Consider the following 60,786-nt stretch of genomic DNA (forward strand, 5'->3'; position numbering starts at 1 on the left):
CCTCTGCCATCTTGACTCCTCTCCTGTGGAGACCTATGTTAACAATAATATCATTAATCAATGTTCATAATACCCTTATTCTACATGTATACCCATGCATCCTTCCCCAAAACTATGCCACTCATGAAAGTTATTTAGCAATCCTTTAACTCTGTGTTAACCATTGTGGAGAGAATATAAAAATATACAGGACGCAGTCTCCCCACTCTGAAAGCTTATAGTTGAGTGAGGGAGAAAGGGAAGACACAGGGTAACTACAACTGTGGACAGCATGTGGAAAGACAGTGAAGGTAAGACTGGCACAAAGAAGTAGAGGAGACCAAAGAAAATAAATTGCTTCTGATACAGATTATCCAGGAAGGTGTGGGCTGGAGGTAACATTTAAATTGTACTGTGATGGTTGTGTACCATTTCATTGTCAGATATTGAGAGGATGGAATTCCAAGGAAAAGACTAGCTACTGGAATGGATTTCTTAACTTTGGGCATCATTTGATACTGAACTTCTATTCATAATGAGAGAGATAAATGCAAGGACCAGTGAAATTCAAGGCAAAACTACAGAATCTGGAGGCTTTGAACACAGAAGATAGGAGCCAGGACCTGGGTCCCAGCTCAAGGTCCATTTATCCACATTTCTCTTGCACCTGATCTTAGTGACGTAGTATGAAGTTCAAATGGGACAGGATACCCAGTATATCTCCATCTGTATGTCTCCCACCTTCTCTCTTCCCCTACTGAGTTCTTGATGAGCAATGAAAGGATTTCTTAATCTCATTACTGAGAATAGCACAAAGCACAGAAAAGCATATACTACACTAATTAAATTAGGTGATTTGTATACCTGGGGAAAGAGAGAAACCCCTCCTCCTTCCATCTCCATAGTCCATTTTCCTAGATCTTCTGGCACTATATGTTAATAAATATGTATATTTTCTCCTTCTCTGGACAGACATGCTGTGAAATGTCAGATGGAAGGTTTGTCATAAAAATCTCTCAAAAAAAGTTCTTCTGAGCACTGTCATTGGAAGGTAGAGGAGGGGGTTCCTATGCTGTGTCCACCTGTGAACCTTGTGCAGGTCATTCTGCCTCCTGCTTCCAGAAGTTTCACTTCAGATTTTTTAATGATGTAAACAAACTAAGGAGTAAAACAAACATTCACCTCTTCTTACCAATCTTGCTATTTTCAAATCTCATTGCTTTTTTTATGAAATTGTTTTCACGAATGACTAATACTTCAAAATCTCAACTCTAGATACCTTAATTAGTATAATTTTTAATTATTTTCTTTCTGGGATGGCTTAAGTACAGAGTCCTGCCTGGAAGCAAAGAAGATAATAAAATAGTTTCTCTTAGTACCTTTCATGAGGGGGTTCTAGGAGAGGGGAGGTGGTTATGTGGGTGGTGTACGTAGAGGGGTGTCTGTGTATTAGGCTAGAAACAAAGATAAAGAGGGCATTGCCTTTGGCTGCTGTTTGTCTTTCTCTGCAAAATGGCCTGATTGTGTCAGATGTATATGGGCTCCAAGTAGCCCAGGATCTTAAGCCATAAACCCCTCAGAAAAAAAAAATTCATTGATGGTCCCTTGAGAGGTAATGAAAATAAATATCATAGTTTGGTACAAACACACTAAACAGGGTTTGGGTACACACACATACACACACACACACACACACACACACACCATTATCACAAAGTCTAGCAAATATGCTCATGTTTATAGACCTACCGAAATAAACATATCCAACTACTTGGTGCATATTTCCATTCAAATTCTAACACATACGTCCACATAGTAGGGACACACACAACTTTGACATACACACACGATTTGTCCCCTTTCCAAGCTCCTCACTGCAGGTTGGGGCATAGTGAAGGTGAAGGAGAGAATGTCTGAGTGTGAGCTATATATGTCATTTAAGTATGTCTCTGACCACATGCCACAAACAAATAGAAATTACGTTTTCATTTTTCACTATTTGTAATTATCCACTGCCTTCAGTTACCTTTATGCCATCACGTTTCAATGATCATCTATTCCTTACTGAGTGGCTACTCCATGAAGTGTATAGCCTTTGCTCAATCTTAGTACAGATCCTAGCTTCATCACTTACTTTTTACAAATGACATAATCTCTCTGAGCCTTAGTTTCAACTTTTGTAATATGAACTTAATAATACTCACCTTAAAGAAATTTTGTATTAAGTAGGTGATCATGTAAAGTATTTGGTACAAAATATAGGGCATAGTACTAAACAAATAGCTATAATTATCATCGCCACTTTAGGGACATTGAAGATAAAAGACATAATACATAAAAAATGATGTTCTTTCCCTTAGGAGGTTTTTAAATCTCATCAAAGAGACAAGCTAAATATACTGTGAGAGGGAGGCCATGGAAACATAAAATACTTATTTGAGCCCTGACATGCAAATTATTCTCCTAAATCCAAGACCTGTTTTAAAATTTGTAGCAGATTTCAATGCTCTATGAAGATTGGTGCTTTTTTTCTGTTACTCATCATTCTTATGCCTCACCACCTTACATACTCCCACACATTCACCTCCTTTCATTTCAGGAGTTGATTGGAGAATTCTTGGGATGAAAAAGATTTTTTTGAGAATTCATTTTATATACTTCCCTGTTTCTGAGTAGGAGACCATCTGTGATGTTCCAAACCCAAGTGAGATAGCCATGCACATGGCCAGAGGGCCTGCACTCTCCCTTCTCCCCTGTCACCCTCTGATCTCAGAAAATTCCCCCTTATGTTCGATCTCTATCTGTTTTCCTTCAATATTGTCTCTCTTTATCAGTCATTCTTATTGGAAATGAAGTAAACAAACCCTCAAAAGCTTAAGAAAATTCTCAAAATCTCAAAACTCTCACCTGATAATATTATTTCATTTCCTATCACTCCAGATCTGTGGAATTATAGGGCTCTTATGTTTTGTTAGTAACCCACTAAAAATCATCAAAAGATCCCTTAAAAAGCATCAGTTTGGTCCCTACCAGGGTACAACCCCTCATACAGTCATCTGATATATCCTTAAAGTTTTGAAAGATGAAAGTATCCTAATTTCCAGGACAAATAGTTAAGAACTCCAATTTCAATCCCCCCATCCTCCATAGTCTCCTCAATTACTATCATCACATTATCATTCATTTAACAAGGGGACAGTACAACCCTGAGGTGGGGCATGACTAACATGACCTCCCCAATTCCTTTCAGGCCATGATATGAAATAAGGGTAACAGAATTGGCATCAGCCTTAACACATGCAAAGCTTGCCCCAGGAGAGACCTCTGACGACCAGGCAGATGCCAAGAAGGGCACAGTAGGCATTTCCCCAAAGTGGGCAGAGTGCTGAACCCTGGCTTAGTGACTGTCGTAGGAGGCCTGGAGACAGGAGAGTAGCCAGAGCCCACACTTCCCTTCTTCCCAAATTCAACTTCCCCCGCCTAGGCCTCTCCTCTTGTGCTCCAAATTCCTAAGTTTTCAGACCCTCCATAGTGCTCATCTGAGGCCAGACACCTATCATGCATCACCTGCATTTCTTAAACTGTAAAGAACATACAAATCACTTGGAAGCCTGTTAAAAATGCAGGTTCTTTATCAGTAGGTCTAAGCTGGAGCATGAGTTTCTGTATTGCTAACAAGCTCCCAAGGTGATACCCACATTGCTGATTTATGGACCATATTTTTTTTAAGATATCTATTTACTTATTGAGAGAGAGAGAGATAATGGTGGGAGGGGTAGAGGGAAATGCAGACTCCCCACTGACCAGGGAGCCTGGGACTTGATCCCAGGATGCTGGGATCATGACCTGAGCCAAAGGCAGACTCTTAACCAACTGAGCCACCCCAGTGACCTTGGACCATACTTTGAAGAGCAGGATCTAGATGACTGCAGCAGCTGCTACAAGTGTCTCCCAGAAACAATCCTTCTGTCCACATCCTCCTCCCTATCCTCCCGATGGCAATGAGAATCATATCTCATCCCTTTCTGATTCAGGAGTCTCACTCCATGGCGCAATACACAATACAAACCTGGCTTGTAAATTCTCTTCAAGTGTGGAAACACATCCCTCACAAGTCTCATCTTTCATGACTCTTAAAGATCCATGTAACCCAGAATCACTGTCCTATTTCTTTCCCAACTCACCTATTTCCCTCTTATTTCCCAAGTTGCTCCATAGGCATCCTCCTCCAGGAAGTATCTCTTAACCAATACCTCTTTCCCAGTTTTTACTCTCACCTTCCCTTTCAAAGTAATGATGCCTTAGTGTAACATCTATTTATTAATTCCTCCTATGTTGGTCCATTTTCCTCCCTACTTGGGGTATAAATTATCTCTCCCTAAACAATCTTAGATGCTATTGTAAGATTTTTGCTCCGATCTCTCAAAAAGTATGTAATGGAGTCAGTAGTATATGGGTAACCCTGCCTCTAGCAGGCTTCCCTGGAGTCACCCACTCCCCATTGGAAATATGGGAAATTCCACAAGTAAGAAAGTAGCCTCCTATCCTTTTCCTCCTAGGAGTCTTCCCTGAAGAGGTCTACATAAACTCAATAGAAAAACACTGGCCCTCCTATACCAAAGCATAAAAATCAAGAAAGATACCTGTTGAAGTACCTGGGTGGGCCAGTTTGTTAAGCACCTGACTCTTGGTTTTGGGTTCAGTTCACAGTTTCAGGGTCATGAGATCTAGCCCAGAGTGGGCTCCTTGCCTAAGTCTGCTTAGCCTTCTCCCTCCCTCTCCTTCCCCCTCGGTCCCTTCCCCCAACTCCTGAGTGCAGGACTGCATGCTCACTTGTTCTCTCTCAAATAAATACATAAGTATTTATAAACAATAAATTTTAAATTAATATATATTTATATACTATTTATATAAATATATATCATATATAAACATATATAAACATATGTACTTATAATAAATAAATATAAATAAAATCTAAAAGAAAGAGAGAGAGAGAGAAAGGAAAGACAGGGCAGAAGGAAGGGAAAAGGCAGAGAAAGAGAAAGAAGGGGAAAGCCAGTCTCACCTTCAGGGATTCCGTGGAGTCAAAGCAGGTTGGGCCTTCTATCAATTTCACTACTACAGGCCTGTCCCTACCTCCCATGGGATGAGATGGAGCTGAACAGAGGAGGTCATTTCAGGCATTCTCTTGTCCCAAGGCTGTATTTTCCCTGTTACTTTTTGAATGAACAACACTGTTCTTTGTTTCCCTCCCTTCATCTTTATAAATGGAGAGCCTTCAGCTGGAGTTTGGTTTTCAATGTGGGATCCCTGGATTCTTGGGAGCATCACCATGCATTGCCTAGGAACTTGTTAGAAGGACAAGTTCTGGGCCCCATCCAGCTGTACTGAATTCCAAAAGCTGGGGATGGGACCCAGCAATCTGTGTTCTCATAAGCACTCCAAGTGAGGTGGCACCCACTAATGTTGGAACACCACTGAAGAGAGTACTAATCCTGGCCTCTTTCTACCCACCCCTTAGTGTGACTTTGATTAGTGAACTGAAGAGACAGATATGCCCAAATCAGCCTCTTTGTTTTTTGTTGCATTCCCTTTTTTATCCAGAACCATTATGCTGATAGGACACATACATTCTAATTTAATAAAAGGAGATTCTCTGCTGTGGTAGGGAGACAGAGGGTGCTCAGTACTACTTGTGATGAGGACTGTATCTTGTTTAGTGATGCAGGATTAGCAAGCCAATTAGGCTGCAGATCTACAGCTGATGGTTTAACCATCTGTTTCTATGTCATGATTATCAATAGGTTCCAAACATAGGAGAGGGGAATGGGGTGTTATATATTGGACCCCTACAGGTCCAGCTTAGGTTGTAGTGAAAAGTGGGCAAGATGCAGGTTCAGATGGTGTGTAGTAATAGAGAGACCTAGTTGAGAGAGTAATAGGACAGAAGAACCAGAGGAATTCCTAGAATTTTTTCAAGTAAATGGAACTTCAGAAATCAGTTGTGACCTCCTGCATTATGTATAAATAAGCAAAGCATGGAAAGAACTGAGAGGCTTGCCCAAGGTCATATTGCTAGTTAGTGGTGGAAACCAGAAGCCAGGACACTTGGTTCTCAGCTGTACACTCTGTGAGCAGGTGGATGGACCACAGCAGACAATAGTAGAGGTACTTTAAAGTCCGAGAATGAAGATAGGGCCAAGTAGAAGAAACAAACCTGGGGATTTTCAGCATGGGTATTGAGTTCAAAGCCAAAGTGCTTTGTGCTCAGAGGAAAGCTCTGGCTCCAGTCCACGTGTGCATGCTCTGTTGTCCCCTCACACAGCTGAGGCTCAAGCTACACATCCCACTCAGTGTGCTCTGAACACTGTTTTGTTTTCTAGTGCTTTTTGTAGTGACTTTCTTTCTGCCTACAGTCTCTCCCTCTGTGTGTGCCCATGTGTGGCAAATCCTATCCGTTCGTGGGTAGAGCCGACTAATTCCATTGCCATTCCTTTATAAAGTCTTCTGATTTCACCAACCAATCCTCATCTCTGTGCCGGTCACAGATGGTCATCCTCCACTCTAAATTCACAAGACACTTTATTTGTATGTTACTAATGATAACACTTTCTACTTCCTGTTACTCTATGCCTTACTCTTTGTATTAGAATATAAGCTCCTCAAGGGCAGAGGTCATATTTCATCTTATTTTTTTTTTTTGTCTTTTCTGGTTTCTTTCTTTCTTTCTTTTTGAAGTGTAGTTGACATACAGTGTTGTCATATTACTCTCAGGTGTACAATATGATGATTCAGCAATTCCACACATTTCTCAGAGCTCATCAAGTTAAGTGTACTCTTATATTCTTCATTCCCTTTATCTATTTCACCTATCCCCTTACCCCAACCACTTTGGCAACTCCAGTTTGTTCCTTGTGTTTAAGAGTATGTTTGGGGTTTTTTTTCTCTCTTTGTAGTTTGTTAGTTTTATTTCCTATATAAGAGTGAAATCATATATTTGTCTTTCTCAGTCTGGCTTATTTCACTTAATGTATAACCTCTATGTCTATCTGTATTGTTATAAATGGTAACATTCCATTCTCTTTTATAGCTAGGTAGTATTCCATTGTGTATGTGTGTGTGTACACACATACTACCACATCTTCTTTATCCATTCATCTGTCAACAGACGCTTTGGTTCCTTCCATATCCAATTGTAAATAATTCTGCAGTAAATATAAGTGTGCATATTTCTTTTTGAATCCATGTAAGCACTTCTTCACAGCAAAGGAAATCGTCAACAAAATAAAAATGCGATCTATTGAATGGGTGAAGATACTGGCGAATAACATATCCAATAAGGGGTTAATATCCAAAAGACATAAAGAACTTACACACACACAAGAAAAACAAATCCAATTTTAAAACGGGCAGAAGACCTAAATATTTTTCTAAAGAAGACGAACAGGTGGCCAACAGACATATGAAAAAATACTCAGCATCACTAAACTTCAGGGAAATGTAAATTAAAACTACATGACATATCATGTTATACCTGTCAGAATATCTTCATCTAAAAATACAAAAAGCGTTAGAGAGGATGTGGAGAAAGAGGAACCCATGTGTACTCTTCTTGGGACTGTAAATCAGTGCAACCACTGTGAAAACGGTATTGAGATTCCTCAAAGTATTAAAAATAGGATTACCAGATGATCCGGTATTTTCACTACTTGATATTTATCCAAAGAAAACAAAAACACTTTTTCTACTTTATTTTAATAATAATTCTTTTTAAAGCCAGCAAGCAGCTACAGACACAACTGAAAGGAGACAGAAAAAAAGGCGGGGGGAGATTAAAGACACATCCTTCATACACAATGAATACAGAGCTCTATTAGCATTCTCCCACCAACATGTCATGGGAGGCGTAGCTTTACATGCGCTCAGGAGTACTCTCTGTTATTGTGCAGAGAACAAGACAGCATTCGGGGTAATGATGTCAAATCAAACACTGGCACTGTATTGGCACTGCTGAGTTCAGAGTCTAGAGTTTGGTCCCTTACTTCAGTGGGGCTTTGCAGCCAGTTGTGCTGGATTCCACACGTGAAGTAGATAACAAACCCAATCAACATCCATACACCAAGTGTGGCCCAGGTGGAAGCTGACATCTGCATCATAAGGAAAACATTCACAAAGATGCTCAGGAGTGGAAGGAAAGGCACACCAGGGACCTTAAAGGGCAGGGGAGTGCAGCTCTGTCGCTGTCTCCAGATGACCCCAGTTATCCCAGTGATGAGCACCAGGAGCAGCACAACCACTGTGATCGGCACTGGGTCTCCAGAAAGCAGACTTGGCCAGTGGACCAGCACCAGGCAGAGGAGAGTCAGCAGCAGAACAAGCAGTGAGGAGCAAACATAGACAATGCAGCCAGAGAGTGGAGTGGGGGTGGGGCTGCCTGGAAAAAAGAGTTTTTGTAGAGTAAGCTTCTCTGCTGCAGGTGCAGTCTCCTCCTGCCCCGGTGTTTGATTTCCCCCAATCTCCTGCATCTGCACTTCATTTTCCCCCTTCTTCCTCTCAGGCTGATACCTGACAATGAGAACACAAAAAGCCATCACAGAGTGAACTAGCAGGGTCCCAACTGACACGAGGTGCAGAAAATCATCAAGTCTGAAGAAGAATGCTATCATTGCTGCAATAATGCCAGAGATCACAGTGATGACAAACATACAGGCGGCAATATGGATTTTGGCACAGACAGGGAAAAGGAGGCCATCCTTTGCCATCACATATATCAACTGAGCTTCGGAGAACATATAACCCAAGGGTCTGAGAGAAAGACTACAGGGGAATACCAAAGCTACAGCATAGTAGGCAGGGGCCCAGCCAATATGGAGAAAAGCCTCAGGCAAGGTGCTCCCAGGTCGAATCTTATAGTAAGGAACCATAAGTGTAAGGGCTGCAGAGACACCAAAATACACCAAAACACAGATGAGCAGTGACATCACAATGCCCATGGGGATGGAACGCTGGTAGTTCTGGGCTTTTTCAACTCTGGTAACAATGTGATTGAAACCTATAAATGCATAGAAACAGGTAGCTGATCCATGGAGAATCCCAGGAAAGCCAAAAGGCACAAATCCTCCAGAGCCCAGAGGGCCCAAGCTAGAAGTGCCATTGAGTTCATCCTTTCTGTAGTCTTCTTCTGTGAGCTTCCAGTTGTGCAGGTCCCCCTTAATGAAGCCAGAGATGATGACAAAACTGAGAATCAAAAGTCTCACCAATGTGACCACTTTGGTTAACAGCATCAAATCCCTAAACCTCAAAGTCAGGCATAGAATGAGCAAAATCACAGGGACCCCAATAAAGAAGCCTAGATTCTTTACAAGGACCTGGGGAATATGCAATAAGATGTCTTCACTAGTGGCCTGAGAGATCTGGTACCCAAACATGTCAAAAGCTAAAATCCAGGCCAAGAACATATTGGCTGTATCAGCAATATAGGAGAAGATGAGGTTCCAGCCAGTGATGAAGGCCCAAATTTCACCTACAGTGACATAGGCATAGAGATATGCAGAGCCAGAAAGGGGAATCCGGACACTAAGCTCTGCATAGCACAGTCCAGCCAACCATGAAGATAGGCCAGCCACCAAAAAGCAGATCACAATGGATGGTCCTGTTTGATTACCAGCCACCTCACCAACCAGGATATACACACCTACACCCACTGTGCGGCCCACACCCAGGGCCACTAAATCCAGAGTGCTCAGGCTTCTGTCAGTGGCAGTCTTAGTCACTTCTTTCTCTAGCATTCGTCTGCGTACCAGCTTTTGACCGAATCTGTGAAGTGGCTGACACAGCCTTCTAGCTGGAATTGAAGAGGATTCCATATCAGAGAGCTGTAGCAAGTTCAGGTTGCTGAGTGTCTCAGATCAGGTTTGGTGAGGCTGAGTTAAGTGGAGTTGGGTTGGGGTTGCTGAGTTCCATCGCTCAGGCTTCAGGCTGCTGCTTCATATTTTTCTTATATGTGCTGTTGCTCCATACGCCTTAGTAAACAATAAGTATTTACTGAACAATGGCGTTCAACAGTGCTCAGAAGTAATATGTCACCTGTTGCAGCCCAAGTATCACAGAAACTAAGACCAAAAGACATCAAAGAAAAATTAACTGGCAGGGTACCTGGGTGGCTCAGTCATTAACTGTCTGCCTTCAGCTCAGGTCATGATCCTGGGTGCTGGGATAGAGCCCCACATTGGGCTCCCTGCTCAGCAAGGAACCTGCTTCTCCCTCTCCCACTCTCCCTGCTTGTTTTTCCTCTCTTGTTGTCTCTCTGTCAAATAAAAAAATAAAATCTTTAAAAAAAAAGAGAAATGAAAACCAACTGGCTTTTCCCCAGGAAAGTGTCAAATACCTCCCTACATTCTCCTGTTGTGCACACCAAAGGACATAATCCTATTTGAGTTCATCTAAGTCAGGTAAGTTCATGTACTAATTAAGCTATAAGATACAACAGGGCAGGTTGCGACAGAAGATGGCGGAGAAGTAGCAGGCTGAGACTACTTCAGCTAACAGGAGATCAGCTAGATAGCGTATCTAAAGATTGCAAACACCTGCAAATCCATCGGCAGATCGAAGAGAAGAACAGCAATTCTGGAAACAGAAAAACAACCACTTTCTGAAAGGTAGGACTGGCGGAGAAGTGAATCCAAAGCGACGGGAAGATAGACCCCGGGGGGAGGGGCTGGCTCCCGGCAAGTGGCAGAGCAACGGAGCACAAAATCAGGACTTTTAAAAGTCTGTTCCACTGAGGGACATCGCTCCAGAGGCTAAACCGGGGCGAAGCCCACGGGGGGTCAGCATGGCCTCAGGTCCCGCAGGGTCACAGAACGTGTCACAGAGCTTGCGGGTATTGGAACGGGGAAGCTGGCTAAAGAGACAGAGCCGACAGTAAGCTCACAGCTCGGTGTTACCTTGAACTGGTCGCAGGCTCGGTGAGCTCGGAGTGTGGCCGGAGGTCAGGCAGACAGGAGTTACTGGGCGCTGTTCTCTGAGGGCGCACTGAGGAGTGGGGCCCCGGGCTCTCGGCTCCTCTGGGCCGGAGACCAGTAGGCCGCCATTTGTATTCCCGTCCTTGGGAAATACGTCTCTACGGAAAGCGCTCAGGGAACAAGAGCTCCTGAAAGCAAACCCGAGTGGATTACTCAGCCTGGCCACTGGTAAGGGCGGTGCAATTCTGCCTGGGCAAAGACACTTGAGAATCACTATAACAGGCCCCTCACCCAGAAGATCAACAAGAAATCCTGCCAAGATCAAGTTCACCTACCAAGGAGTGCAGTTTCAATACCAATGAGAGCAGGAGAATTCCAGAGGAGGAGAAAGCAAAGCACAGAACTCATGGCTTTCTCCCTGTGATTTTTTAGTCTTGCAGTTATTTTAATTTTTTTTCTTTTTCATCTGTTTTCTCTTCTTCTGCTAAAATTTTTTTAACTTTTACCCTTTTCTTTTTTAATGTTTTTAAACTAATTTATCTAATATATATATATTTTTTCTTTTTTATACTTTTCTTTATTCATTTTCTATTTTTTTTCCTTTTCTTTCTTTCTTTCTGAACCTCTTTTTATCCTCTTTCTCACCCCTCACGATTTGGGATCTCTTCTGATTTGGTTAAAGCATATTTTCCTGGGGTTGTTGCCACCCTTTTAGTATTTTACTTGCTCCTTCAAATACTCTTATCTGGACAAAATGACAAGGCGGAAAAATTCACCACAAAAAAAAAAAGAACAAGAGGCAGTATCGAAGGCTAGGGACCTAATCAATACAGACATTGGTAATATGTCAGATCTAGAGTTCAGAATGTCAGTTCTCAAGGTTCTAGCCAGGCTCGAAAAAGGCATGGAAGATATTAGAGAACCCTCTCGGGAGATATAAAAGCCCTTTCTGGAGAAATAAAAGAACTAAAATCTACAAAGTTGAAATAAAAAAAGCTATTAATGAGGTGCAATCAAAAATGGAGGCTCTCACTGCTAGAATAAATGAGGCAGAAGAAAGAATTAGTGATATAGAATACCAAATGACGGAGAATAAAGAAGCTGAGCAAAAGAGGGACAAACAGCTACTGGACAACGAGGGGAGAATTCGAGAGATAAGTGACACCATAAGATGAAACAACATTAGAATAATTGAGATTCCAGAAGAAGAAGAAAGAGAGAGGGGAGCAGAAGGTATACTGGAGACAATTATTGGAGAGAATTTCCTTAATATGGCAAAGGGAACAAGCATCAAAATTCAGGAGTTTCAGAGAACCCCCCTCAAAATCAATAAGAATAGGCCCACACCCCATCACCTAATAGTAAAATTTACAAGTCTCAGTGACAAAGAGAAAATCCTGAAAGCAGCCCGGGAAAAGAAGTCTGTAACATACAATGGTAAAAATAATAGATAGGCAGCAGACTTATCCACAGAGACCTGGCAGGCCAGAAAGAGCTGGCATGATATATTCAGAGCACTAAACGAGAAAAACATGCAGCCAAGAATACTATATCCAGCTAGGCTATCATTGAAAATAGAAGGAGAGATTAAAAGCTTCCAGGACAAACAAAAACTGAAAGAATTTGCAAACACCTAACCAGCTCTACAGGAAATATTGAAAGGGGTCCTCTAAGCAAAGAGAGAGCCTACAAGTGGTAGATCAGAAAGGAAGAGACAATATATAGTAACAGTCGCTTACAGGCAATACAATGCCACTAAATTCATATCTCTCAATAGTTACCCTGAATGTTAATGGGCTAAATGCCCCAATCAAAAGACACAGGTTATTAGAATGGATAAAAAAAGAAAACCCATCTATATGTTGCCTACAAGAAACTCATTTTAAGCCCGAAGACACCTCCAGATTTAAAGTGAGGGGGTGGAAAAGAATTTACCATGCTAATGGACATCAGAAGAAAGCAGGAGTGGCAATCCTTAGATCAATTAGATTTTAAGCCAAAGACTATAATAAGAGATGAGGAAGGACACTATATCATACTCAAAGGGTCTGTCCAACAAGAAGATCTAACAATTTTAAATATCTATGCCCCCAACGTAGGAGCAGCCAACTATATAAACCAATTAATAAAAAAATCAAAGAAACACATCAACAATAATACAATAATAGTAGGGGACTTTAACACTCCCCTCACTGAAATGGACAGATCATCCAAGCAAAAGATCAGCAAGGAAATAAAGGCCTTAAACGACACACTGGACCAGATGGACATCACAGATATATTCAGAACATTTCATCCCAAAGCAACAGAATACACATTCTTCTCTAGTGCACATGGAACATTCTCCAGAGTAGATCACACCCTCGGTCCTAAATCAGGACTCAACCGGTATCAAAAGATTGGGATCATTCCCTGCATATTTTCAGACCACAGTGCTCTGAAGCTAGAACTCAACCACAAGAGGAAGTTTGGAAAGAACCCAAATACATGGAGACTAAACAGCATCCATCTAAAGAATGAATGGCTCAACCAGGAAATTAAAGAAGAATTGAAAAAAATCATGGAAACAAATGATAATGAAAATACAACGGTTCAAAATCTGTGGGACACAACAAAGGCAGTCCTGAGAGGAACATATATAGCAATACAAGCCTTTCTAAAGAAACAAGAAAGAAAAAAAAAAGAGAATAAAAGAAACAACTGTTTCTAATAAAATGATAAACCCCTGGCCAGACTTATCAAAAAGAAAAGAGAAAGGACCCAAATAAATAAAATCATAAATGAAAGAGGAGAGATCACAACCAACACCAAAGAAATACAATTATAAGAACATATTATGAGCAACTATACACCAGCAAATCTGACAATCTGGAAGAAATGGATGCATTCCTAGAGACATATAAACTACCACAACTGAACCAGGAAAAAATAGAAAACCGGAACAGACACATAACCAGTAAGGAGATTGAAGCAGTCATCAAAACTCTCTCAACAAACAAGAGCCCAGGGCCAGACAGCTTCCCAGGGGAATTCTACTAGACATTTAAAGAAGAATCAATTCCTATTCTGAAACTGTTCCAAAAAAAATAGAAATGGAAGGGAGACTTCCAAACTTATTTTATAAGGTCAGCATTACCTTGATCCCCAAACAAGACAAAGATCCCATAAAAAAAAAAAAGAGAATTACAGGCGAATATCCTTGGTGAACACAGATGCAAAAATTCTCACCAAAATACTAGCCAATAGGATCCAAAGGTACATTAAAAGGATTATTCTCCACGACCAAGTGGGATTTATTCCAGGGTTGCAAGTTTGGTTCAACATCCACAAATCAATCAATGTGATACAATACATTAATAAAAGAAAGAACAAGAACCAGATGATACTCTCCATAGATGCTGAAAAAGCATTTGACAAAGTACAGCATCCCTTCCTGATCAAGCTCTTCAAAGTGTAGGGATAGAGGGCACATACCTCAATATTATCAAAGCCATTTATGAAAAACCCACCGCAAATATCATTCTCAATGGAAAAAACTGAAAGCTTTTCTGCTAAGGTCAGGAACACAGCAGGGATGTCCATTATCACCACTGCTATTCAACATTGTACTAGAAGTCCTAGCCTCAGCAATCAGACAACAAAAGGAAATTAAAGGCATCCAAATTAGCAAAGAAGAAGTCAAACTATCACTCTTCGCAGATGATATGATATTCTATGTGGAAAACCCAAAAGACTCCACTCCAAAACTGCTAGAACTTGTACAGGAATTCAGTAAAGTGTCAGGATATAAAATAAATGCACAGAAATCAGTTGCATTTCTCTACACCAACAACAAGACAGAAGAAAGAGAAATTAAGGAGTCAATCCCATTTGCAATTGCACCCCAAACCATAAGATACCTAGGAATAAACCTAACCAAAGAGGCACAGAATCTATACTCAGAAAACTATAAAGTACTCATGAAAGAAATTGAGGAAGACACAAAGAAATGGAAAAATGTTCCATGCTCCTGGATAGGAAGAATAAATATTGTGAAAATCTCTATGCTACCTAAAGCAATCTACACATTTAATGCAATTCCTATCAAAGTACCACCCATCTTTTTCAAAGAAATAGAACAAATAATCCTAAAATTTATATAGAACCAGAAAAGACCTCGAATAGCCAAAGGAATATTGAAAAAGAAAGCCAAAGTTGGTGGGCATCACAATTCCGGACTTCAAGCTCTATTACAAAGCTGTCATCATCAAGACAGAATGGTACTGGCACAAAAACAGACACATAGATCAATGGAACAGAATAGAGAGCCCAGAAATAGACCCTCAACTCTATGGTCAACTAATCTTCGACAAAGCAGGAAAGAATGTCCAATGGAGAAAAGACAGCCTCTTCAATAAATGGTGTTGGGAAAATTGGACAGCCACATGCAGAAAAATGAAATTGGACCATTTCCTTACACCACACACAAAAATAGACTCAAAATGGAGGAAGGACCTCAATGTGCGAAAGGAATCCATCAAAATCCTTGAGGAGAACACAGGCAGCAAGCTCTTCGACCTCAGCCGCAGCAACATCTTCCTAGGAACATCGCCAAAGGCAAGGGAAGCAAGGGCAAAAATGAACTATTAGGATTTTATCAAGATCAAAAGCTTTTACACAGCAAAGGAAACAGTTAACAAAACCAAAAGACAACTGACAGAATGGGAGAAGATATTTGCAAACGACATATCAGATAAAGGACTAGTATCCAAAATCTATAAAGAACTTAGCAAACTCAACACCCAAAGAACAAATAATCCAATCAAGAAATGGGCAGAGGACATGAACAGACATTTCTGCAAAGAAGACATCCAGATGGCCAACAGACACATGAAAAAGTGCTCCACATCATTTGGCATCAGGGAAATATAAATCAAAACCACTATGGGATATCACCTCACACCAGTCAGGATGGCTAAAATCAACAAGTCAGGAAATGACAGATGCTGGTGAGGATGCGGAGAAAGGGGAGCCCTCCTACACTGTTGGTGGGAATGCAAGCTGGTGCAACCACTCTGGAAAACAGCATGGAGGTTCCTCAAAATGTTGAAAATAGAACTGCCCTATGACCCAGAAATTGCACTACTGAGTATTTACCCTAAAGATACAAACATAGTGATCCAAAGGGGCACGTGCACCCGAATGTTTATAGCAGCAATGTCCACAATAGCCAAACTATGGAAAGAACCCAGATGTCCATCAACAGATGAATGGATCAAGAAGATGTGGTATATATACACAATGGAATACTATGCAGCCATCAAAAGAAATGAAATCTTGCCATTTGCGACAACGTGGTGGAACTAGAGCGTATCATGCTTAGCGAAATAAGTCAAGCGGAGAAAGACAACTATCATATGATCTCCCTGATATGAGGAAGTGGTGATGCAACATGGGGGTTTAAGTGGGTAGGAGAAGAATAAATGAAACAAGATGGGATTGGGAGGGAGACAAACCATAAGTGATTCTTAATCTCACAAAACAAAGTGAGGGTTGCTGGGGGGAGGGGGGGTTGAGAGAAGGGGGGTGGGGTTATGGACATTGGGGAGGGTATGTGCTTTGGTGAGTGCTGTAAAGTGTGTAAACCTGGCGATTCACAGACCTGTACCCCGGGGATAAAAATATATTATATGTTTATAAAAAATAAAAAATTTAAAAATAAAAAAAAGATACAACATGCCATGAATATACTGTGCAGTTATTCATATACAGGATATGCTGTATATGAGCATGATTTATGACACATTAATTCACAGACTAGTGGACCTTGTTACAATAACAGAATCATTTTTTAAATATCATCTAAGTTTAGAATACAAATATTGCTTCACTGGTCTTAAAACCCTTACCCTATGTCCCCTGGGTGGCTCAGTTGGTTAATCATTTGCCTTTCCCAGGGTCTTAGGATTGAGTCCTGCTTCAGGCTCCCTGCTTGGTAGGGAGTCTGTTTCCCCCTCTGCCTCTGCGTCTCTCTCTCTCTCTCTCTCTCTCTCTCTCTGTCTCTCATGAATGAATGAATGAGTAAAATCTTTAAAGAAAGAAAACAAACCCTTAGCCCGACATCAGATAGCCAAGGGTCAGGTGGCACTTTGCCACCCCTTTCTCATTCTGCATCATCATTTACCTGTATTGATGGCCAAGAATGTACAGTCTTCCCCTTCCCTTTATCCACTTGGCCCACAGAGGCACTGTGAACAGAGATGAAGAGGAAGAAAGGGGCCGGTCCTTCATAACCACCTGCAAGAAGGAGAATACCAGGCTATCTGGAAAGGAAATACTGGAGAAATGGTGTCAACAGCCAACCCAGGGTCCAGGACTGAGATGGGAGGGGAGCCAGGAAGGTAGTTTCGTGAATTCCAAAATTCAGTACCTCTCACCCAAATAATCCAAGAAAAATTCACTATAATTTTCATGTCCTCAGCCATGAGAGTGTGATCCAAAGGGAGAAAAATAAGTTATCTAGCTCAGAAGCTCATGACCAAAACAATTCCTTTGTTTCCTCCTCTCTGGGTTCCAGGAGAGAAGGTGAATTCACTTCTTTAGACAGTCTCCTCACTAGCCACATTGTGCTCTATACACACCCTGTAATGTCAGCTGCCAGGGTCCTGGAGAATCTGCCCTGTTCTGTGAGCTTGTATTAAAACATTCACTTGTAACTCCCTATTAATTTTTCAGATGGAGTTATTTTTAACTCATTCAAAACGTGCTCTCAGTATGCCAAATATATTTTCTCAATGAAGGAACTGGCGTGAGAGTCCTTTTCCCCCTCCTCTCCTGCTACATTCAAATGGTTTCCTCCTCAGGGGAGAAAGGGTCAGAACTAATAATTAACAGCCAAGCCCCACAAAGGAGTAGTGAAGAACGGAGAAAAGAAAGACACGCATCCCACACTGTCCTCCTTACTCATGCTTTGGTTTGAGAGAATTTTAAGAAATATTGTCAGAGTTTTTTAAAGATAGAAAGATCAAGTCAAAATTGAGAAGTCATCTCTATAGTGATCAAAAGGAACCATTTTGATCTACTTCTGTCTACTAATCCATCTCTCCAGACTCCTTATTTGCCACTTACCAGCTCCAATGTTATGATTTACCAACAATAATGTGTGAGAGAGAAGGAGAGCCAATTCTTCACTCATGGAACCTGTCTATACTAATAAATGTTATTAAAGTGTCCCCCACCAACCCCCAGGCTTCAAACTCTTCAATGGTTCCCCACTGCCTTTCCTTCATAGTCCCTCCTTCCTTCATAATATGACTTGAGCTAATTTCTCTAGCCTCATCCCCTCCCCAGTTCCTGCTCCAGCTGCAAATTTCTACACTCACCCTGTTCCCTTGCCTTTTGGCCCCTTCATGTAGCCAAACCCCACTTCTCTGTCAGTTCCCCACTTAGAAGTTACTTTCCTGGAAATCTCCCCTTACCCTTATGTTGCCCTTCCAATGTGCTCTCATAGCACCTGGCTCCCCCCATGTGCCATTGATACTAAGGTATCTAAATTCCAAGCCAGCTGCTCGTCTCCTCCATCAGACTGATGAAGATGCTCATAAGTATTTGTTAACCAAATAACTACACTGAGAAGGGAAACCCAAAAGAGCACACAATCTAGAATTCTTATCTACTTGAGTTTGAAATACATATTTCGTAGCCAAGCACCTTTTATAATACTGGCTCAGGTAAAGATACGGATGGTATCACCTTCCTTGAAGAAGGCAATCAAAACAAAAAATTTGAGTGGAAAACCTTGACTACACATCATTCATGGCAGCTATAAGCCACACATAAGTGATAAAGAATTGCTTCCTTTTGAGGATGCTTGTTTTAAAAATATGAGAATGTCTTGGGTTATAGCAACTAATAACCCATACCCAGTTAGAGAAACTTCATGTTCAGGCCCTATAATCCAGGCAGGATGTCCTTAGGCAGAGGTTCTCACTTTGGGGGACAGAGGGAGGCATAATGAAGACACCTGGGGACATTTTCAAACTTCAGATCCTTTCCCTAGGAGATTCTTGTCCACTAACCCTGCACTACCCATGACTGCTCTAAACCACACAAGTGACAAAAAACTGTACTCAAGTTCAAGGGGAAGAGATTCTAGAAGTTTCCTTTACAGGAAAGCAGCACAGTTGACTCGTTAAGAGTAATGCTCTTCAGGTAGACTGTTCAGGTTCAAATTGCACCTCAACATACCATCTAGTGACTCTGGACTAATTAGTTCTCCTCTTGGGGCTTTAGTTTCCACAGTAGTTGAATAGTCAAGTAAATATCACCTAGGATAGTTGTGAGGAGTAAGTGAAATGATGCCTATAAAGTTCTTATTTCAGTGTGTAGCAAACAATATGGACTTAATATAACTTACCAAATATTTAATATTGAAATCTGATCCAAAGTCCGCCAAAGTTGATAATACTTAGTTTTTATAAATGTTTAGCTTCAAAATCATCCACTAAACAGTCAATCCTGTTAGCCCTCATGAGACAATGAAATTATTAACTAATTAATTAATTAATCATATATTCCATATAATTTTCCCTGAAATTCAAAGGACTGTAACTGGATACCTTCAAACATGCTGGTCCTAAATATGTGGGGGTCCTAGGCTCACCAAGTTAGACTAGGAATCAAAAAATGCAAGGCTCAAATACAATGATGATGATGATCATGATGATGATGATGGTAAGTCTCTTTGCCTGCAGATGCCTCATCTTATTTCTGGAACAAGTAGTTCTGGGTACTATAGATGTAAGAACAATGAATACTATGGCAGAATTCTGCATGTGAGGTCCTGACCCTTCCTCATGACTACATGAACTCGGGAATTTGCTCACTCTCTCTAAGCTTTGGTCTCCTCATCCTCAAGGGACCTCACCTGACCTCCTTCATTGGAGCAGCATGAGAATTCAGTGAGGAGATAAAAATCATCACACACTGTTGGTGGGAGTGTCACTTGGGCACCATCCTGAAGCATTAACCCAGTGGAGTTAAGAATGCACACACCCTCCCATCCTGCAATCCCTCTCTGATGTGCACACTCTAAAGAGACTCTCTCCTGAGTCCATAAGGAGTCCATGTGAGCACATTCATCACACAGGATTGTTTGTGGTGGCTGGAAGTGGGAGCTGTGCCAGTGACTATTTCTAGAGGAATATATAAGTAAAATGTGCCATGTGTGCACAATGAAATGCTACACAGCAGTAAGAGATAATAAAGCAGATTTACAGATGGCAATTTGGATAGATCTCAGAAACTATGTTAGGTAGCAAAAATAAAGATGGAATGAAGTGTATTGCACAATGCCTTTTTTTTTTCTTAGATTTTATTTATTTATTTGAGAGAGAGCATGAGTGTTGGGAGGGACAGAGGGAGAGAGAGGAGTAGACTTCCCATTGAGCAAAGAGCCAAGTGGACACTTGGGGCTCCACCCGAGGTCCCTGGGATCATGACCTGAACTGAAGGCAGGTGCTTGACACACTGAGCCACCCAGGCACCCCTAGCACAATGCCTTTTGTGTATATTTAAAAGACAACCAAAAAAGTTGTATATTTGTCACGGATACATATATATCTGTTAATGTCAGGATATACCTCTATTCATTTTCTTCCACTGGTTTCCCTTTTCATTCAGAGTACAGCTGAAGTGTATATTTACAATGACCTACGAAGACCTAAAGTATTTGTCACTGACCCTGATACCACTTAACCTTTGTTTCTCTCTCTTGCTACTCATTTCTCTCTAGGCACTGGCTTCCTAACCATTCTGGCCTCCTCACATACCAGGTAAGACCCTACCTCAGGGCCTTTGCACTGGCTGTCCTCTATAAATGCATCACTTCTGGCTCAGGTAGGCACATGGTTGCTCTCTTAACTGAATTTGGTGAATTAGCAGGATTATTCAGGCCTTCCTGAATCATCACCCACACACAACTGCAATTTGCTCCTAACCACAGAAAACAGACCTGATCCCCAGCCCTTCTTTTTTTCCCCGAGTACTTATCACTATTTAAGATACTGTATGTTTTACTTATTTATTTATTCATGATTTGTCTCACTGAAAAAGACTGTAGGTTCCAAGAGGCAGGGAGCTTTTTTTTTTCCCCCACTCTTTTGCTCCTGGCTGTATTTCCCATACCTACAATTGTGCCTGACACATAGTCATCATAGTATTTGTTGAATGGATGAGAATATATAACTACACATACAGAGCATGGACTGGAAGAGCATTTGTTAAATACATTAAAGCAAGTGTCTCCAGTGAGAATAGGGAATGAGAATAGAGATAAGGATGAAGGGGAAAATAAATGCACTAAAAAGGGGCCTGACCAGAAGTGATGGTGCAAACATGCCATGACTGATGGAGGGACTGACTCCACTCTGTGCACTGCAGGCCCAACATGGGAATTTTGGGAGATAATATGAGAGGACCTGGTACAGAACCTGATAAATGGCAGACATTCAGTAGATTTAATGGGAAGGGGAACCGGAATCCTGTGTTGGTCAGGATATGGAGAATACAAAGAAGGAATACCAGCCAGCAAGAGAATTCACAACAAGGGAAGATGGGGCACCCCTCCTGTTCCCTCTGAGCCCATTTCCCTTTTCCCAATTCCTCTTTTGCCATCAGGCCTTTTGACTGTCTTTGGAGAATCCTGTAGTTGGCACAAAGGATGCTTTTGCTGTTTTTTTTTTTCTTTGTGGTGTTTGTTTGTTTGTTTTGTTTGTTTCTTAAGAAGCAGAGAAAAGACCAAACAGAGGTGAAATAGGAGACTAAAACATGTACACCATGTATTTCAGGAGCATTTCCTGGGGAAGTTTCCTAATGGGGCCCTGGGTCTATGAATCTCAGTTTCATTAGTAAATGATCTCTCCCAAAGGAAGTGCTTATTCAGGGGATGTGCTTAAAAAAATGCAGAGTGTGCTGAGTGAAATAAGTCAAGCAGAGAGAGTCAATTATCATATGGTTTCGCTTATTTGTGGAGCATAAGGAATAACATGGAGGACACGGGGAGATGGAGAGGAGAAGTGAGTTGGGGGAAATCGGAGGGGGAGACAAACCATGAGAGATTGTGGACTCTGAGAAATAAATTGAGGGTTTTGGAGGGGAGGGAGTTGGGAGGCTGGGTGATCCTGGTGGTGGATATTATGGAGGGCACGTATTACATGGAGCACTGAGTGTAGTGGACAAACAATGAATTCTGGAACACTGAAAAGAAATTTAAAAAAATAAATAAAAATTTTTTTTAAATGCAGAAGGGTTCAGGGAACATGAAGCCAGCTTGCATGAATTCTATAATGGCTGCTGCTCCCCCTCCCTCCTTTCTTCACTCTGTGTTTCTCTGTGTCTGAGCTCCTTCCAAACACCAAAACAAAAGTCCATTCCATGTTTCCCAGAAGAACACCTGTCAGGTCCAACAATCCATCCATAAAATTGGATGCTATCTTCCTTTCCCAGCCAGCCTCACCCACTCTCCGTTGTCCTGGAGGTCATTGTGTTCACTCCTCCATCTCTAGGAAGGCTACTATCCCTTTCAAAACATTTCTCCAAGGCACTAAGTTCCATGGCTACCCTGGTAGGGAGTTAACACTCCTACCATCAGGAAGTTGGCCTTGTAGCTCCTCCTGAATAGTTTCAAAGGTAGTTTGGACACCAGTTGTTTTGCTAGAAGCTTTAGAAGGACTTGAGAGAGAGGCTAATGAGGCTATTCAATAATTATTTTCAAGTTCCCAAAGTTACAGAGAAGTGGACATTAAATGAAACATCTCCAGAGATTATAGAAATCCCTTTGTATCCAAGCACTGCTCTTTCCTGGTTCCCAAAATATACCAATGATCTCATTTTCCTTAAAATTTCAGACAATGAAGCTCCAGAAGCAATCAAATCAGTGGCTTCCAAACAAGTATAGGGTCTTTTGGACAGCTGAGCTTCCCCAGAGTTTCTTTTTCTTCTTCTTTTTTTTTTTTCAGATTTTATTTGCTTATTTGACAGAGAGAGATCACAAGTAGTCAGAGAGGCAGGCAGAGAGAGAGAGAGGGAAGCAGTCTCCCCGCCGAGCAGAGAGCCCAATGCGGGACTTGATCCCAGGACCCCGAGATCATGACCTGAGCGGAAGGCAGCGGCTCAACCCACTGAGCCACCCAGGCACCCTTCCCCAGAGTTTCTGAAGCCCTAATTCAAGCATCCTTGAACCTCTGATAGGGGGTAATCAGAAATATGAGAGTACAGGCTTTGAGTTCAGGGTGAGAGCTTCAAATTATAGTAAGTATGGTGCATGCATATGCCAACACTTCCTTAGTGAAAACAGGTCAGAATACATATGAAAAGGTAAACAGAACGAAAGCCACCATAGGGCCCGTGGGTGACTGAGTCATTAAGCATCTCCCTTCTGGTAAGATCATGATCCCAAGGTCCTGTAATCAAGCCCCACATCGGGCTCCCTGCTCAGCGGGATGCCTGCTTCTCCCTCTTCCACTCCCCCTGCTTGTGTTTCCTCTTTCACTGTCTCTCTGTCAAATAAACAAATAAGTAAATAAACTCTTGAAAAAAAAAAAAAACTGCTGAAGGAAAAAAAAAAAAAAGCCACCATGAAAACGGGGGCTGTGTATCGCATATCCAAGGGTAGAAAAAATTATCCAACAAAATTAAATGAAAAATGGAATCTTCACATTTTCTCTTTCTGTTTGCATCTTCTCTAGAAGTCTGTGTCCAATCAGGGTCATTTATTTATTCATTCAACAAATATGTTGGCCCTATTTATTCAGTACTATAGATAAAGCAGCAGAAAAAAAACACAAAAATCCCTCCACTCAAGTTACTTACATTCCTGCAGTAGGAAAGCAAACAAAAAACAAAAAAAGTAATGGAAATATATATTGCGCTCGATTTGCAGCTAGCGCTGTAGAGAAAATGAAAGTAAGAAAAGGTTAGGATGTCCTCAGAGTGGGTTTTATGATTTTAAAATGTGTGGTTCAAGACAGCCTCATGCTCACACTCTTGTGCAGCCGTCATGACCATCCATCTCCAGAACTTGTTCATCTTCCTCAGCTGAAGCTTTGTACTCATTAAGCAGTAACTCCCCATTCTTCCCTCCCCACAACCCCTGACATCCACCATTCTACTTCGTCTTTATCAATCTGACTACTCTAGGTGACTTATAAGTGAAATCCTACAATATGTCCTTTTGTGACTGGCTTATTTCACTTAGCATAATGTTTTCAAGGTTCATCCATGTTGTAGCAGATGTCAGAATGTCCTTCCTGTCTAAGGATGAATAATATTACATTCTCTGTATGTCCTCCATCTTGTTTATCCATTTATCCACTGATAGGCATGTGGGTTGTTTCACAGATTAGCTATTGTGCAAAATGCTGTTATGAATATGGGTGTACAAATATCTTATGGAGTCCTTGCTTTCAAATACTTGGAATATATATCCAGAAGTAGGATTGCTAGATCACATGAAAGAAGTATATTTAATTTTTTGAGAAATTACCATACTGTTTTCCACAGTGGCTGTACCATTTTACATTCCCACCAGCAATGCACAAGTATCCCAATTTCTCCGCATCCTCATCAACGCTCATGTTCCTTCATTTGGGGTTTTGTTTTGTTTTGTTTTTGATAGGGGCCATCCTAATGGGTTTAGAGTGGTATTTGGCTAGTTTTGTGGAATAAAAATGAGGCCTGTGGGGCCAGGACACAGTGAATGAGGGAGAAGCAGTAGGGGATGAGGACAGAGAGAAAGCAGGAAGCCAGATCCTTCACTTAGGGTCTGAGAGTCACTGAGAGGACTTCGGCCATTACGTTTGGTGTGATGGAAACCCTAAAAAAGTGATAGATTCACATGTTTTCTATCAATTTTCATGTTCTCAGAGCTAGATATTGGGCTCTCAAACTAAGGAAAGGACTCCTCCCAAGTTTGAAAATACGGCGTGGAGACAGGTTTTACAGATCCCTCAATAGATGGTGCTTCTGACAACACATTGAGGGCTGAACAAGCTTCCATCTGTCTCCCTCTCCACATGCCAAAGAAGAGATGCCATACAGCCACCCATGGGGGAGTGACATGATGGGCTGTTTTCACTGAAACTGTTTGGTTTATGGATAAACTCTGGGCAGACTTCACAGGTTGCCTCAAGTCATAGTCCCCAACTCATTTCCCATCTCTGTGGGCTCTTTGCACAAGTCCTGGGTTACTTTTAACCCTTCAAACATGTATAATAAAAATGGGGGTAAGATCTAGAAGAAGGCTGCTCTTCCTCCTCTCCCCAAAAAATGAACAGACCTAAAAAAAAAAAAATGAATAGATCTAAGGGGCAGGGAAAGTCTTAGGTCATCCATCCATGTGTTCATTCAATAAATACTATGCACCTTCCAAATGCCAGTGCTAGTGCTTGATGCTACAGGCACAATGGAGAGGGAAAAGGCCCGTTCCCTGCCTCCATGGTACTCATTGTTGTTAACATATTCTCATAAAATTCCTGCCAAAAATGTGTGAGCTGAAATCTAGTGATAAAAACAATCAGTTTACAAAACAACTTTCTACATAAAGTTGACTTTCTATAAAACAACTGACCTACGCTGTTCAAAACTGTCAATGTCAAGAATGGCAGGTTGAGGGCCCCTGGGTGACTCAGTTGGTTAAGTGACTGCCTTCAGCTCCGATCATGATTCTGGAGTCCTGGGACTGAGTCCCACATCAGGCTCCCAGATCCATGGGGAGTCTGCTTCTCCCTCTGACCTCCCCTCTCATACTCTCTCACTTTCTCTCTCAAATAAATAAATAAAATTTAAAAAAAAAAAAGAATGGCAAGTTGAGGATCTGTTGCAGATTAAAGGAGAATAAAGAGGACAATGAGATACAATGCAGAGCCCTGGACTGTACCTGAATCAGGAAGAGATATTTCAGGATTTAAAAAAAATTGGAAAATTAACAAACTTTGAATATGGACCATATTTCATAACTATATGTTCACACATAACAAATATTGGAGAGACCAAACAAATATGGCAAAATATTAAAAACTGACCAATCCTGGGGGGAATAAATGGGTATTAATTGTACTATCCTTAAAACATTCAGAGTTTTGATATTTTTCAAACTAAAAATGGAGTAGGAAAATAAGAATGTCCCTTTTGTAAAGGTTATGGATTCTCCTTCCCTGAATTCTCTTTATAAACAAGTTTGCCATCACTTTTGGTTAGAACAAAATCCCACCCAACATAATCTCACCCCAAATCAGGGACTTTAGATCAGAGTGGGTGGGAAAATAGAACTCCTTTGTCTTTGATTTACAACCAAAATTGTCAGCAAAATTCCCTGAAAACCACAACACTGGCTCATGTTATTATGGTCATAAAAACTTCATACTCTTACTGTCATTTTGTGGAACTAACACAAACTAATAAACCAATAGGCCTGAACTCTAAGAGGCATTGGAGAACATGAGCAGAGGCTGGAAGCAGAGAAAAATGGTATCTGGCAAATAGGGAGTACAAATATATGTGCAAGACTTAGAGCTATGGACAGAGGGGTTAAAGAGAAAGAATTTAATAAGTTACAAGTAATGCACAGATGTGATTTCATTGAACCCCCATAACAACCCAGTGAAATAGTATTATTTTTCCACTTTATAGACTGAGAGGTTAGACAACTGTCCCAAGCTCATACAGCTAGTATAAAGAAAAGATGGACTTTCAGCCTGGTTTTTTCTTACTTCAAAGACCATGTTCTTTCTCCTGTGGCACTCTACCTCCACAAAAAGTCAAGACTCTAGGGCATGACTATTAAAGGAATATTTGAGCCAGTTCTTATCTTTCTTTCCTGGTAGCCCTCTGCTGATGTTTTTCTTTACTTCCAAAATACATACTGATGTGCCAGAGCTGTAAGTCCTGGGACCATTAAATCTGAAAGTTCTATCTAAACAGTGTCCTACTAAAATCCAAAACCTAATCTAGGGCCAAAATATCTCTGGACTATCTTTTAATTTTTTAATTTAAATTCAATTATCCAACATGTAGTACATCATTAGTTTATCAGTTGTGTATAACAGCCAGTGCTCATTACATCATGTACCCTCCTTAATGTCCACCACCCAATTACCCCATCCCCTCATCCACCTCCCCTCTAGCAAACCTCAGTTATTTCCTATAGGTAAGTGTCATGGTTTTTCTCCCTCTCTGTTACTTCCCATTCAGTTTCCCCCCCCCTTTCCTTATGATCCTCTGCACTGTTTCTTATATTCCACATATGAGTGAACCCATATGACAACTGTCTTTCTCTTATTGACTTATTTTTCTCAGCACAATACTCTTCAGATCCATCCACATCTATGTAAATGGCAAGTATTCATCTTTTCCGACGGCTGAATAATATATTGCAAATGTACCACATCTTCTTTATTCATCCATCTGTCAATGGACATCTGTACTTTTTTCATAGTTTGGCTATTGTGGACATTTCTGCTATAAACATTGAGGTATAGCTGGCCCTTCAGATCACTATATTTATATCTTTGCGGTAAATACCTACTAGTGCAATTTCTGGGTCATAGGGTAGCTCTATTTTTAACTTCTTGAGATATCTCCACACTGTTTACCAGAGTGGCTATACCAGCTTACATTCCCACCAACTGTGCAAGAGGCTTCTGCTTTCTCCACATCTTTGCCAACGTTTGTTGTTTCTTGTCTTGCTAATTTTAGCCATTCTGACAGGTTGTGAGGTGGTATCTCGTGGTTTTGACTATCCTTTTAGATGCCGAGAGAGATTCCAAAGGATTCCTGTACCTATGCCAATGGTTCCCACATATGGTTTTACAGCTAATTGTAATTCTTCCCTGCAACTTTAGCTTGTCTCCTTTTGCTTGGCTTTTAGTAGAAATAGAGGATAATCAATCTCTAGAGGCCAAATATAAGTCATTCTCCCAAACTTCCTTTCATTATCCTATTGTTTCTACATTCTATTTCAAATACGTTCTAGTCACTGCCTCAGATTTAAGAAGAAAAAGAACCATGTTCAGTGCAGTTAGAATGTGCTAAAGGGAAAAAAAATTGAAACCTTGATTCACTGCACAAAGGAAGGTGGGGTTGGAGCAGACATTTTCTAAAATGTGAGTCCAATAGTGGGAAGATAGTTTCAATTTCCCTGAAAATCTAAATACCTCCTGGTTTGGTCTTCCCAAACCTCAGCAACCCATGGCTTCCAGATGGTACTGGCACACATCATTAGTGAACATCTGTCACAAAAGACAGCCCAGCTGGACCAAAAGAGGATAGGAAGGCAGATGGTGCCAGTTGAATGAGGGTAGTTTAACAAAACATCTTTTTAAGCTTCCTGTTTTACTTGGCCATTTGCGCCCCAGACATGGCTGCCAATCAGGAGCAAATAGAAATGTTTCCGAGAAAATAGCAATCTCCTCTCTGTGCCTAATCCAGAAGAACCTATATCAGAAAAATTCCAGCTTACCAGTCACTCCAAAATGTGATACCACATCCCACAGCTATAACATCAGAGTAAAGCTGGTAAATAGATTTCAGCTATGTCAGATTGATCATTCTGGCTTGACTATTGTTGACAACCAGAGTTTACCTAGTAGAATATATGATAGGTACTAGTGTTCTGCATTTTGACCCATATCTGTGATCAACTCTAAGCTTACAGCACCTAGGACATTGTTAGTATTTCTTAATCAAAGATGGAAAAAAGCACAAAGAACAATGGGTATCAGGAATCAGTAAGACATCTTTGTCTATTTTTTAATCTCCTCATTATTTTTTTAAAGTTATTAATGAACATGTACTTGAGATAAGAAATAATTGGTATTCTGAACACACTATTAGCATAGGAAGATCAACAGAGAAGATAAAGGATTGCCTCTATATTTTGGTTTCAAAAAGAAGAAAATCACAAATATGTCCAGAAATGAGAGGACTGACAAAGCTGCTTTTATGAATCCTAATTTTAATCGGGAAATTGCATAATAATTTGGAATAAATCTAAGAAATTCTGATTGAACTCATTGGTTTCAGATATTTGGGGGTCACCAACCTAGCCCTCAATTCAATTCAAATGAAGTCATATAGACATTTTGCACCTTGTTCACACTAGACATCTATAATTCCTATAGTTTGCAAGCTCCGGATATCCAGGTCCAGCCTCCTACCATGCTCCTTGGTCCACCCCTCTGGTCCATAAATTTGGTAACTCTAAACAATGAGATCCTCTCAGCTCTCACTCAGGTTTACCCAGCAGCCATTACAGAGTGCTGCCCTTGAAGCAGGACAAAGCCCTAAATCAAATTCTTTTTGATCACTACATTGCACCACATAACTGAAATGTGAGTGCTGTCTCCTTCTGGAAAATGACACTTTCCTCAGGTCCTAAAAAGACATACAAATGCAGACATGGACATACACACACACACACACACACACACACACACACACACACACACACACGTACTCATAACCAGACCTGTTCTCTTTAAACCCAACTTCTTTTCTTTAAGTAATTTTAAAAAGATTTTATTTATTCATTTGACAGAGTGAGAGAACAAGCACAAATGGGGAGGGGCAGAGGGAGAAGGAGAAGCAGGCTCCCCACTGAGCAGGGAGCCTGATGTGGGATTTGATCCCAGCACCTTGGGATCATGACCTGAGCCAAAGGCAGATGTTTAACTGACTGAACGACCCAGGGGCCTCTAAATCCAAAATTCTAAGATTGTATTTCTAAATCTTCTCACTATTCTTCTACCACTAACTCCTACCACTAACTTTTCTGTGGCTCCTGCTCAAACAGGACAAATCTTTCCCCACACATGCACATCTTGCTGGTATCAACATCAGCTCTCACACAGACTGTCCCTCCCTACCTAGAACATGCTCTCTTTCTAAACCCTGTGTGATATGACTCTCCTTCTGGAAGTGTTGGTCATGCCTACAGATAAATATCTGATCTCTCCAGTATGCTCTCCTGTCCCCCACTCTCCCCTTATTAAGGTCCACTGGTAAACTCACTGTCCTAGAACTCAGCACTGGGAAAACACCCAGTTAGGGAAAAGGGCAGAAGTAGTAGGTGATGAGCTGGCGCCCAGGAGCAGAGCTTCTGTCTGATGACACTCTCAGCTTGCCTTTCCTTTCCCAGCAGAAGCCCGAGGTAAAAAGAGTTAACTGGCCACAGCCAAGGAAGTATCCCAGGATGTACAGCCCAGTTTGGAGAAGCCAGAGTCTGACACAGGAACTGAGGTCAAGTCTCTTTCCCCACAATGAAGGGAAGGTACAAAGGAAGTAACTCAAGTCAGCCAATTATGGTTTGCTCCAGTGTCATCTCCTTGATGTGAAACAGCTGAAGAGACAACACAGAATTTTATTACTTTCCCTGCTTTACTTTATTTGGAAAATAAGTCACCTAATGCTTTGACATCAGGCAACATGACACAACACTCAAACTGCAATAACTACATGTAAGGATAGCTTGCAGAAGGGAGGAGTGTACGATAGTCAATTGATTGAAGGGTGTGTGGAATAGGATTTCACTTGTTTCAGGATGATAGGGGACTGAGTATCCATGAAGTGCCCTTATATTGTAAGCTCTCAGAGAAAAGAATTTTCTCTATTGTTATCATTTTTTAGATACTGTCTGTAAATAACTATACAGATGGGTCTGGTGTAGTTTAGGTTGGGTCTAAAGTGAGAAACTGGATTGTACCTCAAGTTGAAACCACAAAGCATTTCTAAATGAGAAAGAATAAATCCAGTCTAGACTAAATCCAATCCAAATTCCAAGTAAGAAAATTCCAACACGGCTCTAATTTTTTGCGCAAAAGAACTCAATCAAATACAACATTTTTCTCCCCCTAAATTATCAACACCACCACCATTACACCCAAATCATCACTCACTCAGTTATGCACAGTGCAAATAGAAAATTCTCCCTCCTGGGAAGGAGTGGAATGTATAATTAAGGGAATTTCACGAACACCCCTGAAGCTGCCAAACTAAATAAAAGATACATAAACTATGAACCAAGAAGGGTATTCCTCAATCAGAAATGAACAGTCAAGGCAAGGGCATGTCAAAATCCCAGATGACTTCCTAGTTGATGGAAGGTAGGAGTAGGAAGGACCTCATATTCCAGTGCTGGTAAGACTAGCGAGTATCTTCTCTGTACTCTGCTCTGGTCAGTCTGATAAGGCTACATGAAAGGTGAGGAATTATCCCATCTTGGCATTGTGTATAACTGTTTCCCAGGAAAACATCAATTCAAGCTACATCTTCAGTTTGAGCCATGATCCAATAAATAGAGCCTCTTTAGGCCTTCCTTCTATGGCCCCCACCAAAAACACAAAACAAGATCCACCACACCTTGAACCAGTAAATCCATTTTACCCAAATAGATGGAACCAATTGAATATTAAAAATTTTAAAATATTTTAAAACTATTTTAAAATATTTAAAAAATAAAAATATTAAATATATAGATATTACCAAAGGTCTAGATACTAAACCACAATAATAATTATTATTATTATATTTAATATTATGTAATACTATTATAGTATTATATTATTAGATAATAATTATATTATATAGTATATATAGTATTATATAATATATATTAAATAATATAATAATAAACATAGTAATAATTATATTTATATATAATTATTTATGCCATTTATATATAATAATTTGTTTATATATTATTATATAATAATTTATTTATATATTATATATAATAATTATATATAAACTATAATATAATAATTATTATATTTATTATTTTCAGTTTTGGTCACTGCAGGAAAGGAAAAGAGAGAGATACGATTGCAGTAGTAGTAAATGTACAATTTCTCCCCTGAGGAAAGAGAAGTATAGGTCAGATAGCTTCCCTGAAACATCGGAAAGAAAGCTGAAGTAATCAAATTCAGCCCCTACTAAAGAAAACAAATATCCAGGGCACCTGGGTAGCTCAGTAGGTTAAGCATCTGCCTTAGGCTCAGGTCATGATCCCAGGTCCTGTGTTTGATTCTCCACATTAGGATCCCTGATCTGTGGGGAATCTGTTTTTCCCTCTCATTCTGTGCCTCCATCTGCTTCAGTGCTCTCTCTCAAATAAGTAAATAAATAAATAAATAAATAAAATCTTTAAAAAAAGAAAATAAATATCCAAATTTATCTTCCAGTAGTCTTCTGAGAACTTCACCAAATGAATCACTTACCAGGCATCCTCCAACCTATGATATTACTTTATACTGCATTCTGTTTGCATATTATTCGGGTGCGTGGATGGCTCAGTGGGTTAAAGTCTCTGCCTTTGGCCCTGGTCATGATCCCAGGGTCCCAGGATCGAGTCCCACATCGGGCTCTCTGCTCATCAGAGAGCTGCTGAGCTGAGAGCTGCTCCCCTCCACCGCCTGCCTTCCTCTCTGCATACTTGTGATTTCTGTCTGTCAAATAAATAAATAAATAAAATCTTCCAAAAATAAAATAAAATTAGATAAGAAAATCAGGGAGATATCTTCAGCAGCTGTAAAAATAGATACTCAGTTCCTTGAGCCTGGAGGAAGAAGCCCCTCAAATTCTCTCTGGTGATGGGGGACCCCCTTATCACACTGTACTATTCTGCAAAGTCCACACCAATGTCCTCTTTAAGAAGACATGACACAGAGACTTTCAGACTTTCCAGTGAGAAATGAGGCAAAACATGGAGGAGGCAGCAAACCAGATGGAAGAATCTTCACTGATTCAAAGAACTTGTCTAGACCAAACGGAATTGATTAGAGCCAAACTGAAAGCGACCAGGGATGATATTCACAATGTTAGGGCAGAGCTGAAAGCTACCAGGGATGAGGTTCACAATGCTCTCAATGAGTTCCAATCTAATCTAAATTCTCTAAAAGCTAGGGTAACTGAGACAGAAGATAGAATTGTGATCTGGAGGACAGACAAATAGAAAGGATTAAGAGGAAGCCTGGAACAAACAGCTTAGAAGCCACAAAAACAGAATCAGGGAGATAAGTGATGCCATGAAACGTTCCAATGTCAGAGTTATTGGAATCTCTGAAGGGGAGGAGAAAGAAAGAAGTCTAGAATATATAGTGGAACAAGTTCTTCATGAAAATGTTCCCAGTCTCGCGAATGGAACCAGTGTTCATGTACTAGAGGCAGAAAGGTCTCCACCCAAGATTACAGATTGCAGAAAAACATCAAGGCACCTGATAGTCAAATTGAGGAGTCATAATTGTAGATATAATCTCTTGAAAGCCACTAGAAAAAAGAGGCTCCTTACTTACAGAGGAAAGCCAATCAGAATAACGTCAGACCTGTCCACAGAGACCTGGCAAGCCCGAAAGGGCTGGCAAGATATATTCAGGGCACTAAATGAGAAGAACATGCAGCCAAGAATACTTTATCCAGCAAGACTGACATTCAAAATGGATGGAGAGATAAAGAGTTTCCAAGACCGGCAAGGCTTAAAAGACTCTGCAACCACCAAGCCCACACTGCAGGAAATATTAAGGGGGGTACTATAAAAGAGGAAAAATCCTAAGAACAGCATTGAACAGAAATATAGAGACAATCTACAGAAAGAAAGACTTCAAAGGTAACACGATGTCAATAAAAACGTATCTATCAATAATCACTCTCAATATGAATGGCCTAAATGCACCCATCAAAGAACTTGTCTGTACTATGTGCTGGGTGGGCCCTGTGGGAGAAACAAAAATGAAGAAAGCGAGCTCTATAACAGGTCAGAATGGAAAGACTAGGAAGGAGGGCAGGGCAAAGAGGTGAGAAGAGTGCTGAAGAAGTGCCAAGGAACAATCCCCCTTAACTCATATTTTCCTCAGCAGAGGTGAGAACATTTCTGGTCTAGAGGAGAAAAGAGTGTAGGCCTCCAAATCATTCTGACCACAGCAACGTCCCTGTCTTTCCCAAACTCACAAAACTTCTGGTGTGTGCCCCCAATCCAAAGTCTATCTCTGGCACCATGAAATATCCTCTGCTGAAATTCCACAGGGCTTGACCAGCCAGAGGCATTCCAAGCCCAAACTTCCTCTATGGCTCTGTCTCTGTTTTCGTGACAACTCTAAAAACAGGAGAAATCACTTACCTATGGGCTTTTTCTGCCTTAGAGGAGAACGATCTGAGAAGAAAGTGCAAGTCAAACCCAGGGAGGGAGAAGGAGCTTGGCCAAGCAGAGTCAGGACTTGGAGTGGAGCTCAGCCTGTGGCCCCTGGGAGGCAGGGCCCTCAGGAGGTGGGGTCATGGGCAGGAAGGGCCCTGGTAAGGTGGGGCTTGTTGGGAGGCACTGCCATTGGGGAGGTGTGGCTTCTGGGAGGTCTAGGCTATGGGAAGTTCTTTAAACAAAGAAAGAAGCGCCCATTAGCCCCTCTCTCAGGTTTCTCTACCATCACCATCTGTCCCTGTCCCCTCACTCATGTTTCCCACCAGTCCACAAATAAAACTAAAAGGGAACTGGCTTAAGCTTCCCCATGAGGGATTCCTGAGACAGTCACTCAGCATCCCTAGCACACCCTAACTGACTATGCATTGAGCACTGTGCTGTCTGAAGTAAAGAAAAAGATAGAGACCCTGCCTAGAGAACTTGCAGCTCTAGACATTCAAAACATCCAAGATTCTGAAACAGTGACCGAAGGAAGGTACCTCCTCCTTCCAGGAACATTTGTCTTCAAACACAGGCAAGATTTCACAGAGATGGAGAAGACCTACTTAGAGAACCAGGGCTGAATGCATAAGTGATGGGGCCAAGAAGCCATGAGTCTCAAGGGAAAGGGGGCACTACTGCTTCTACTTGATACTGCTGACATGCCTCTAAACCCTAAATTACAAGCTCTAAAGACAGGGAAGGATGCGGAGGCAGGGGAGAGAAGGATTGCAGCAGGACTCTAAAGGGACAGAATCTACACTAACTATACAAACACGGAGCATTGAAAGTGGAGTAGAAAGAATTGTTCCTGATTTCAGAAGAACCTCCTACAAATCACACTTCCCCTGCCCTAACACATCTGCAGGAGGCCTGGACCAAGGGCACTAACTGAGCACCTCCTGTGTTCCAGGTGCTGTGCTAGGTAGGAGAGGAGTGGCCCAACCAAGACTACAGAGCCAGAATTCCTAGAGGCAAAGGGGGCAGGCAGGACTGGAAGTATGGCTTTCAAGACAGAACAGTAGGGAAGGTGCATCTGGGTGTTTAATGTGTCTGTTCCATCAGTCCTGGGCTGTCTTCCCTTCCCTCAAGCTAAAATTTTCCCAAATGTGGCTCTGCTTGCCAGAAAGAAGGGTGAGTGCTGGGGGAGAGCTTCCCTGTCCTTGTATCTGATCCCAAGTGCAATCCCTTCCCCTTTCTTGAGGTTTTTTTTGCTTGTTTGTTTAAGTAAGCTCTATGCCCTTCATGGGGCTTGAACTCAGGACTGTGAGAACAGAAGTAATCTCTTCTCTCTCCCTGTGTTTTCACTGCCTGCTGGGTAGAGGGTGGAGGTTGAAGGAAATACCAGAGCCCCCAGATAATCACCAGGTAAGGAAAGTAACTGAACCAGGGTTGGGGGGGGGGTGCATAGGATGTAGAGCTGGGACAATAAGTCTCTCTTGGAGGAGGGGTACAGATGGGGGTACCTGTCGGTTCTGGCCCATCCTGTTTATTTTTCATGAAGTATCTGAACCTTGAGGGGTGGGAGGAGAGAAGAGGGGGGAGGAGGGAAGAGAGGGGAGACAGGGTTGTGATCCAGAGACAGGGGAAGAGGCTGAAAGACAGAGATAAGAAACAAGGAGACGAGATGAAAGGGAAGGCAAGAGAAGGAACCCAGATGGGGGAGGTAGAGAAAGGAGATAGATGGACGAGAATGTGCTTCTAGACACTAAAAATCACACAACGTGAAACTCAAAATGATGTGATGCAAAGAGAGGACCACTTAGTGGTCTTTTTAGCTGGATCTGGAAGTGGCCTCCACATCACCACAGGTTCGGCTGTGGTGTTCCCCACACTCTCCTTCTCCTGACTCTGCTTGGCCAAGTTCCTTACCTGTCCCTGGATTTGGCTTGTACTTTCTTCTCAGGTCCATAGCCACTGGCTATAGAAGCACTAGAGCTTTGATCAGAGGGTATTTCATGGCACCAAAGATGGACATTGGCCTGACAGTTACAGATCTTGGAGTTTGGGAAGGACAGAGAGGTTTGCTGGGGTGAGAAGGACTTAGAGGCCCAAATTCTGTTCTCCTCCAGACCAGAAAGATTCTCAGCTCTGATGAGGAAAATATGAGTCATGAGAGGTTATTTCTTGCTACATCTCCTCCAGAGTCCTTCCTACTTCTTTGCCCTGCCCTCATTTCTGGCCTTTTCTTTTTGACCTGGTGCAGAGCTTTTTTCTTCCTCTTTGTCTTTGCCACAGTCCCGGCACACAGTATGCTTACACATGTTCCTGGAATGAATGAAGATTCTTGCATCTGGCTCTGCTGCCTCCTTCAGGTTTTCTCTCGTTTCTCACTGGAGATTCTGAAAGTCTCTGGTTGTATCTTTCTAGGGAGGACATTGATATGGACTTTGCAGAATAGCAGGTTCAGTGTGATAAGGGGGTCCCCATTCACCAGAAAGGATTTGAGGGTCTTCTTCCTCCAGGCTCAATAGCTAGATAACTCTTTTTATAGCTGCTAAAGGTATCTTCCTATCTTTCTTATCCAATTTTTAAAAAACTGTGATGGGATAAGCTCTATGCCCTAATTTTTTTTTAATTTTTATTCATCTATTTGACAGATGGAGATCACAAGTAGGCAGAGGCAGCCAGAAAGAGAGGGGGAAGCAGGCTCCCTGCTGAGCAGAGAACCCAATGTGAGGCTCCATCCCAGCACCCTGAGATCATGACCTAAGCTGAAGGCAGGGGCTTAACCCACTGAGCCACCCAGGGGCACCCGGTAATGAGACTCTTTAATCTCACAAAACAAACTGAGGGTTGCTGGGGGTGGGAAGTAAGAAGCGGGGGTTTGGGTTATGGACATTGGGGACAGTATGTGCTATGGTGAGTGCTGTGAACTGTGTAAGCCTGATGATTCACAGACCTGTACCCTTGGTGCTATAACACATTATATTTTAATAAAAAATTAAAAAATAAAACTGTGGTGGGGATGGATGATAGGTGGTCAGGGTATAGGAGGTTAGATTACCAAGTTCCCCTGGGGTATGGCTGCCTAGTGGTATTTAAAACATTGTATGAAGTCTTCTCTGAGTTCCCAAATATATTACAAATGATCCAGTGCTAAACAAACCTTTCAACTTGATGGCTCTGTTCTTTCTCTTGGAATCTATCAAATGGATGTACATGGCAGGCATATGTATTTATTGATAAAGGTTTGGAGAAGAAGTCTGAAGTGGGACTCACTTCCTGGGTCTCCAAGAGGAAGTTAAACTCGCTCTTACCAGAAAACACACTTTCAGGTCTTTAATTTCAAAGGCCCTTAGAGCCTTAAAGTGTTCTCTGTCCAAGAGCCCCACCATTACCACATACACTGTTGGCAGTATAAAGCAAGATCAGAGAGAAGGAAATGTCAGATTGAGAGGCTGGGGTACAAAAGGCTAGGAGACAGGAGGCTCGTGTGCACAGCAGGTCTGGAGAGAAGCTGAGAAGACATCAAAGATGAGGATGAGGATTAATGCATTCGGGTTTATAAATCTTTACAACTGTACAGAATTCTGTTGCATAAATCCCATTTTGTTCTCAATAACAAGCTACAGAAGCAGGCACTGGTATTGCTATTTTACAGGTAATGAAACTAAGGCACAGAGAGGATATGTAACCTGCCTCAAGTCACAGAGCAGGTGAGGGAACAGAGCAGAAAATCACGTGACTGCACTGTGGCACCTCCTCCTGTAGGTTCTGACCTGGGAAGCAGACAAACTTGGAGCCTTGTTGTATAGGGATAACTGCTTCACCTGAGAGCAAAAGACCTGCTTCCTGGGGCCAGGATAAAGGTCTCAAAGCCTTCAGTCTTCCCATGACACTCCCCATGCCCATCTGCAACTCTCTCTCAGTTATCCTGTCTCCTGACCTCCAGGGGTCTCTTCCCCAACCTTCCCAGGTGCTAGCTGCTGTGTCCCCCCAGTCATGGCTCAATAACCTGTGTGGTCCAGGCCAGCCATCCTCACAGTCTAGGCCAGGAAGTCATCCTTGCTCCCAGGGTTCTGTCCACCCAGCCCGGGTTACTGTGGAAGTAGTACCCTGGCACCTTTTACATTGTGGCCCTGCATCCAGCAGACCCTGCCTCCTGTATCCCTCTGCTTCCCTCTCACACATTCCCCAACACACACACACACACACACACACACACACACACACACACACACACCCCTACACATTCCCTCCTCATCTGTCTCCTGCATTCATACTCCTTCCCCAGCAAGGTCATGCACCTTCTGAGAGCTCTGAATTCTCTGATCCTTTCCTCTCCATGTTCCTGATCCTTGCTAACTGACTATCATTCTCCTTGTTTGCTAGGGAACCTTTCAGACTTCTGTGTCTTCCTCCATATTCACTCCTGTGGTCATTGTCAGTCTCCCATCATCTGGCTCATGGGGTCCGGTCCAGCTGCCCTTGATGCACTCAGCTCACACACATTTGCTGAGGGAGAGCCCAGAGCACTGTGTCTGTCTGTCCTGCAGTCAGCCTCCTCTTCTGCAATGTCAGGGAGCTCCCCTAGGCCAGGGCCCCTGGTCCTCCGCCTGGGCCTCCCCCGGGTGCCCAGCACACACAGAGAGGGTAGAGTGTGGGGCTCACTGCTTCTGCTCCCAGGGAGAAAGGGGGTACTGAGAAAGGAGCCCAAGCAGGGACAGCACCTGAGCCTGCACGGCCCTGGGAGCTCAGTGTCAGGGCAGCAGGGGCTGGAGGGAATCCATGTCTAGGAGGCACTGCTTTCCTGTAGACACTTCAGGGCACCTGTGTGTGTGTGTGTGTGTCCACGCGCACCTGCCACACAAGAAGGGGAGGGGAGGCTGTGGGTCTGAGGCTCCAGGACTGCAGGTCCTGTCTGGGAGGGAGAGTCCTGGGGGAGATGGGGTATAGGCCCCCCGTTGCTCCCAGCACACACAGGCCCATGACCACATGGACAGAGGCCGGTCAGTGCGGCCACCGCAGGATGGATGTAGGTTGGACTTTGGGCAATGCCTCCTTCCTCTCTGGGTGTGAGTTGGCGCATTCACATGGTTCCCTGGGTCCTGCGGTTCAATCCAGTCCTGATCTTCCCTTCTTGTCCATGCTCATGGGCATTTCCCAGGTTCAGAGTTTAGAACCTCATAGAAACATATGGAATTATTGGTATTAGCTTGTTTGGGCTCCTACAGTCTATTACTATCTTTCTTCTCTCTTTTAAACACTTACTTTGCTTCCCAGCTAAGGGCCAGGGGAGCGGAGTGAGGAAGGGCAGACACGAAGAGCTCACAGTTACTGGCGCACACTGGGTGCCGAGGCTGTGGCCTTCCCACCACAACACTGTTGCCCACTGCAGCCCCGTGAAGGATTTCCCGCAGCCCTGACAGGCATTCCCCACCTGGTACAGGTGAGTGAGTCCAGGTGAGGAGGCTACACAGGGAGGAGCAGGGCTGGGATCCAAGTCAGCTCAGACCTCCTGCTTCCCTACTACCCCCACCACCACCACCACCAGGGAAGTCCTGGCTGATCCCGGGGAACCAGAAGGCCCTGCCTGCAGCTTCAGGATGGGGAGGGAGGGGAGGAAACAGGCCACAGAAGATCTCTGGGGCAGGGACAGAAAAGCCCCTTGGCAGGGGTGAGTGCAAAGCCCGGGGAGCACACCTGTAACCCAGCTGGAGAAAGGCCAGTGCAAGAGAGAACCTGGACAGAAACACACAGAGGGCAGGGAGGAGGCTGAGAGGGAGCAGCAGACAAGGGCAGAGCCTGGGAGAGTAGGAGGATTTGCAGGGGGAGGCCAAGGTGGATGTGGGCAGAAGGGCAACGATGTGGAGGAACCAGGCCTGCTGCAGAGTGTCAGGTGCCAGGGAGGGAGAGATAACAGGGGCATGGGAGGAAAAATATTGAAAGGCCAGGGGAAAGGACGGAAAGCAGGAGGGAGCCTGTGGAGGAGATGTGGGCCTGAGGCCAATGGAGGAGCCCAGGGTCAGAGGCAGGGTGCACTGAGAGCGGGGGATGGAATCTGGCCCAAAGGTGGTAGGGTGGCAGGCCTGCAAAGGAGTGAAGGTAGGGCATGCACACATACAAACACAACAGACAAGCTCACGTGCACAGGCGCGTGTGCGCGCGCACACACACACACACACACACACAAACATGCACACACTACCCAAGTAAAAGGAGCAATTCTAAGTCCCAGTCAGCCTCCCCAGCCCCATCACCACACACCCTGGCAGGCAACTGGAGGCCATGGAAGGCAGGGCCACAGGGATGAGAGGAGGGGAGGGGAGAGGGAGGTCACGAGCCAGGGAGTGTGTGTCCTTCTGTGCCTGTTAGTGCCTGTGAGGGCACCTGCTCCTAGGAGCAGCCTTTGCCTGCAGGACTCCACAGACCACTGGCCCTCAGGCTCCTCAAGTGGGCTTCCCCCTGAAGGCATCTGCACACGGTTCACACTGATTCTGGTCTCTGTGGGGAGAGCAGTTTGTCATGTTGCTGTTTGTCTCCTTGTCAGGACCTCAGCGGGGGCACAGGGAGCCAAAGCAGGGTTTCCGCAGGGGGTGCATGGGCGGATCTCACCCCTCAACATGGGCAAATGCACACACACACACACACACACACGCTGCCTTCCACCCCATGCAACCAAATAAAATACACAAAAGCATCCAAAACACCACTTACTCATGAGACACACAAGTACACAGGGGCTCTGACAGACCAACATGCCATCACCCACACAGATGGACACATAACAGCCTGGGGCACAAAGTACCCTGGGTGCACAGCTTACTGGCCCCAACACACACACACACACACACACACACACACACACACACACACACACACACAGGACCTGCTCACTTGGGCCTGCAAGTCCCCAGAGGACTGTGCACACACACATCACCGCCTGGAACATCTCAGGGCTCCCTCTAGTGGTATGGGTTCCAATCGCAGCAGCAGCTTCAGATCCCCTCAGCCCTGCTGTGAGCATCTGCCTCCCTCCTCTCCCCTTCATGCTGGTGCCCCAGTCCAGCTGCTGATTCCCGAGCAGCTCAGCTGTCTCCTGCCTGGCCTAGGGTTGGCCCGTCCTGCTTCAGAAACAACACAGAGAGCTTCTCCTCCTCTTCTCCTCCATCCCTGCCCTGCTGGTTTCTCCTTCTACATCCCCTCCTGACTCCCCTCCTCCAGGCAGCCTTCCCTGATGAACTCACTGGCTCTGATTCTGAAATCACCCTGGTCCTATGCACCTGTGGGTGTGTGCTGGGTAAGTGTCACCAGGTTACTCTGCATAGGAGTGGGCAGGGAGGGGACTGTCATCTCCCCAAGGGCAGGACCCCTTGAACCAGTATTTTAGGCAAATGCCAGGCCTCCCCCACCAGCACCAGGCTGGGGATGCTCCTGGGAACTCTGCTACCTGGTTGTAACAAACACACAGAAAAATGAGACCAGGGCTGCCACAGCCACCAGGAAGGTCCACTGGCTACAAGGTCACAGGCTACAAGTGTCACCTTCACAGTGACATTCGGAGCCATGTGGGAGGAGAAACGTCCTCCACTGGTTTCTGACTCCCACCTTGCTACTGCTCAGAGCAGGGCTATAGAGCGAGGGGGTGTGGGCGTCCCTTTAGCACCAGAGGACTCTGGTCTTGTGACTAGAGCTCTGAACTGCTGGGTTCCTCACATGTGTGTGCGCGCACACACACACAGACAGACACACACACAGACACACACACACATGAGCTTCTCCTCCCAGGAAAGTTCCAGGTCCCGAGAGGCCAGCAGAACCCTTGACTCAAAGAACCTGCACCCCACCTCTGCCACCTCTACCTGCCCCTTCTCCCTGCCTCCCCTGCGGCCCCCACTTCCTCCTTTCCCTTCTCTGTCCCTGTCTCCCTCCCTCTCTGTGCACACTTCTCTGGCTCTCTCCTCACCCTGGTGCTGTGTCCGTGAATCTGTCTCTGGCTGTGAATCCACGGCTTTCTCACCCCTGAGTCCCTGTCTCTCTCTGCTACCGTTAACCTTGTCTATCTCTGCCTCTGTCTTGGATCTTTTGCTTTGCTCTCTGGAGGCTCCTCCTTTTCCTCTGTCCTGTCTCTGTTTCTGTCTCCTGGTCTCTCCATTACACTGCCCACAGTCTGTCTCTCTTGACTCTGTTTATGGGTGTTTTGACTCTCCAAGGACTTGGACTTGCTCTGTCTTATTTTTCTCATCCGTTGGTCATGGCATGAATTTACTGGGTCTTTCCTTGTCCCTTTGTCCATTCCTTCCCTTCTCTCTCTCACCCACATACAACCCCATGCAAGAGGCAGGGGTGTGAGGCAGAGACAGGGGGAGAGACTGAGAAACACAGAGATAGGAGAAGCAGGGAAGAGAGCTGGGAGGGAGAGCAGAGAGAGAGACAAACGTCGTGGGGACAACACAGGACGAGATGTGGGGCAGACACTGACGGCTCACAGGGTGAGACTCAGACAGATGTGATGGGAAGAGAGACCCTCAGACTCTGAGGGAGGGGTGCAGGGAGAGGGACAGCCAGAAGGGAGAGCTGAGGGCAGACCCAGTCCTGGGACATCTCAGACCACAGAATATCTAGTCAGACAGACCGACAAACAGGCCCAAAGACAGACAGATGTGCTGACAGAGATGAAGATGAAGGAGGCCAAGATGGAAGGAAGCAGACAGGGCTGCAGGGAGGAGGGGCAGGAGCAGACAGAGAGAGAGAAGGAGGCACAGGTGCAGCAGGAGGGGGGAAGCCAGGCAGGGAAGGGGCCGCATAGTTGCTCCTGGAGCCTCTTCCCTCTCACCAGGCTCCTGCTGAATCTGGGCCCCTCTCAGGATCTGCTGCTGCTGCTGGAAGGGCCCAGAAAGCTGAGGGTGTGGCTGCCTCCCAGTGCCCAATGGAGGTCCCAGAGACCTGCATGGGTATGGACCCCTGCCTCCCCTCCCGTGACAGTGCTGCCAGGCTTAGAGGCCTGAGCTCAGCCCTCATTTCTCAGGGTTCATGCAGGCTGGCACAACTAGTGCAGGGGAGTGGGAGCCAAGGAAAAAGAGAAACTGAGGCAGGCAAAGGAGGCTGGAAAGCTCTGGAGAAGTTGCTGGGACAGTCTGGTTAGGGATCCCATGGAGGAGAGGGAGGAGAGGTAGAGGTCTGGGACTGGGTCTGCATGGAGAGCTGAAGGACCACGCACAGTATGAGCAAAACAACTTACTAGTGACTGTCCATTAATTTGGGGTCAACAGTGTAGACCACCTTCTGAGCAGTCATCATTCGTAACTACAAGCAGCTCTTCACTCAAGGTACCCCACAAATGCACATAAGAAGCCCACAAAAGGATAAGCTGAGGCAGAGAATAGTGACCTTGAGATTAGTGTACGTGCTTAAATCTAGGTTTTAAGGGACCAGTGATGGAGAAATTAGCCAAATGCTAATTTCTCCCTCCCTAACCTAAGACTTAGGATGTGAAGCTGGACCCTGCCTCTTCCCCCAGGCTTTCTTGGTATTCTGCAAAGACCAGCTCCCCCAGCTCCTCTCAGGGCAGGAGAGACCCTAAGAACAGTAACTCAAGCAATCTAAAGGGGATTGTTCTCCCACTCCTTCCCTGCAGCAATATTTGAAGGTCCCAGAGGCCAGATGTCTGGTGACACCTAGAGCCCAAGGAGTCTCTGTAGCAGCAGGAGGATGGCTGGAGAGGGAACCTTCCAGAGAAGTCCAGCAGAGACGACCTGGGAGCCAATCCCACCAGGTCATCCCACTCCCGTGGGCACATGGCAGTGTAATAAAGTTCAGAATGTCCAAGGATTCCATGTAATTAAATCCAGGAGCTGGTAATTACATTTCTTCTCCAAGTTCTACCAGTTACTCTCCTTGTTGCCCATGGACACACATCTTTTACGAGTCACATGGCACCAGACTCAGGACTTCAGATACCGCCTCCACTAGAGAAATGGATTTAAGCCTACAGCCATACCACCCTGAACGCGCCTGATCTCGTCTGATCTTGGAAACTAAGCAGGGTCAGGCCTGGTTAGTACTTAAATGGGAGAAATGGATTTGATTTTAGCAATAAAATTTCGAGTACACTTTAGAAAGGATTTACTTAGAACTATGTTTGGTAAATGTTAGAACCAGAGAAATATAAAGCCAGACACTCTTATCACACCCGAACAGAAAAGGAAAGCCTTCACTTGACTGCTATTTCTTTGCCTGTGGGATGGGCGTCCGGATGACTTTTCCCACACCAGGAAATACTCATTCAGTATCTATAACGTGGAGAAATAAATTCCCCTCTGACCCTGAGCTCTAGAGTGGAGATAACTGTTGCCCTCCCCCCGTCATGACAAACATTCTGAGGCAGCATGACACAGCCCGGAGGCAAGACCCAACATGCAAGTGTCTAGTTTGCTGTCCTGTCCCCCAAGGCCTCCCTCTCCTGGAGATCCTGCTGTATCTCCACCTCTCTGTGTCCCTCACGGTCCATCCTTGGGATCCACCTGTGAATCCAGCCCAGCAGAAGGAAAGCATCCTAAGGGAAGAGAAGACAGGGCCCTGTTCTACAGGAGGTGAGAAAAGAGAACACAAGAAACACGAAGTTAAAAAAAAATAAAGGCATGCAAGTTAAGAGTTTTTAGCCAGATCCTCCAGTGCTGACTGTGGAAAGGAGGATGGGCGCAGAGATGGAGAACGTCAAGCAAGATCAGAGGGAAGGAGATGCAGATTGAGAGCCTGGGGTGCAAAGTTTGGAAGACAAGAGGCTGGTGTGCTCAGCAGGTCTGGAGAGAAGAAGCTGGGAAGACAACTGAGAGGATTAGGATGGTTAAAAATGCCCTACGCACTCCGATTTGTACATCTTTACAACTGTGCACAGTTCATTGGCATGAATCTCATTTTCTTCTCAATAACAGGCTGCAGATGCGGTATTAATGCTGCTATTTTACGGATAATGAAACTAAGGCACAGAGAGGCTAATTAACGCCCCTCAAGTCACAGAGCAGGTGAGAGGTAGAGCAGAGAACCACATGGCTGCATTGTGAGCCCTCTCTTGCAGACTCTGCCCTGGGAAGCAGCCAGGCTCAGGGCCCAGGTGGGGAAGGGAGAAGGGACTCCCCAGAGGACCAAAGACCTGCTTCTCGGGGCCCTTCTGAGCTTGTCCTGCCCAGGAGAGCTCTGCCATGTTTACACCTCAACTGGGTAGGGGGGAAAGAATATCTAACCCTCTGATATGAGAGCCTGAACCACACCATTTATGGAAGATCTTTGAGCTTTAAACACAGAATTCCGTCCATGGAAGGGATGGGGGGAGGGGAGAACATGGAGAAAGTTCTCAGAGCCCTTAGTCTACCTGCAACCCCTCCCCACCCCACCCCATCCCCCTCTCCCTCTTCCTGTCTCCTGAACCCCAGGGCCTCCTCCCCACCTGTCCAGGCCCTGCTTGCTGACTCCCCTGGCCATGGCTCCCTAGCCTTGTGTGGTCCAGGCTTATCACCCTCACAGCCTAGCAGGAGACATCAAGACCAGCAGTCAGCCCTGTTCCCAGCGTTCTGCCCACCAGCCCAGACTCATCGTGGAGCTACAACCCTGGCACATTTTACACTGTGGCCCTGCATCCAGCAGACCCTGCCTCTCCCATTCCGTTGCCTCCCTCACATTCCCCACAAACACACACACACAGGTGTGCACGCACTCCCTCCTCACCTGTCTCCTGGGTTCACATTCCCTCCCTCAAGGTCATCTACTGTAAGAGCTCTGAATTCTCAGATTCTCTCCTCTCTCTTGCTCTCATTCTCCTTGTCTCCTAGGAAACCTTCTAGACTTCTGTGTCTTTCTCCACATTTGCTCCTGTGGTCATTGTCAGTCTCCCATCATCTGACTCATGGGGTCCGGTCCAGTTGCCTTTGACACACTCAGGTCACACACATTTGCTGAGGGAGAGCCCAGAGCACTGTGTCTGTCTGTCCTGCAGTCAGCCTCCTCTTCTCCAATGTCAGGAAGCTCCCCTAGGCCAGGGCCTCTGGTCCTCCGTCTGGGCCTCCCGTGGGTGCCCAGCACACACAGAGAGGGTGCAGTGTGGGGCTCCCAGGGAGAAAGGAGGGACTGAGAAAGGAGCCCAAGCAGAGACAGCATGTGAGCCTGCACGGCCCTGGGAGCTCAGTGTCAGGGCAGCAGGGGCTGGAGGGAATCCATGTCTAGGAGGCACTGCTTTCCTTTAGAAACCACAGGGCACCTGCGTGTGTGTGTGTGTGTGTGTGTGTGTGTGTGTGTGTGTGTGTGCACCTGCCACACAGGGAGGGGAGAGGAGGCTGTGGGGCTGAGGCTCCAGGAGTGCAGGTCTTTCTGGAGGGGAGAGTCCTGGGGGACTGGGGAGTCCCAGACCCCCTGCTGCTACCAGCACACAGGGACCCATGACCACAGGGACAGAGGGCGGCCAGCGCGGATGCAGGTTGGACTTTGGGCAATGCCTCCTTCCGCTCTGGGTGTGTGTTTGCTCATTCACATGGTTTCCTGGGTCCTGCAGTTCAATCCAGGCTCATCTTCCCTTCTTGTCCACACGCACAGCATCTCCTGTGTTCAGAGCTTAGACCATAATTTAGGGTGAACTATATGGAATTCCTGATAGTTAATATTTTCTTACTCAGCCTGTTCCTTTAGTTATTGTCTTTTCTAAACATTTTATTTTACCTCCTGGCTAAGAGCCAGGGGAGCGGAGTGAGGAAGGGCAGACACGAAGAGCTCACAGTTACTGGCGCACACCGGGTGCCGTGGCTGTGGCCTTCCCACCATAGTGCTGATGCCACCCCAGCCCCGTGAAGGATTTCCCGCAGCCCTGACAGGCATTCCCCACCTGGTACAGGTGAGTGGGTCCAGGTGAGGAGGCTACTCGGGGAGGAACAGGGCTGGGATCCAAGTCAGCCCAGACCTCCTGCTTCCCCACTACCCCCCTCCCCCCACCAGGGAAGTCCTGGCAGAGCCTGGGAACCAGAAGGCCCTGCCTACAGCTTCAGGATGGGGAGGGAGGGGAGGAAAAGGCTGCACTGGATCTCTGGGGAAGGGACAGAAGAGCCCCATGGCAGAGGTGAGCGCAAAGCCCAGGGAGCACACCTGTAACCCAGCTGGAGAAGGGCCAGTGCAAGAGAGAACCTGGACAGAAACACACAGAGGGCAGGGAGGAGGCTGAGAGGGGGCAGCAGACAAGGATAGAGCCTGGGAGAGTAGAAGGAGGATCTGCAGGGGGAGGCCAAGGCGGGTGTGGGCAGAGCAGAAGGGCAACGATGTGGAGGAACCAGGCCTGCTGCGGAGTGTCGGGTGCCAGGGAGGCAGAGATAGCAGGGGCATGGGGAGGAAAGATAAAGGCCAGGGGAAAGGATGGAAACAGGAGGGAGGGAGGGAGCCTGTGGAGGAGATGTGGGCCTGAGGCCAAAAGAGGAGCCCAGGGTCAGAGGCAGGTTACACTGAGAGGGGGAGATGGAGTCTGGCCCACAGGGGAGTGGGGTGGCAGGGCTGGGGAAGGAGTGAAGGTAGGGAGCACACACACAACAGACAAGCTCACGTGCACACACACGCACACACACACACATTCTACTCAAGTAAAAGGAGCAATTCTCCTGAGTCTCAGCCTCCCCAGCCCCATCACCACACACCCTGGCAGGCATGTGGAGGCCATGGAAGGCAGGGCCACAGGGATGAGAGGAGGGGAGGGGAGAGGGAGGTCACGAGCCAGGGAGCGTGTGTCCTTCTGTGCCTGTTAGTGCCTGTGAGGGCACCTGCTCTTCAGAGCAGCCTGTGCCTGCAGGACTCCACAGACCACTGGCCCTCAGGGTCCTCACATGTGGGCTTCCCGCTGCGGGCGTCTGCACACGGTTCACACTGATTCGGTCTCTGTGGGGAGAGCAGTTTGTCATGTTGCGGTTTGTCTCCTTGTCAGGACCTCAGCGGGGGCACAGGGAACCAGAGCAGGGAGAGAGTCAGCGGGGGGTGCTTGGTTGGGCCCCACCCCTTCACATGGGCAAATGTGTGTACACACACACACACACACACACACACACACCTTCCACCCCATACAGCCAAATAAAATACACAAAAGCAGCCAAGACACCACTCACTCATGAGACACACAACTGCACACAGGCACTCAGACAGACCAACATGCCGTCACCCACACAGATGGACACACAACAGCCTGGGTCACAAAGCTCCCTGGGTGCGCAGCTCACTCAACTCAACACACAAACACACACATACACACACACACACACACACACACACACACACACACACACGGGACCTGCTCACTTGGGCACCCACTTCCCCAGAAGACTGTGCACACACACATCACTGCCTGACACATCTCAGGGCTCCCTCCAGTGGCCTCATTTCCAATCCCAGCAACTTCAGATCCCTCAGCCCTGCTGTGAGCATCTGCCTCCCTCCTCTCCCCTTCATGCTGGTGCCCCAGTCCAGCTGCTGATTCCCAACCAAGTCAGCTGTCTCCTGCCTGGCCTAGGGTTGGCTCATCCTGCTTCAGAAACAGCACAGAGAGCTTCTCCTCCTCTTCTCCTCCATCCCTGCCCTGCTGGGTTTCTCCTTCTACACCCCCTCCTGACTCCCCTCCTCCAGGCAGCCTTCCCTGGTGAACTCATTGGCTTTGATTCTGAAATTGTCCCGGTTCAAATGCACCTGTGGGTGTGTGCTAGTTAAGTGTCACCAGGTTACTCTGCATAGGAGTGGGCAGGGAGGGGACATCAGCTCCCCAAGGGCAGGACCCCTGGACCCAGTATTTCAGGCAAATGCCAGGCGTCCCCCCCACCAGCACCAGGCTGGGGATGTTCCTGGACATTCTGCTACCTGGTTGTAACAAACACACAGAAAAATGACACCAGGGCTTCAGCAGCCACCAGGAAGGTCCCCCTCTGTCGCAGGCTGCAAGTGTCACCTTCACAATGACCTTCAGAACCATGCAGGAGTAGGCAGGTCCTCCACTGTGCCTTCCCACATCCACCTGGTTTTCCCCTGGAAATAGTGTTTCCCAGCAGGGTCCTCACCACCTTCTCCAGCCTCTGGGCCTGCCCTAAAGGACACCCGTCTGCCCCTGGTGAGGAGGCTCAGAGCGGCCCTGCAGGCTGGGAGGGGATCCCCACACAGGAAGCCAGCATGAGCCAGCCTCCTGCAGGGGACACTGTCAGCATCACTGGGAAGAAGGTGGCAGGCAGGGGGACAGGCTCACTGTACTGAACCCAGGAGAGAGGGACAAGGTCACCCGGAGAACCATGCATGACCAGCTCCCCACCTCACACCAGGGTTGTGTCAGCACAGCCCAGCCCTCTGGGGAGACAAGAGCCCTGCTGATCTGCTTCTCCACAGCCCTGCCACAGCCCTGCCTGCCCCCTGCCCCTGAGCTGCTTCTCCATAGTCCTGCCTCCCCCTACCCCCTCTCCCTCCTACAGTGAAAGGCACCCTCCCTCCCCCTTTCTCTCCTACACCCCTGCCTCCAGCAGTGTCCTTCCCCACCTCTGTCCCTCTGTCCCTTTCTCTGCTCCCTTCCTCACTCTCAGCTTCTCTCCCTCTGATCTCAGTCTGGGCTCTGCCATTTCTTTCCCAGCTCAGTCTGTCTCTAACCTGCATCTTGTATCTGTCCCCAGGACCCCCTACTGCTCAGAGCAGGGATGCAGATGCAGGAACATGGGGGGTAGAGGACTCTGGCCTTGTGACTAGAGCTCTGAACTGCTGAGCTCCTCACATGTACACACACATACACACACACACAAAGAGCCTCTCCTCCTACCAGAGTCCCAGGTCTTGAAAGGTCAGCAGAGACCTTGACCCAGACCCTGCACCCCACCTCTGCCACCTCTGCCTGCCTAGTCTCCCTGCCACTTCTGCGGCCCCCACCTCCTCCTTTCCCTTCTCTGTCTCAGTCTCCCTCCCTCCCTGTGCACACTTCTCTGGCTGTCTGCTCACCCTGGCCCTGTGTCCACAAGCTGTCTTGGGCTCTGGGTCCATGGCTTTCTCACCACTGAGACTGGGTCACATCTCTGTCTCTGAGTCCCCGTCTGCCTCTGCTACCGTTAACCTTGCACATCTCTGCATCTGTCTTGGATCTTTTGCTCTGTTTTCTGGAGACTCCTCTCTTTCCCCTCTCCTATCTCTGTCTCTGTCTCCCAGTCTCTCCATTACAGTGGACACTGTGTCCCTCCTGGGAGCTCTGCCTCTTCATCCCACAGGAGAAGTGCCCAGACAGTCCTTGCAGCCCTCAGACAGGCACACGTGGGGCACCCAGGCCATGGAGGAGCTGTGACAGGTCTGCAGGTACAGAAAGGGGAACAGAAAGTATGTGCGTCCCTCCCATACCCTCTCACGGCACCTTGCACACAGGAAGTTCTCCATAAAGTCACTGGCTCCTATTTCTCCAGGTGTCCCAAAATAAGCCCCTAAATCAGTGGAACTCAATCCCTTTCAATATTCCTTCCCACCCCCACCCCCACCGACTCACCCTCAGCCCTTCAGTATCTGCCCCAGGACAGTGTCCCTTGCCAAGCCTTCCCAGCACCTCAGTGATCGTGGGGCCCCTGTTCAAATCCCAGTCATCCCTCCTCCCTTATTACCTGTTACCCTCTCTCCTCCTTTCCCCACTCCTTGCCCACCCAATACAGCTGGGGCCCCCGGAGTTCTCCCCAAAGACAGGCAGTCACTAAGGAGCTCTGAGCACTAGAAAGGGGGGACCAAGTGCAGCCTGGTGGGGAGAGGGACTCCAGAGCTGGAGATAAGGAGTCTGGCCGGCACCTGTCACACAGGCCATCTCCCTCCAGCATCCCTGTCTCCTCCCCCAATGGCTCCTGCCAATCCATCTCCTCTGAGGCTGATGGACTGAGCTCAGGTACAAATTCACAGAAGCCGTGACTCATAATGCCCGGTCTGCTCCAGACCCATTCTCTCTAAGAATGGCATACCCCTGTCACTTTCCTTGAAAACTCCGGATGACCTTGTGAGCTGAGGTTGTAGATGGAGCCCAAGGGGAAGAGAAGTTGCTTTCTCTGTTCAATATCTTCATCTGAACCCACACTCCCCCAAATCACAACTTAACACTTCGGGCAATGCCAAAGAGGGTGAAATGTCAGGAAGACGTTCCCAGCCTTCAGGAGATGCTGATGCCTCCAGAAACCAGAGGAGATGGGGGTAAGATGGACTTTAGAGGCCAAAGATCTCTTTTCCTGATAAATGCAATTTCCACCAGGGGGCAAGGGACAAGGTCCTGGGGACTTGAGGGAAGCTTCTCAGCTGTGTCCTGCGAAGGGTTCAGCGGCCACAAGAGGGCGGCAGAGAACAGCACTCCGCGCAGAGCCAGCCTTGGGCCTTGAGACAGGGCTGGGCTGCCCAGGCTGAAGTCTGGGGCTCCTGCAAGATCCCAGGAATTTCTGAATGTGGGAATCCCCTCCTGCCACGCTTCCCACTGGCATCCCTTATTCCGTTCGGTCCCGAAAATGCCATCCCCTGCTCCAGCCCTTTTCCATTTTCTGGTCCCCAGCCCTAGGGCTGCTGGCACAGAAGGGCCACCTGGCTTTTCCTTTATGGTTGGACAGCAGGTGACATCCCACTCCCAGAGGTGATGCCTCACAGCTGCCCAGCTGAGAACTAGAGCCAGAGCTGGAGCTCACGTGTTCTTGATTCCCAGTCCAGGGTCTTCCCATGGGTGCTGACCTCGGCTCCTCAAAGAAAGCATACTTTGTAGGCCCCAGTGGGAAACCAGCTCACAGCCCTGCGTTTACACACCCATGTCAGAGCTCCCCTGTCCCCACGTGACATATGCTTACACCCAGAACTGGGACACAGAGGACTGTCAGCTACTGAGCAAACATGTAGGTCACACAATCCCTGCTCTGCATACCCCCACCCTCAGCACACCCCGCCTCTGCTCCTCAGAGCCCCATAGCCCTGCCCCTCTCCTCCGACTTCCTGAGCTGCTGGAGGAACTTGTCCTCATTGATCATCTGCTCTTTGCCCTCTGTTTCCAGAGGCTCCTTCCCTCTGCAGACCGGGAAGCCCTCTCCCCTTTCTCATCTGCTCCCTCCTACCACATCCCTGTTTCCAGTTCCCCTGGCACTGTCTGCGGTGTCAGGAGAACCAGAGGGAAAACGGGTGGTCTCTGAGCTCTCTTCTCTGAATCTGCCCTGCTGATCACCGCCCTCCTGCCCAGGAAAGGTCTAACCATCTGTGACCCACCAGGCTTTACTCCACATCCTCTCCGTGTCCCTACACTCTGGCCCACTTCCCATCCAGAAGAAACCCCTTCCATGCTGGGGGTGCTGAATCAGCCTCAGCTGCTGTGACCTTCAGTGAGAATGCAAACATGGCCTCACCAGAAGCTTCCAGAAGACAAGGACTTGTTCTGCACATGTCTAGGTAGGACCGACAAGAGACAGAGGTTTTCAGTGTGACTCTGATCATTCCAGCCTCAGCAGGGGGCACACAGGGACACCTGGGGACTCTCAGTTCCTTAGGCAGAATGGCTGGGGCCTAGAGTTAGGAAAGCAGCCTGGTTACATCAACCCAATTCCTGGGGTGGGGCTGGGGGAAAGCTGGCCTGAACCCTCCACTGTCTGGCCTCCCTCCCACCCTGGCCCTGCCTTTTTATGACCTTCCCTGGCCAAAGAACGGTCTCTGAGCTCTTCCAATGCAGCCCTGAGAGTAGGCCTCGGTACGCAGTCTCCAGCCAGCCTCTGACCCAGGACCCTGATGCCATCCCCCTGTGCCTGGAAAGACAGAGACACCCACTGTTCAGGATCCCTATCCCCCACACCCAGCACTAACAGCCTTCCTCTCCTCGCCTCCCCCCACCCTCACCCTATAGGACAGCCTGGAACCTGCTGGAAATTTCCACAAATCCAAGACATCTGCCACTATGGGTCTTCAAGCTCCCCTAGGACAGCACACACACACACACACACACACACACACACATTCACACTCATACATACCTAAAATCACATACTCTCAGATTATACACACATACATACTCACACATCACAAAGTTTCTCACGTGTATGCAACACAAAGACACGTACTCACAAACTCATTAACAGACAGGCATGCACACCCAGACTTACACACTCTCACACACTCATCAAACGTACTTGTGTACACATACATGCCACTCTAGTCCTTTCTTCTAAGGATCCAGAGCCCCGTCCCATAGAACCTAGAGATCTAGAACGTCCAGGGGAAAGCAAAGAAAGCCATTTCCAGTTTCCTGGCCCACACCGGAACTCCTCTGCTCTATCTCCCCTCCTGCCATCAGGGTCTCCAGGACTGTGACCAACACTGTGGGAGTGCCACCTGCAAAGATAACTCAGTCCTTCGCACAACAAATACTTCAGAGTACCTACCTGCCACCCTCCTCCCCACCCACACCCCAGGCCTGCAGCTGAGGCAGACACAGAGAAGAATAAGGCCTTCTGCCCTGTGGTGTGAGGGAAAGATCAAGAGCTCAGGAGCCAAGGACCTGAGTTCAAATCCTGCCTTTGCCTCTTCATATGCTGTGCTACCTTGGGTCCTTGACATAACCTCTCTGAGCCTCAGTTCCATCACCTGTAAGGTGGGATTATTAATATTTACCTGATATCTCTGTGAAGATTAAGACAGGTAAAGTTTCCACCAAAAACGTGTCCACTGATGGAAAGCCCCCACATTCCATTCCCTAGGCCCTGTGGTGAGCATCTCCCCAACATCCTTCGGGGCTGCTGTCCCTGAAACAGAAACCCCATCTTCTTCAGCTTCAGTTGCACTCACCTAGGGAAACTTGATCTCTGAATTGGCAAGCTCCCTCTGACTCCCCCTCTCCTGCCCCTCACTCCTCACCACTCTTGGTCCCTAGTGCCTCTTGCCCCCTGGCAGGTAGCCTTTTCCCTAACAATTTTTAATGCAGCTGGCCACAGCGAAAAAGTTTGGGATGTAGCACTCAGCCCTCACATCAGTAGGATATAAATGGTTAATCAGATGCAAGGAGCTGTCCTGCAGAAAGTCACCCCTAATGTCCCTGAATTACAACAATTCCAAGACATCCTTTATGGACATACAGTGTGGGACACAGTTATAGAACAGGACTTGCTGTGATAAGCAGTCAAGGGAGAGATTGTGTTGCCCACGAATACTACACAACCCTTTGGAAGAAATCCCACTAGATTTTGTGCTCAGAGCTGGGAAGCAGCTCAGCCCACCCCCACCCAGATGGGCATCCCCTGCAGGTGCCTTGGGCCAGGGAGAGCTGGGATCTCACCCCTACCCCTGCTGCTCCGGTGGCCTCCTCAGCTCCCTGCCAGACTCTGACCTCAGCCTGGGCAAAAAGTGGCTCTGAGGTCTTACCTTCCTGGGACCCTCCAAGGACCCACAAAGAGCTTTGCTTTCCCTGCCACAGCCTTACTCCGTACATCTTCCAGGCTCAGACTGCTGGGGAGCAGCTGCCTGTTTCCCCTCCTCCCAGTGGGATCCTCCTCCACTCCTCCTTCCAGACCACTGGCCACCCTGACCATCTCTGAGTTTCCATCTGCCATTGCCCATGCTGGTGCCTCCACCTCCTCCCACTGTCCACCCTCTTCCCTCTCACCCCTCCCCTGCCCACCTCCCTCTCTGTCCCCTTCCACCTGGACAACTTCTCACCCTACCCAGCCCGCCTCCCTCCACCCCTGGCTCACCTCCCCAGACAACCCCACCTCCCAGTGGGCTCCCCCTTCCGTTACCTCCATCTCTCCACCTGGCTACATCCCACCATTCTGCCCCATATCTGGTCATTTCTACATCTGCTTTCACACCTCTCCCACCCTTCAGAATCTAGGGCATAGAGCACGGCTCAAAGCCCAGGGGAAGGAAGGGCATTTGCCCCGTGCTTCCTCCTCCTGCCCTCTGCCTGCCCTCCCTCCTCTCTTCCTGCAGGCAGACCAAGTCCAGTCAGGTGTTAAGGAGGACTGAAGAGACATCTCTCCATCAGTAAAGTGATGGGCAGGGGTGTGCAGAGGAACAGGATAACCAGAGGAATACCTGTGGTACTTCCTTCCCACCTGAGGAAGCCCCACCCACTACAGCAAGCGCAGCTTCCTCTTGAGTGGCATGGGGGGGGGGGACAGCCCCCCACAGCTTGGCTCCCCAGGCCCCAGGTCCAATGGGACCCTGGGCAGCCCTAGGGCCTCCAAATGGCCTGATGACCTGGTCACCCCAAACCCACTGTGTATCAGGAGAGGACAGAGACAAACGGTGACTGTTCCCCATCAGGTGATCCCACCACCTCGGCCTCCACTCTGGGTGGAGGCAGACTCCCCCTCACTCCCAGCGCAGGTTTGCAGAAGAGAAAGACCCTGTGCCTCTTTTCTCCCAACAGATCACTGCAGCGGAGAGCCCAGCAGAGGGCGCATGGTTAGCAATGACCCTGTGTGCGCAGGGCAGGACTGGAGCTTCCACGTGGAAGCCAAAGATCCCCCCAGAGTCTCTCCTCGTTTTCTGCTCCTTTGCTCTGTGTGGTCTCCCTCCCCCGCCACATCTTGCTGACCCCCAGCACTCCTGGGGAGAAGATCTCCCTCTGTGGGTATCTTTCATGCTGTCCCTCTCTGTATCAAGCCCAGGATTCTGCCTCAGAAAACAAGCAGCGCTGTCTGCTCCCCGGAAGTTCTTCCTCTCCTCCCGCTTTAATCCTTCTTGTGCTGCAAGGTACCAGACTGTCCACAGAAACTGTGGGACTCTTTCCCAACCTTCCCCTTCGCTCCCACTTCTTCAGCTCCCCCATGGTATGTCCCAAATACTTGGTGTCAGATCCCAGGCTTCAGAGGGGACTTCTGGACCTGAGGGTCAACCCAGGTGCCCAGGAGTCTGAGTATCTGCCTGGCCTGCAAGGGGAAGGCAGGGCTTGGTTACCAGAGTGTGAATGGCCAGAGAACACTTTGGAGCTCTGTGCACACAGCAGGTGTGTAGTAAGTGTGAAATGGCCCACTGAGGAGCTGGGCTTATGTTGGTGAGGGAGGGTGGAGGGGAAGGAATGAGGCTGGACTAGTCTGAAATGGCTCCTCCCCATTCTCCTCCCTTCCCCTCTGGGCCACCTGGAGAGAATGTGCTCTAAGACAGGCCCTGAACCTGGAGTCCTCCCTAGGCTGAGGGGGTGTCCTCCTCTCCATCCTCCATCCAGCCCAGCTCAGGACACCAGGACACCCACCCCCAAGAGCCTAGTCACTGTTCCCCCACCCCATCTATACCACACATTTTCTTTTCAGCCAGGACTCCCAGATCTCGGACCCCTCACCAATCAGCCTGAATGTCCACATTCTGGCAAAATCTAAGTGACCTCTTGAAGCTCCTGAGCTCAGCAATCAACCTAGTCATCTTAAAACTTCAGCCAGCACCCTGAGCTGTTACTAATCTTTCTTAGTATACCTCGAGTTTGCACACCCAAAACATGTTATCCCAACAGGAAGCAAGGTCAGGAAAGGGTTAGTGGCTGTAAAAGCTGCAGGTCTCAGATTCCTCTTACCTTTAACCCCCACCCCAAGCCTTTCTGAATGGAACCCCTGATCTGCAAGAGACTGAAAGGAGCACTTCCAACCTGTCCCTGGAGGAGTGGGAGAGGAAAGGGAAGGAAGCCCCTGGTAATGAACGAGTTAGCTGAGGCTGCTGGGATACTGGGGGACTGACTGCTTCTCACAACCTGGGGTGTCTTCAGCTTAGAGCAGGGAACCAAGGATGACTAGGGGCAGAGGGTGGGGGCCTCTAAAGTCAGTCAGGGGATATCTTGCCCAATACCCAAAAGCCCAAAAGCCCTGAGCAGCTCCCCCAAGAACAGAGCCCAGAACCAACTGAGACTGTGCTGGGAGGTGAGAGGGGGTCTCTGTGACAACAGTTAGTCTCTTTGTGAACTTCTGCCTCCATCTCTTGCCCAGCTCCTCGCATCCTGGGCATTATTTTAGAGACCTCTACCTTGATCTGTCTCCAAGTCTCCAGCAAGACCAAACCTTAACCAAGACCCTTAACCCCTGTTTTCTCTGAAGACTCCTAGGCTGGAGAAGAGGGGACAGGGTCCATCCTGAGGCAAGGGGAAGGCCCTGACTTCCTCTCTTCCCAAAACAGGGGGGAGGTTGGGAGTTGGACCAAAGAAGGAACCAATCCTAAGCTTGGGTTGACAAACACACACCCTGGTGGGAAGGCTTTTATGCTCCTTTCTGATTTTATTGTTATTGTTCTTCGGGTTAGAAACTGAATTAACTCATAATCATAGTAGGGTAAATATAGGACAGTGACTATAAAGGACGGTCCTACCCTCACTGTCTAAACAAAATTCCTTGTTACTCTTGTTCATGAGGCCCTGTTGATTTCCTTTGTGGGTTTATCACTCTCTGGAATTATTGAACATTATATTTGTTTTCTAGCTTACTGTCTATATCCCTCTAGGAAAAGCTCTATATTTCAATGGGAGAAAGAATGAACAATGACTAAATATGTTATGTGGGCATAAATCCCACATAACATATTCCTAATAAGATGATCCATACCTGAAAGCATCATGTACAGACCTACAGTCACAGTAATTATCTCTTGTCAGTTTTCACAATACCTCTCCTTCCACACATCTCTTCATGGGCTCTTTCCCCATTTTATACCACACCTGAAAGTTATTTAGCATTTCTATAGGTATGTGTTAAGCTGAATGGAGAGAATATAAAAATATACAGGGCACAGTCTCCCCACTCCAGAAGCATACATGTGAGTGAGGGAGAAAGAGAAGACACAGGGTAACTACTGCTGAACACAGTGTGCAGAGAGACCACTATGGTGAGAGTGACACAAAGGAGTAGGAGAGATCAACGGAAATAAATTTCTTCAGAGGCAGATAATCCAGGAAGGCGTAGGCAGAGGTAACATTTATAGTGGACCTTGAAGACTGATCGATGATTGATGATTTCAGTAGTCAGAGATTGGGAGGACAGAATTCCAAAGAAAGACATTGCTACTGAGAAGGATTTCTTGACTTTGGGCATCAGTTGATATTAAACTTCTGTTTATCATGAGAGAGTGAAATGCAAGGATCCGTGAAACTTAAGATAAAACTACAGGATCTGGAGGCTTTGAATACAGAAGACAGGAGGCAGGACCTGGGTCCCAGCTCAGGGTCCATATCTCCTCACTTCTCTTGCACCTGTTCTTACTGAAGGGGCAATGGTTCAGATAGAAGAGGGTACCCATTATGCCTCCATCTATATAACTTTCATCTCCTCTTTCCCCCCACTGACTTCTTTAGTAAGAATGAAAGGATTTCTTAATCTCATTCCTGAGAAGAGCACAAAGCACAGAAAAGCACGTGCTACACAAATTAACTCAAGTAATTTGCATACCCTGGGAAAAGGAGACACCCCTCCTCCTTCCATCTTCATAGTCAATTTTCCTAGATCTTCTGACACAAGATGTCCATAAATATCTATATTTCCTCCTTCTCTGGACAAGAGTGTAGGATGTAAAGTAAAGTTTGTCATAAAAATCGCTCACAAAACAATCTGCCAGGCACTGGTGGGGGCAGGTGGAGGAGGGGCTTCCTGGGCTGTGTCTGCCTTCAAACCACGGGCAGGTCCTGCCTCCTGCTTCTAGGAGCTTTGCTTCAGGTTTCTAAAGAAGGAGACAGAGACATTCAACTCCTCTTACTGTCATTGTTTCTGTCAGAGCTCACTGCATTTTATGAAATTAGCTCCACAAATGACCAGTTTCTCAGAATCTCCACTCTATTCCTTAATGAGTACAATTTTTAATTGTCCTCTTCCTGGTGTGGCTCAAAGAGAGAGTCCCACTTGGAAGGGAAGAGGTAAATACAGTGGCTTCTCCCAGGACTTTCCCTGAGGAAGTTGTAGGGGAGAGGAGGTGTTCATGTGGGGGGTGTGCCTGTAACTGCAGCTGTGTATGAAGTTAAAGGGTAAAACACAGGAGCGGTTTCCCTGCGGCTGCTGTTGCGCTTTCTCTATGAACCTCTTCTAACTGTAGCAAATGGTTAGGGCTCCACAGCAGCCCAGCATCTTAGCCATGAACTTCTCAGAAGGAAACTTATTAGGGTTTCCTTGAGAGGTGATGGAAAATAAATATCAGGGTTTGGGAGAAACACACCAAGCATGGCCAGGGTTGGAAGGCTCCTGGTTCCTTAATGCTGGTTGAAACCTTCAGGGTTTGTGTACCTGTACACACACACACATACACATACACACACACACACACACACACACACACACACACACACACACACTCATGATACCCACTAAGTCTAAAAATATGCTCATGTCTATAGACATACCAAGAGAAACATACCCCACTCCTTGATGCATATTTCTACTCAAATTTCAAACAAAAATGTCCACATAGTTGGCACAAACATGACTTTCAATGAGGAAATTTATGACGATATGTACCCAGCATTGTCCCCTTTCCAGGCTCCTGACCACAGGGTGGGGCCCAGGAGAGATTGTCTGAGTATGAGCTGCATGTGTCACTAAATATGTCTCTGACTACATGCCACAAATAGAAATTGCTTATTTGTTATTCAGTATTTGGAATTATCTACTGCTTTCCAGTTACCTCTGTGCCATAAGTTTCAGTGAGCCACTATTCCATGCAGAGTATAGCTCAGAGATTAGCAAGAACTTCGCTCAACCTACTCACTTTGCACAAATGACTTAACCTCTATGAGCCTTAGTTTCAACTTATAGAATGTGGGTATAAAAATACCTCATAGAAATTTTGTATTAAATAAGTGACTACACATAGTGTTCGGAACAAAGTACAGCGCATAGTACTCAGCAAATATGGCTATTATAACCATCATTGTTTTGTGGCCTGTGGAGATAGAAAGAATACATAAGAGAGATGTTCTTTTCCTTAGGAGGTTTTAAAATTTCATCATGACAAGAAAACTATATGGAGAAAGAAGGACCTATACATGTAAAACTGTATTTCACTCCAACACCCAATATTTTCCTAAAACTAAGTCTTGTTTTCAATTGATAGCAGATCTCAATGCTCTAATAAGATTGCTTTTTCCTTCTGTCACTCATCATTTCCTTGCCTCACCACCTTACATACACCACACACACCACCTTACATACACCTTACACACACCCTGGCCTTTCCTTTAAGAAATTGACTTGAGAATTCTTGTGATATCAAAGATTTTGAGAATCCATTTTGTAACTTTCACTGTTTCTGGGCAGGAGCCCATCTGAGGGATTCCAAACCCAAGTGAGACAACCATGCAGACAGCCAGAGAGCCCTGAGCACCCAGCTCCCCCAGACCATCATCCTCTAATCTCAGAAAATTCTTCATTTTTCAATCTCCATCTGTTTTCCTTCAATATTCTCCTCTCTTTATTCCCATTCTTATTGGGGATGAAGTACGAAAACCCTCAAAAGCCTAAGAAAATTCCCCAAATCCCACCTGGTAATATTGTTCCATTGCCTATAAGTCCAGGTCTCTGGAATTATAGGTCTCCTACAGTTTGTTACTGACCTATTAAAAATCATCAAAAGATCCCTTGAAAAGAATTTATTTCGTTCCTACTAGAGTGGAGCCCCTTAAGCAGTCATCTCGTCTCTCCTTAAAGCTTTTGAAAGATGAAAGTATCCTAATTTCCAGGTCAGATAGTAGAGAACTCCTATTTCATCTCCCAACCT

At 46.0% G+C, this 60,786-nt stretch overlaps 1 protein-coding gene across 5 annotated transcripts; it reads right to left on the minus strand.

The window, feature by feature from the left end:
* Window positions 1–7,739: 7,739 nt before the first annotated feature.
* On the minus strand, window positions 7,740–35,368 carry LOC116593356 (cationic amino acid transporter 3-like). 5 transcript variants are annotated; one of them, XM_032347502.1, is made up of 2 exons: window positions 34,090–35,368; window positions 7,740–10,004 (listed from the first exon to the last, which is right to left on the minus strand). In XM_032347502.1, exon 2 carries the CDS (start codon window positions 9,846–9,848, stop codon window positions 7,905–7,907), a length of 1,944 nt encoding a protein of 647 aa, XP_032203393.1. In that variant the 5' UTR covers window positions 9,849–10,004; window positions 34,090–35,368; the 3' UTR covers window positions 7,740–7,904. The 5 variants fall into 5 exon arrangements, with proteins under 5 accessions (XP_032203393.1, XP_032203396.1, XP_032203397.1 ...); XM_032347505.1 differs by lacking the exon at window positions 34,090–35,368 and adding an exon at window positions 16,835–16,859; XM_032347506.1 differs by lacking the exon at window positions 34,090–35,368 and adding an exon at window positions 13,866–13,876.
* Between the last annotated feature and the right edge of the window lie 25,418 nt (window positions 35,369–60,786).

The sequence above is a fragment of the Mustela erminea genome, chromosome 6 (assembly GCF_009829155.1).
Source record: "Mustela erminea isolate mMusErm1 chromosome 6, mMusErm1.Pri, whole genome shotgun sequence".
NCBI lineage: Eukaryota > Metazoa > Chordata > Mammalia > Carnivora > Mustelidae > Mustela > Mustela erminea.

Coding starts and splice junctions, on each gene's coding strand:
- LOC116593356 (XM_032347502.1), bottom strand. CDS start 9,848: ATGGAATCCTCTTCAATTCCAGCTAGAAGGCTGTGTCAGCCACTTCAC.